The sequence below is a fragment of the Miscanthus floridulus genome, chromosome 3 (genome assembly GCF_019320115.1).
Source record: "Miscanthus floridulus cultivar M001 chromosome 3, ASM1932011v1, whole genome shotgun sequence".
NCBI classification, from domain to species: domain Eukaryota; kingdom Viridiplantae; phylum Streptophyta; class Magnoliopsida; order Poales; family Poaceae; genus Miscanthus; species Miscanthus floridulus.
Genome location: NC_089582.1, coordinates 132,488,357 through 132,557,261, shown reverse-complemented (window position 1 = coordinate 132,557,261; position 68,905 = coordinate 132,488,357). Strand labels below are relative to the sequence as shown.

At 45.2% G+C, this 68,905-nt stretch overlaps 7 protein-coding genes across 11 annotated transcripts; 4 read left to right on the top strand and 3 right to left on the bottom strand.

Annotated features, from left to right (window-relative positions):
• Window positions 1-3,926: 3,926 nt before the first annotated feature.
• LOC136542479 (calcium-dependent protein kinase 20-like) lies at window positions 3,927-7,594 on the top strand. Its single transcript, XM_066534944.1, has 8 exons — window positions 3,927-4,762; window positions 5,101-5,224; window positions 5,390-5,533; window positions 5,819-5,971; window positions 6,161-6,276; window positions 6,361-6,528; window positions 6,739-6,969; window positions 7,111-7,594. Exons 1-8 carry the CDS (start codon window positions 4,223-4,225, stop codon window positions 7,261-7,263), a joined length of 1,629 nt encoding a protein of 542 aa, XP_066391041.1. The 5' UTR covers window positions 3,927-4,222; the 3' UTR covers window positions 7,264-7,594.
• A 2,287-nt stretch (window positions 7,595-9,881) lies between these two features.
• LOC136546996 (protein TIC 20-I, chloroplastic-like) lies at window positions 9,882-13,204 on the top strand. Its single transcript, XM_066538964.1, has 3 exons — window positions 9,882-10,111; window positions 11,003-11,165; window positions 12,392-13,204. The coding sequence occupies exons 2-3, from the start codon at window positions 11,039-11,041 to the stop codon at window positions 13,027-13,029; spliced, it is 765 nt and encodes a 254-aa protein (XP_066395061.1). The 5' UTR covers window positions 9,882-10,111; window positions 11,003-11,038; the 3' UTR covers window positions 13,030-13,204.
• A 5,545-nt stretch (window positions 13,205-18,749) lies between these two features.
• LOC136542478 (zinc finger CCCH domain-containing protein 50-like) lies at window positions 18,750-21,719 on the bottom strand. Of its 3 annotated transcripts, none has more exons than XM_066534943.1 (2): window positions 21,361-21,719; window positions 18,750-21,212 (listed from the first exon to the last, which is right to left on the bottom strand). In XM_066534943.1, the coding sequence occupies exon 2, from the start codon at window positions 21,178-21,180 to the stop codon at window positions 19,138-19,140; it is 2,043 nt and encodes a 680-aa protein (XP_066391040.1). In that variant the 5' UTR covers window positions 21,181-21,212; window positions 21,361-21,719; the 3' UTR covers window positions 18,750-19,137. The 3 variants fall into 3 exon arrangements, with proteins under 3 accessions (XP_066391040.1, XP_066391039.1, XP_066391038.1); XM_066534942.1 differs by having other exon boundaries at window positions 18,750-21,273; window positions 21,472-21,718; XM_066534941.1 differs by having other exon boundaries at window positions 21,472-21,718.
• Window positions 21,720-23,833: 2,114 nt separating this feature from the next.
• On the top strand, window positions 23,834-31,466 carry LOC136542477 (uncharacterized). 3 transcript variants are annotated; one of them, XM_066534939.1, is made up of 4 exons: window positions 23,834-24,229; window positions 27,530-27,568; window positions 27,664-28,521; window positions 28,863-31,466. In XM_066534939.1, the coding sequence occupies exons 2-4, from the start codon at window positions 27,530-27,532 to the stop codon at window positions 30,843-30,845; spliced, it is 2,880 nt and encodes a 959-aa protein (XP_066391036.1). In that variant the 5' UTR covers window positions 23,834-24,229; the 3' UTR covers window positions 30,846-31,466. The 3 variants fall into 3 exon arrangements, with proteins under 3 accessions (XP_066391036.1, XP_066391037.1, XP_066391035.1); XM_066534940.1 differs by lacking the exon at window positions 23,834-24,229 and adding an exon at window positions 25,686-26,196; XM_066534938.1 differs by lacking the exon at window positions 23,834-24,229 and adding an exon at window positions 25,688-26,295 and having other exon boundaries at window positions 28,863-31,465.
• A 577-nt stretch (window positions 31,467-32,043) lies between these two features.
• On the bottom strand, window positions 32,044-36,865 carry LOC136546995 (nodulation receptor kinase-like). Its single transcript, XM_066538963.1, has 12 exons — window positions 36,676-36,865; window positions 36,141-36,291; window positions 35,815-35,886; window positions 35,658-35,729; window positions 35,381-35,449; window positions 35,084-35,289; window positions 34,464-34,684; window positions 34,033-34,159; window positions 33,891-33,959; window positions 33,506-33,695; window positions 33,035-33,167; window positions 32,044-32,842 (listed from the first exon to the last, which is right to left on the bottom strand). The coding sequence occupies exons 1-12, from the start codon at window positions 36,752-36,754 to the stop codon at window positions 32,501-32,503; spliced, it is 1,731 nt and encodes a 576-aa protein (XP_066395060.1). The 5' UTR covers window positions 36,755-36,865; the 3' UTR covers window positions 32,044-32,500.
• Window positions 36,866-42,320: 5,455 nt separating this feature from the next.
• Window positions 42,321-50,158, top strand: LOC136546994 (exocyst complex component EXO84C). Its single transcript, XM_066538962.1, has 7 exons — window positions 42,321-42,560; window positions 43,125-43,219; window positions 43,403-44,441; window positions 45,292-45,810; window positions 49,222-49,410; window positions 49,518-49,654; window positions 49,769-50,158. Exons 1-7 carry the CDS (start codon window positions 42,456-42,458, stop codon window positions 50,013-50,015), a joined length of 2,331 nt encoding a protein of 776 aa, XP_066395059.1. The 5' UTR covers window positions 42,321-42,455; the 3' UTR covers window positions 50,016-50,158.
• Window positions 50,159-50,352: 194 nt separating this feature from the next.
• LOC136546993 (protein CYSTEINE-RICH TRANSMEMBRANE MODULE 9-like) lies at window positions 50,353-51,104 on the bottom strand. Its single transcript, XM_066538961.1, has 3 exons — window positions 50,991-51,104; window positions 50,685-50,865; window positions 50,353-50,590 (listed from the first exon to the last, which is right to left on the bottom strand). Exons 1-3 carry the CDS (start codon window positions 51,025-51,027, stop codon window positions 50,545-50,547), a joined length of 264 nt encoding a protein of 87 aa, XP_066395058.1. The 5' UTR covers window positions 51,028-51,104; the 3' UTR covers window positions 50,353-50,544.
• Window positions 51,105-68,905: the final 17,801 nt, after the last annotated feature.

Sequence of the window (68,905 nt, the reverse complement as noted above, 5' to 3'; positions counted from 1 at the left end):
TGGCTGGTGCTGCTCATCATTCGTTGTCTGAAGCCTTAATGAGCTGGTGCTATTTTGTGACTGTTGTTAGTCTAAATGCACATTCAGCCATTCAGGTATTCTCCTTGGATTCGAATATTGCAGGTTACATTTGAGGCATCACTTGCTATCAGGTTTCAGGAGCAGCGGACAGTTTCGAGCCCATAAACAAGCCTCGCGATCGGATGGCCTTTACAGATCTGGATGTTTGGGCCTCTACGGAGTTGGAATTTTGGACCGGAAGCCTGTGTTTGGTTTCAACAGTGAATGGGCATACCGGGCGAACGCACGATACACTGCGATGAATGTGCCAATGCCGCTGCAAGCCTGCAAGTCTCTTGTTCCTTTTTCCTTTAAAAAAAAAAAGCCTGCAAGTCTCTGTTTCAACTTTTAACCAACGAAGCTGCAGATGTTTTTTTTAAGAAAAAACTGCAGAGTGCTGACTGCTGCAACATACAACTCGTGGATTTTTCATATGGTTTATATTTCCTTCGGCCGCTTCAGTGCGTGTTTCATAGCGCGCACGGTGCTCCCTTCCTCTCTTTTTTCCATTGACCATTGTGCGCGAGCCCGAACACTGTTTGAAACCGCGCCTCACGTGGCGTGGCAACAAAAACTTCCCTGCCTTGCTCAGAGCTCGAGTGCTTCTTCACAGCGTGTTGATTTGATTTGACCGCTGGCGCGTTCCTGGTAGCACGCATTCACGCACGCACAAGCAGAGCACGAGCACTGGTGCTCCGTTCCGCAGCGAGCCGTTTGACCCGCGTTCCTGGTAGCACGCATTCATCGTTCCTGGCAAGCACCGGCGACTACACCGAGCGTCAAACGATACTATTCTTTATTATTAGTGCGCCTCCGATGAACCGCGTACTTTGACTGTTCTGGATGCCAAGCAAGACTCACGACCTCTTCTTCGTCCGATTAGGGCAGGCACCACGCACGTCAGCAATCATCAGCCTGTTCGTTCAGGCTGCATATTTTTCACTGGCCGTCCAAATCATCGTCGCCCTCCCTGTCTCTGGCTGTGGCTGACCACATAGGCATAGCCCATCCGCTCCGGCTTCGCTTCTGAAGACAGAAGACTCCAGCCCTGGGCGTGGACTCGATTTTGGCAGGCAGGCCAAGCAGTGGCCAGTGGGTTCAGACCAGCAGCAACAGCAACTTGATGCATATCCATTAGCCGGCTACGTACTATCCTAATCCTACTACACACTGTTCCCCAATCGTTTTGGAGACCGTCACGGGTGGGGTTTCTCCTTGTCGTTATGCTGCACGGATGCTCGGGTAGGGTAGGCAGTAGGCTGGTCGCCAAAGCGCACGCACGTCTGTCCGTCGCCAACTCACGCCATGCCATGCCGTGACCGTGAGAGCAAGGCAGACAGACGACGCCGAATGCGTGCTGCCCCTGGTGCTGCAGTGTCACGGCAAAATCGCTCCGCCCCGCCAAAACAGAACTGCCACGTACGGCATAGTCGGCGTCCGTGTCGCACGACACGATCCGCCCGCCGGCTCACGGACGTAGCGAGACGGCGAGGTGTGAACGGGCGGGCCGTGGCGTCCCTTTCCCGGTGGTTCCCGCCCCATCGGCGCTTTTACGGGCAGGGGGCAGCAGTCCCGCTCGCACGGCCCGCGCCTCGCGACGGCCGACGAGACGCGGGGACATCAATGCCCGGTTCCCGTTGACGCCGACCCGTGATCGGCGATCGCTAGCATTGCTACCGCGAGTCCGCGAGCGTGTGCGTGCGACCTCCGGCGGGTGCTGACGAATCGCTTTACAGCGAAACGGGGAGGGGAGCAGTAGCACACTGCTGCTGAGTGCTGACACCGTGACACGGGCAGGAGTTGGAAAGAAATTGCAGTGATGGCCGATGAGCACGAGGAAAGTAGGGTCTAATCTCTGCCATGCTGAATTGGTGGCGGCGTTCAAATCGCGTTATGGGGCCGCTGAATGGGTGCCTAATACACAAGGTACTCCTACCATTAAGTTGGGGTTTACTCAAAGCGGAACGCGGTGTGTGAATTGTAATTAATGGATGAAAAGTGGTTAAGGCATCTTGAATGCCAAGGGGAAAAAAATGTGACCACGAAGATCATATGAAATTTAGAGGGTAGCAAGAAAAACATGAAAAAAAATATGCAAAACTGCATGTGGACTTTGCGAAGTATTGAGGATTCGAGGAAAAAATTCTATGCGACAACGCCGTGTGGTGCTCCTGTGCGACAGCCTATAGTTTCTTTAACAATTTATGCACCCATTTTTTTTTTGTTAAAAAAAGCTGCTAAATCAGAATCTTCGAAGTCCAACACGATCATCCAGAAATATCTATAAAAAAAACTCCATTATGAAAGCCTACTTAAAAGTTTTGGAGGAATTTCAGGAACTCTTGCGTTCTTAGCAAGTCCATGCATAACCAACCCACAACTAATAGGTTATTTTGTCATAGCATCAAAGTAGCTGGGCTCACTCTCACCCTTTTGCTTTGTGCTGGAACCAAGTGAAGAAACTTCCAATCGGGTAGACGCATTTTTATTTGATTTGACAATAAAATGCGCACGAGACACTCCTCTGGCAATCCCTCCACACGTTTCGTTGGAATTGGAACAGCACAGCAACGCCCCCCACTTGAGCCAGGAAATCCGTTCGCCGCTTAAACGCTGTAGCGCTACGCTTTTGCAACCATCAAAACGTCGACCTGTCCGCTATGATTAGGCAGCCAAGATTGCACGAATCCTGCGCAATGTCATTTTAAATCCCCTCACCTAACCTCCTCTTTCGTCCAATCCCCTCACCTAACCTCCTTTTTCGTCCAGTCCTCTTCACTCTTCCAACAAAGTTTCCTTCTCCCGTAAGGCCATTAAATATAGTATATAATCACCAGCAGAATCGAATTTTCCAAAAATTACGAACGAGAAGATAAAATAACAAGATTGCTATTGGACAACCGCATGTTTCACCGAGCCCCAGCAACCGGTTTTTGACCGTAGATTTCCTTCCCCTGCCATAGGCGGGCCGTGGATCCTCCTCTCCTCCTCTGATTCCTCGGCCCCGTTCGTTTGGTTTATAGGTCGTATTTTTTAATCAATGAATAGTATTTTTTTCTCGCAATAAATTAGTCAATAGTACTTTTAGCCATGGCTTATCAGTCAAGCGAACATGGCGATCACCTTGCCAGGAAATCACCTCAGCACAGCACCGCCCTCGGCGGGCGGACCCGGCTCATCACTGACTCCTCCAGGCACCGCGCACGAGATCCGCGGCGGAAGGGCCGGAGCACCCAAGGGCGGCTGCGCCCCGGGCAGCCGGGAACCGGCTCATGCGTTCCTTCGAGCGCGGCGCACGAGATCCGGGTGTACGTGTACCCTACCGCGGAAGAACTGAAGCATGCATGGACGGCGGCGGCGACGCTACTGGCGGAGGCGCCGGTCAAGATGCCCCGCGCAAGGGCGGCACAAGCGACCGCATAACTTGTTCGTGCTGCTGCTCGTCTTGTTCGTCGTCTCCCGTTCACAGATTGTTCATAATTTATATTTTTTTCTAAAATTTGTGAAAAACAATTTGACATATATTTCTCGGCTATAGAAAAAAATTGAAAAATTTGGCATATATTTGTTTGAAATCTATAGTTATCCCTAAATTACATCACTATGTTTAGTAAATTATAGTAAAGTAATCATTGTAAATATAGTAATAAGACTGTGTAAATATAGCTATAAAATAATATAAGTGTATAGAAAAAATCTGATTATTGGGAGAGGCTAAAACGATAGATTCTAAAATAAAATGAAAGCTAGAGGAGAAAAAGAAAAGAAAGACGAGAGGGGAGAAGAGGAAAGGCGTGAGCGAGGTCGTGTTTGACCACCTCCCCTTCTCCGCTCGTCACCCACCTTCCTCCGTTGCCTCCCACTCCGCGGCCCCGTAGCTGCTGGGCTTGGCTTTACCACTGGCGGGTTCCCACACGGGGGCCAGACGCCGCCACCGCTGACCCCGTCTACACCGAATCCCCCCGCGCGATTTAACCTCTCTCGCCTCGCCTCGCTCGCCGCCTCCGCTTCCCTACAACGCGCACGCGCTGTTCGTTCCTCGGCCGCTCTCTCCATCTCCGCCCTTCTCCTCCCCCCCCCCCACAGATCTCCGCGGGCCGTGCGGTTCCTTGATTCGCCTTCTCCGGGGCTGTCGGATCTCCGCGGCGGCTAGGGAGTAGGGATGGGCAACTGCTGCGTGACGCCGAACGGAGCCGCCGACGCCGGCGGCGGCAAGAAGCACAAGGAGACCAAGGAGCCCAAGCAGAAGAAGGGCAAGAAGCCCAACCCCTTCTCGATCGAGTACAACCGCTCGGCGCCGGCGAGCGCGCCGAAGCTGGTGGTGCTGCGGGAGCCCACGGGGCGGGACATCGCGGCGCGGTACGAGCTCGGCGCGGAGCTCGGGCGCGGCGAGTTCGGGGTCACCTACCTCTGCACGGACCGCGCCTCAGGGGAGGCGCTGGCCTGCAAGTCCATCTCCAAGAAGAAGCTCCGCACCCCCGTCGACATCGAGGACGTGCGCCGGGAGGTGGAGATCATGCGCCACCTCCCCAAGCACCCCAACGTCGTCACGCTCAGGGACACCTACGAGGACGGCAATGCCGTGCACCTCGTCATGGAGCTCTGCGAGGGCGGGGAGCTCTTCGACCGCATCGTGGCGCGGGGGCACTACACCGAACGCGCTGCCGCCTTGGTCACACGCACTATCGTCGAGGTCGTGCAGGTGAGATTTCGTTTCGATACGTAGTAGAATCATTACTATTGAACAGCAAAATTACAAATGAATGTAGTTACATGTGTTTCGGTTACTCTCATTATGCCGCGTGGGGTCAGTTTCCAGTCACTAATATGACAACTTTCTCAATAGTTGATTCGATAGGTTGTGTAGTAGTAAATGTTTAGCTGTGTTCACTCTAGCTACTAGCTTAGACTATCATTCCTTGGCTAATCATCCTGTAATTAGATAGGTTGTAGTTTCATTTCTGCAGTCTTTAACTCGTTTATAATCTGAACGATGAGATGAGTTAACTTGTTCATCTGTTATTTCTTGTACAATGTCAGATGTGCCATAAGCATGGAGTGATGCACAGGGATCTCAAACCAGAAAATTTCTTGTTTGCGAACAAGAAAGAATCAGCGGCCCTTAAGGCCATTGATTTTGGCCTATCTGTATTTTTCACGCCAGGTGCAGTTTATGTTCCTTTATCTATTTATCATTTTGCTTCATCAGTCATTGTCGATGATGTCATCTTGTTGACAATATGATCACTGGACTGTGGTGGTCTGTCTTATCTCCTTTGCTACTTGCTTTCATGGCATATGTTGAAGTACCGAATTTGAATTTGTGTAGGCGAACGGTTTACTGAGATTGTTGGAAGTCCTTATTACATGGCTCCAGAGGTGCTAAAGAGAAATTATGGCCCAGAGGTTGATGTTTGGAGTGCAGGAGTGATTCTGTACATTCTTCTTTGTGGTGTCCCTCCATTCTGGTCAGGTTAGTTTTGTATCTGGAATGATGGACGACTGTGATACATACATCTGTATACAACAGCAGTTTAGAATGTTGAGAATTACAAAAAAAAAAAAAAAAAGAATACGTTCCAATTTCTTGTAAATTCAAATGTTCATTATGGCATACTGTGTACTAATACTCTTATTTTTCTTGACATTGAATTTGGGTGTGGTGATTGGGAGATGGGGCTGTAGAAGATAAAAATGCATCTTAATCTTGTGTTATTAAATGTTTCTGACATTTTTGTGTTTCAATGTTGCAATGCAGAAACGGAACAGGGTGTTGCTCAGGCAATTATCCGATCTGCCATTGATTTCAAGAGAGATCCATGGCCAAGGGTGTCTGATAACGCCAAAGACCTTGTCAGAGGAATGCTCAATCCGGATCCGAAACGACGATTGACAGCTCAGCAAGTGCTTGGTAATAATCATTCTCGCACTAGATGACTATATTGTGTTTTACTCGTTTTTTTGTTTTAATTTGAAACCAGTGAGAATTATAATCCTAGATTGCTGAACCTTGTGTTAGCATTGATGGAAGATAATGCTATAATATTTCATAAGTGTTCTCCCCTATATATTTGTCTGATAACCTTGTATCTCCCTCCAGATCACCCATGGTTACAGAACATTAAGAAGGCTCCAAATGTCAATTTGGGTGAAACTGTTAAGGCCAGACTCCAACAATTCTCTGTGATGAACAAGTTCAAGAAGCATGCACTTAGGGTACATTTCAGTCTGACTTGACCCCAAACGATACCCCTTTAATTGTCATATTTGCTCTGGAATTCCTCACATCTTTGAATACAGGTCATAGCTGAGCATCTTTCGGCAGAAGAGGCTGCTGACATAAAGGATATGTTTGAGAAGATGGATCTTAACAAGGATCAAATGCTTAGTTTCGATGAGCTGAAGCTTGGTCTGCATAAGTTTGGTCACCAAATGCCTGATGCAGATGTTCAAATACTAATGGAAGCTGTGAGTTGACACTCTTTTCCTCCAGAACAGAAACTTAATTTGCACCTCTTTAATATTGGGCTGGAGTTTTTTTTTGTTTATGTCAAACACCTTTGAATAGTATTCTTTCAACCTAGTTTAATGTTTGTCTTTTTCATTTTAATTGAGCATTCTGTCACGAAGGTGATGTGTTGGGCCTTTTATATTTACTGTTTGTGCATGTCGTGCCAGGCGGATGCTGATGGAAATGGGTCCTTGGATTATGGAGAATTTGTTACATTATCTGTTCATCTAAGAAAAATTGGAAATGATGAGCATCTGCATAAGGCATTTGCATACTTTGACCGGAACCAGAGTGGTTATATTGAAATCGATGAACTCCGTGAGTCATTAGCTGATGACCTTGGACAAAATCATGAAGAGGTTATCAATGCCATTATCCGTGATGTAGACACCGATAAGGTTTGTACTTCTTGGTCAATTAGTTGTAAATGGATGTAGCTTTTTTCTCATTTCTTGTTTAGCTCATTTGGTGTAATGATTAAAAGGCTAAACTCTGTTATACTGAGTATCCCAAACTGTTTTTGTTATCTTGTTCCTCAGGATGGCAAGATAAGCTACGATGAGTTTGCGGCGATGATGAAGGCCGGAACAGACTGGAGGAAAGCATCGAGACAGTATTCGAGAGAGCGGTTCACCAGCCTGAGCCTTAAGCTGCAAAAGGATGGATCGTTGCAGATGACGAGTACGCGGTAGTCAGATAACACCCATAGGCAAGTTGTGAATTACAGATGGAAACCCTGTGTAGATTTTTGTGGTTGTTTGTTGACAGCTCTTCTGCTCGTCCTGATGTTCGATTGCTTTCTATTCTTCGTTCGACGCTTGTTTGAAGCATTAGCTAGGGGGATTGTTGATGCTATGATTGTATTTAGAGTGCATGATCCACGCCTCACTCATTTCCACGCCTTAGGGCAAAGTGTACTGTACAAGAGAAAGAGGGGAAAAGGATTAGAAGGTTGTACGCATTTCTTAACTTCTGTGGATTCATGTGCGTTGTTCTTTAATATCCTGATGACGAGTTCACGCATGTGGTGCTCGATACCGGTTGTTTGAACCTGGATGGAGGAATTCAATTTACGGGTCAACTGAACGGATGAAGCCATGAAGGTGCTTCACTCCAAAGTCTGCTGCTTGACCACGTCTCTCATTGCCAATTTTTTGAAGCGTAGATAACTGACTCCTGTATGCATATATGGACAGTCCAGCCAGAGATCCATTTGGTATACAAAAGAAATCTTTGAATCGTGTATGGTCATCATTGTGAGCGTAGCGCCAAACTTGTGTGTGGTGTTTTCCTGTCCCTGCCTAAAAAAAGAGGGCATTGGCAATTTGGCATTCAAAAGATGGAACAGGTGGGTTTGTTCAGACGTGACATACTACTACGTTTGAACACAATTTAGAGTTGGACTGGTGAGCCGGTCAACAGCCTGCCTATGACGACGCTAAACAAAGCGAAACGTAAACGCGCCTGAAAAATCGGCCGGTGCAATGTAGCTGTCCGGGACCGGGTTGCCGGTTGCCTCGCTGAGGCACCAGCGACCTGACCGAGCGGGAGTTGCCGGCTTTGCCGCTGCCGGCCGCCCTGCAGCTGACGTCCACGAACTCCTCCCTCTCTTCGTCTTCGGCGAGAAGCAGATGCGGATTAGGTGCAGCCGCGGCGGAGGCCGTTGGTGTCCGACTGTCCGTTCGTCCTCTTCGCTTTGACTTCTCGTGCGTGCCCGGTTGAGTGGTTGACGCCACACACGCACGTACGCCGTCTGCTGCTGCAGGCTGTCGTCCTGTGTGATCCGCTCGGATTCGTGCGGACGCGGGGTTGGCCCGGTGACCGCTTTTGTCAAAAGGATTTAAATGGTGGTTAAGTGACACATCGACAGGGGCGACGTCAGAACAGTACAGGCAGCAGCAGGAGCTCAATGAAAGGTAGTCTTGCGGCGGCTGGTGGTACTCTCGCTTGATGAGAAGAGAAAGAGACGTACGTGCTGATCCGACCGATCGATGGTTTGCCTAGCTTGCAAGCCAAGTTGCCAGTGCTTATGCGAATTTGTTGTTATAGAAAAATATTGTTCGTTCGCTAAAAAGTACTGCTGAAGTAATGCAACAGAACAGGATCAGAATTGTTCACTCCCTGTTTTTTTAGGGGATATTGTGCCAAAGCCTTGTCCAAGTCCGATGACAGCTTTTCATTAGCATCAGCAAGCCATTAATGCCTTGTTTAGTTCCAAAAAGTTTTCCCAAAAAGTGTTACAGTAGCCATCATATCGAATCTTGTGATACATGCATGTAGTATTAAATGTAGACGAAAAAAAAACTAATTGCACAGTTTGGTCGGAAATCGCGAGACGAACGTTTTGAGCCTAATTAGTCCATGATTGAATACTAATTGCCAAATAAAAACAAAAGTGCTACAGTAGCCAAATTATCAAATTTCACCCAACTAAACACAGCCTAAGGCCATCGTCGGCCCATGATCACATTACTTCATGTACAAGTTTCATTTCCTTTTAATGTCCTGATAATTGCCTTGCCATATTTGTCATTCCCTGCGCAAATTAAATGCCTGCAGCTATTCGAGTTAGGTAAACATAACCATCAGCCTATTCGGCAGCCTATATCTGGCTTATAAGCCTTGGCTTATCAGTCAACGAACAATATTTTTCTCTCACACAAAATCAGCCAGCAATACTTTCAGCCATGGCTTATAAGTCAATCCAGCCGAAACGAACATGCTGCATATCATCATCAGTCTAATCTTTACCTCGTCACGCATCGGCACGCAAAGCCTGCCGTACCAACAAACCAAAACTCTCTCGCACAAGAGTGGCATACTTGCTGGCACAGTTGCACGAAGCATGCAGCCCGATAAATACCCGGCAGTGGATCATGAATTCATGATGCAACCAAAGCTCAACAGGAATACAAGATGCAGGGAATGGCACAATAATGTTGACATCTTCTGATCATCAGAGCCTGCTGCGTCCTGCCTGATACATAAGACAAGACGGGACCAAATCAAACGTTGCTTGCAGAAGAATAAAGACTTGATAATGCAATTACTGGTCCCATCAGGCTCTGGCCGTGCCAGAACTTACAAGAATCTGCCACAAGATCACCTTAAAATTACCCTAATCTGTGCCAATTTACACACATCAAATGGCAATGGTAATAATTTGTTGGAAACAGAAATTTTTAACTTTCTATTTCGGTAGCAAAGGCAAAGCAGGCCGAGGCTAATGTCGAGCCAGAGTTACATGGGCCTAGATTTTCCTAGGGCCTGCTTGTTTTGTTCGAGCCCAGCGCGAGCAGAGGTCCATGTTGTATTCGAGACTCGAGAGTGAATTCCAGATACCTGTCAGGGGCTGATTACCGCTGCATAACCCTATCTCTTCCTACCCCCGGCGGCGCGGCCTCCCCATCCCCGGTGTTCTCCGATTTGGGGGGACGTCGCTTGCCCGCTCCGGTCTGCTCCTCTGGAGTGCGGTCCAGCGGAGCCCGCTACGTCGGCCGCCGTCCGTCTCTTCCCATCCTCTGGATCCTCCACCGTCCGGTGAGCACACCTCGACTGATTTTTAGGTACTCACGGACAGCATATGTACGGTTGCAAACGGCGCGGCGGCGGTCAGCCCGCCCCGCGTCCGCAGCAGCCGCGAGGGAATTTGCGGGCAGATGCGGCGGCCCGCATGACGCCGCTTGCTTTTGCGGGCTTCGCGGCAGCCCGCGTAGCGCCGGCGCCGCATACCTCGCGAGTCGCCCACCTGCTGAACGTCCGCCCGGGCTCCTGCCGCATCCTCGTCGCCCTCACCACCGCCAAGGTCCTGGGCGCGCTCGCCGCCTCCGCCGCCGCCGTCTCCCTCCCGATCCTGTTCCCGCGCCTGCTCCGCCTCAAGGTCCGCGAGTCCTTCCTCCGCACCAAGGGGCGCCAGCTCGGCCGCGACCTCGCCACCGTAAGCGCCGCGAGGAGACCGTCTGGCGCGTCGTCCGCGCCATCACGCACCACATCCGCGACCCCATCGACGCGCGCACTATCCTCCGCACCACCATGCTCCAGCTCGCCGCCGCCCTCAGCCTCAGTTGCCCGTGGCTTCCCCTCCGCGTTCTTCTGCCCAGGCTAGCTGCACAAACAGGAGGCTGCTTTCTCTGTTTGTCCTCCCTTCCTTGGCTGTCGCACCTCCTTGCGGGACGCCGCGGCGCCGTTGGACGGCTCCTATCTCGCGGGTTTGCAGCGCGGGTTTATGTGAATTGCGGCACGCGTAGCCCAGCGGGTTAGCGGCGCGGCCCGTGCCGTTTGCCTCCCAAATTGCTTCAGTTTGGTGTTCAACAAATTCATTATGCTTGTCGAATTGAACAAATAAATAAGTTAATCTGTGTTGGGTTTGCACCCCCTACATGATTTCAGTGTCAGACCAAACACTCAGTTCGTTTACCTGTATATGCGCAGGTAGCCGCATAAGGATTAAGGCCAAGCTCATGCAAAATGGTTCTATGCCAGGGCGTATCTGTTGGAAATGCTCAGCTGCTAGCTTTTCCTGGTAGATCATCAAGTCTTAAGAGCACCCAGTTTCATATTAAGACGAATCATTTTCCTGCAAGAGCTCTACGTGGTATGAAAACAGCAAATATATTTTCTTTTGGTTCACTTCAATTTCGACGATACTCTTTTATTTCCGTTGCCAACAGCGTTTTCTTGCTTTTCTGCTTTTATATCTTCTTGATTAAACCTTTTTGATTGATAATTCTAGTTCTAGACAAAATATCATGAAGCTGGTTCTTTTCTTATGAACTGAATGTTTCTTCTGATACCCAAAGACCTCCCTTTAAACATAGGTCAGTGTATGCCTCGAAGCAAAGTATTGTCTTAAACTATTCCACTTTATTCGTGCATGTTGCTTCTGCTCAAACAATATTATTATTATAGTGACTAGCACTATATTAGGTTATTCTTTTCTCCAGACAATTTGAGCTTGTAAAACCACCTTTGTTAATTCTGAATCCTCTCTTAGCAAAGTCTATAAAAATCAGCTATTCAGCTTCATAATTCTCTCTTGTCACTCCAGAATATTGTAAGCATGCAGGACATGGGACAACAACACAATGGGCCATTGAATGTCCATAATAGGATAACTGAAATATAACTAAAGAAATGCTGTTATGATTTAGAGCCTGTAGAGTTATCTCGGCTAAACCGATCCTGGGCTTCTCCAGAAGGTGGCTAGCGCTATCAATTCTTTTGTGTGTGCTGGCATATTCATTGCACCTTATCATTATATGTTATTTCTGGCAAATATTTTGTTTCCTATTAAGTGTCATCATATACTTATAGTCCTGCATTAGATGCTATAATATCTGGTGTTGCTGATTTCCTGGGCTCTACCTTGCAGTTCAATATTTTGTGTTTCATGAAAAAAAAGTTTTGCAGTTTTAGGATTGTTACTCCTTTGATTACTTGTTGAGGATCCATTTTCCGATATAGGTTTGCTGAAAAAAATAATATAATGTTTAGTTGACACATGTTTCAGACAATGCAAAGTAATAAACAAAATACAATCATTTAAACAGGATATGAATTTGAATTGTTCAGAGTTCCAGCCAGAGCATATTATCAACAAGATATATACATGATATGGAGTTCGAGCCTTGGTTTAGTTATCTCCATTGGTGCTTTTTTGTGTTTAGAACGACATTGGAAATGAAACCATTTTGCAAGTGTTGTGTATACTGATTTATTTAATGGACAGGATTTATCTATAGTTCCATTGTCACATTCTTTGATTATTGTCCCTAGTTACTAATAATGGATTTGATTTTCATTATTGTTTGTGTTTTTCAGTTGGTACTGATTCCATTCACCATGGCATGCCTACATCATTCCCGAGGGAGAATTCTGTCAGGGGCATCCCATCACTATCAAGACAGCACAATCAGCATCCAAGGTCTGTTAGTTGTCGGGCATCCTCACTGGCATCTTTCAGCTACCCTGAGCTGACATCCAAACCGAGATGGTGGTGGAGAACTCTAGCTTGTGTGCCGTACTTGCTGCCACTGCACAACATGTGGTCTTATGCCGACGTGATCTACCAACTGCACACTTACTTGCAGGGGTTTTCGCTGTTGTACACCTTCATCGATACCATGACTCTCTGTCCTGGGTGGCTCTTTCTGGTGATATTTATGACTGTGTACTTCTTCGTTGTGAGGCGGAAGTGGTCGCCGCACTTTCTGAGGTTCCATGTGATCCTAGCAATCCTTCTGGACACTGGTTCCCAAGCGGTGGCCACCATGTGTACCTGGATGCCAAGCATCGTTTATCAGGGGAAGCCAATGCAGTACTTCTGGATGTCTATCGCGTTCATACAGATCTTCACAGTGCTCGAGTGTTTGCGGTGTGCTCTTTGTGGAATGTATCCTGATGTCCCATTCATATCCCACACCGCTTTTATTCACTCTGATCTGAATCTGTTCAGATAGGTGCTTACTAGATAAGTTACAGGATTCAAGAAGGGTGGTTTTTTGAAATGGCTACTTACAGTTGTAGAGGTTGTGTTTTGTGTTTTGTTCATATTGAAGTCCTGTGTAATTCTTATCATAGGACCAGCTGGTACAATAGCATTCGAACAATACTGCAATTAATTTTCATTCCTCAGATGTGTTTGTTTGTATGTTTGGCTACCTGCAATTTTTTTTTCGAGCGGCAATACTTGCTTATCCGAACTCATGTTCGGTCTGTGTTCAGGGCTGAAATGCCTTAAAACTGTGTTCAGGGCTGCAATGCCTTAAAACTGTGCATTATATGGTGCCTCCGTTGCTGTGGCGATGAAGGTGCTAATCTGAGCACATAGAAAATGGAGGGGTTCCGAGGAAATTTTGTAGAGATTTGCAATGCCTGTGAAATTCATTCTTTCCATGAGGAGCTTGTGAAAATTTTGCCTAACAACAGTTTGATAGCACGCAAATCTCGACCGCACCGGAAAAATACAGTGAACATCGCATTTGATTTGTATTCAATTTTGGTTATGCTTACCAAATTAAGTGCTTGAATGTTCAACTCGAACTCAAAAATAAAAACTTTTCCCAAAAACGTTATGTCCCCGAAATTTATTCTGAACGGCTAGAATAAAACAAAACTGCATTGAACAAAATGATATACTCACGTGCCTGATCCATTTACATTTTTTTTTGCTAATGTCATTTTTTTTAGGAAAGCTAATGTCATTATTGTTAGTGTTAGACAGTTATATAGGCCTTATTACGGCCTAGGCCCATTGGCCCTGTTGTGTCATGGGCACGGCTGATTCCAGCCCATGTCTATCAGTTTAGGACTGGCATCGATCTTGCAATGCGTTTGGCAGCATAGAAATTAGTGGCGCGAGTTGGCGGAAGAAATTAAGGTGTGAATTTTTATTTGGTTGGTAGAGGGAAATAAGAAGGGGAGTTCAAGAGGGAATTCATATCTCCTGTTTGGTGTGTGTGTGTGTGTGTGTGTGTGTGTGTGTGTGTGTGTGTGAGTGGAAAATTATATGACAAGTCAATGATGGGAGGAGAAATTAAGCAAGTTAATAATTGAATTGACTAATTAGTGAGGGTAGGGCTAGTATTTTTGCCAAACTCTTTATGTGATCCTAAAATTGCTTGGATACATTGTATTTCAAGATGGAGAGAGCAGTTCATTGGCTATTAGAGAGAAATGGCAAACTCATAATGTATATTGATTAAAGAATGATAGGCATTTGGAGTGCTCTAACTCTGAATATTAGAGAATTTTTATGGTTGTCATACAGCAACACAATACAATATGCACATCGTTATTGCGATTTTTTTGCATGCGGAGAAGGGATGCAAGTTGTGTGGTTTAGACAGTGTTGCTGTAAACAATTGCGTATATGTCATGTAAACTTTACTTGGCAACATACTATGTTGTCTAGGGTGTAAATGGTTGATTACATTAAATAGTAAAAATGGTTCTGCACATGCTAATCAGTTGACAAAGAACGAGAAAAAAAACATGTTTTGACATGGCTTGCAAACCGTGTAATGGAAAAAATCAGTGATAAGGTGTAACGAAGTGAAGTAATTATGCATGAAAAAGAAGTAAAAAAAAAAGAACAAGTACATTTATCTGCTTGTGCCCTCAACATGAATCATGAAATGAATGAAGTCTACCGGCCATGTAAGGAAACTAATCAAGATAATAAACTAATTAGAGATATTTGAGGGCATTTATTTATAGAAAGAGATAGATTAAAAAGCTGACATGCACAGAAGGGATATATTCATGAAACAAAAGAAAATATTAATTTGTTATGTAAGTAAACTAATATGTTAGAAGTGTCGATTAGAAACCATGCATTAGGATTTGGGAACACGAGCGCAAAATAAAGATTATATTCTTTTCTACATATTTAGGGCATGTTTGGATTGATGTCTCCCAGGCAAGCTCGTGCTCAGGGCAAGCCATCCTAGCCCCGGACGCTCAAAATTGGACGCCTGGGAGCCGCACTTGCGCCACGCAAGATTCCAGGGATTAATCTAAACAGGCCCGTGTTTGTTTCGCGGCGTGGCCTGGGGATGCTCGCCGCAGATCGATCCGCAGCCTGTTCGTTTGGCTGTGGCTTGTCGTAAACGATCGTAAATTTCCAGCCGGAACAGTATTTTTCTCTTACACAAACCAACCAGCAGTACTTCTTTACGAACCAGCAACGATACGAACCAGCCAACTGAACAGGCTGCCGGCCGCCAGGCGCTATAAATCCACAGCTTGGGTAATTGCCTGGTCCAAGCATCTTTGTCAGGTTGAGAAGCAAACATGTCTCTATTCTCCTAGCTGTCCCCTTTGCCTCACAGTTGCAATTGTGCTGGAGGACTTCAGAATGCTACTTTTGTTCGAGGGCTCTCAGAGCAGAAACAGCTGTAGCATTTTCGTTATTATTTAGTAATTAGTGTCCAATCATAGTCTAATTAGACTTAAAAGATTCGTCTCATGAATTTCATTTAAACTATATAATTAATTTTATTTTTTATTTATATTTAATGCTTCATGCATGCGTCTAAAGATTCGATGTGACGAAAAATCTTGAAAAATTTTGCAAAATGAAGTGCAACTAAACATAGCGTTTCTATGTCACGAGACACTACCCATAGAAACCATTACTGCGTTCGGAGGGTGAGGTTGGCCACGGTAGCGTGGCTGATTTTGGATGATTAAATAGTATTTCGTGAGAGAAAATAAATTGAAACAAATCAGGACAAAACCAGCCGAACACGTTGCATATTTCCCAATGCAGACCGAATCATTCATTACTCCTCTCTCCCATTCTCTCGGCCTGTTCGCTTGTTGATTTCAGTCAGCCCAAACCAGTCAGTCAACAGTATTTTCCTCTCATAACAAACCAGCATCAGCCAACCCAAATCAGTTCAGAAACCAATCAGCGAACAGGCCGTCTAGTTGCTTCTATCTCTCCTCATCCGGTGTGGACGGGAACTTCGTGTGGCCACTGCAGCAGCGCTGGGATAGCCGCGCGAGTCTGCTGGGCGAGGCTGCACGAGGTTCCGTGCGGGCGGCGGTGCAGGGCGACGGCATGCGCAAGGTCAGGGCGGCGGCCTGGGTGAAGCCGCGCGCACCGTACCAGGGAGGGATTATTTTGGATTGGATTAATCGGGAAGCAAATGCAAAGCAGCAGCACCACAGGCTCATCAACACAGGTACGTACGTTCGATCCATCTCCATGCATGTTAGCTTTCGACGGATCAAGTCTTTCGATTCGATCTCAGGGGCGGACGGCTCCATCTCCACCTCCACTTTGACGATGGGAGACGGCGGCGGCCTGCGAGTGCGCGCGTGCAGGAGAGCTGCGGCGCTGGGCAAGCGGCCGCACACGAGCTGGACGACGGCCTGCGAACGCGCATGCAGGAGTTCGCGACAGGGGGCGACAGGGAAGAAGCGGGCGCACGGGATCGCGGCAGCGCGTGCCGGAGCGTTCGAGGGACATTGGTAGACGTGAAGACGTCGAGTCTACGTTTGTTTAGTTTTCAAAATTTTACAAAATTTTTCAAGATTCTCCATCACATCAAATCTTTAGACGCATGCATGAAGCATTAAATATAAATAAAAAATAAAACTAATTATACATTTTAGACGAAATTCACGATACGAATCTTTTAAGCCTAATTAGACTATGATTGGACACTAATTGTCAAATAACAACGAAAGTGCTACAATACCGTTTTTCAAAAAAAAAATTCGGCAAGTAAACAGGGCCTAGACTCGGTTTCTTTAGTTTCGCCCCCTCTTGTTCTTCGGGAAATACAGCACCACCTTAGTAAAATATAATAAATAGAAGGGTAATAAATGACCATAAAAATCACGATAGAGTCCGCGTCAGGAGTGGCATGAGACAGCAAACTAGTACTCAAGAAATGGTTTTTATGCTCGGGAGTACTCGGGATAAATAGATTTGACCAACCTGACGAATCACATGAGGCTGAAGGTGCAAATCCAACTGAGCCGGGGGGGAGCTGGTGTGTCGGGATCTGAACTTGCCATCTCTGCAGCAAATGCCATCTGGTTGGGTGTGCTTCGGAAACTGACCATTGAGGTCACCCAGTTTGTTTGGACTGTGAATACGACTGCTCCTGAATGAAGAGCTAAATTTGGAAACTATGTTTTAGCTTTAGCTAGATACTCCTCCATACGACCATACCTACTTGTAAAAAGGGTGTTGGACAAATTTGCAGCATCCATTGGCCGTTTACATTATAAAAATGACTTGAGCTGTGAGCTGTGTATGCAGTTCCATTTCCATTTCATTGGCCCCTAGATTTGTTTCCACTAGAAGCTTGTTTGGATCAACAGCACATCACTTGTGCTTGTAGTAGTATATCTGTATATGTGAATAGATTAATGTAGATGCACTGGATCACCATGTTATCAATTTGCTGCAAAAGGCATTGCTGATCGTAGCAAACTTTGCTGACACGGTGCCACGTGACAGTTGAACGAACTTGCTACGGACCAAAACGGTTGCGCTTCTTTTGACCACCTTTCTGTTGGGAAGGCGGCTGCCCTTTTGGGTCTTGACTAATCTTTTGTTAAGCGAAGAACAGGCCATGTCATGCACCTCAGTACCTCACACAAACAAGTTGAACCATATCCCAAATTTTCTACCAATTCGGGAGACATCTAGGGCTTGTTTGATCAGACCCTGGACTACTTTTGCCTGGATTTGCAGCTGCCTGGAGTCTGTCTGTGAGGTGTTTGGTTGGAGCCCTCAAATGATAGACCCGACCAAGCAAGGGCAACGTGAGCCAGGCGACCGAATTCGACTGCCTGGATACTGACGCGGTTGTCTGGCATGGAAACAGTGATAAGGTAAAAGGGAACCATATCATATCACCGTGTAGTTTTTGTTTTGTATATTTTATATTTTCTATATTCTTTATCCCTTTCATTGATCATGTTCACGCTAAATTAGCGGTGTGAGCAGTGTAATTATCTTCCTTTCTCATGTGTTTTTTCTTGTGATGTTTTTTAATAGCTAGCAAATCTATTAAATTTATTTATAATTTGAAATATATTATTAATTGAGAAAATATGTGGATCATTTTTATTTATTTATTGTTTATACATTATAACATTAATGTATGTTTTAAAGATGGTATTATATCTTTATTAGTCTATCCAGGCACATGCTTCCAACCAAACAGACCTTCTTCAGACTTGCGTGGTCAGGCAAAAATCAACTTTCCAAACAACTCTCTGGCAACACTTTTTCCAGACAAGTCCTCAAGATCTCCAACCAAACATGCCCCTAGTCAATGATAGTTTACTACTTTTCTTTTAAAAAAATGATAGTTTACTACTCCGTAGTCTGGAAGTACCAGATATCGGTTGCAACGACCCATGAATGTTTTTAACGCAAAATAAGAACTTATACAATCTGGACATTTCAATTTCCACAAAATGCTTATGAAATGCAAGTTTCTTTATTAAAATCATTACGACAGAACATAAGAGCATCACTGGGAACTGCTGTGGTACCAATAATTTCATATACACTTGGGCAAATTGTTTCCACAGTCCTGCATGGCAAGATTTGTGTCCAAATTTGGGACTTTATAATATATAATTGACACGGATACAAATTTTCCATGGTAGAAAATAGGAAAAACATAATGTATTCAGAAGAAAAATAAACTGGAATCATCAATGTATTCATGAAATTGTTCATTGATAAATGGGGTAAAAATCTATAACCTCTCTTGTTACAGAGATCAACACAATTACTATTGACTCTCACGGTGGACCATATGAATTTTTACCTCATCTGAACTAATCAAAAGAATACTAGTTAGGACCTCCAAGGTAACGAGGCTGTTTACCAATTCTCGACAGCTGCTTTCAGCTACCAATCTGTGAGCAAATGCTTTCCTGAAGACCACCATCTTAGACTTTGCGAACAAAAATTTCAAGAATAAAAAATAATATTATTATTTACTAGGACAAATAACTATTCTTCTCGGAAACTAACTCGGCAAAAAGATGGTTTCATCCACCTTGAGAGCAAAAGGACTCTTTGACAGTTACTTCGGCTCCAAGTGCATCTGCTGCTCAAGCCAAGAAGCAATAACACTCTGATCCATTGAGTCACCCTGACTGCTCAGGTCAGGCCTATTAATCGATCGAGAAGCCATACCTGCCATTTCACCCCTCTTGCCATTCAGCTCAGCATGGTTCACCAGTGACTGCACCCAAGACACATCTGGCTCCTCTGCTGTATTTCCAGGTTGCACAGGGCGCCTCAAGCGGACTAGTTCGTTGTCGTCAACACCCCAGTCGACCTTACTCTTTGGGGTACCAATGTTGCCCCATGAGGCATTAAGATTCCGTGGCGATCCCACAGTTGGCACTTGATGCTTATTCAGGGAAGAGAACTGATCCAACATATCACGCTGTGTAACCGTAGCTCCAACACGGACACTTAGGGGAGATGTTGGCTCCATAGTCCGAGGAGACCGAGGAGACATGCCACCAAATGGAGAATGGAGAATTGCTGGATCAAGACCCCTAGGTGAGTACATCCTGTTGGTATTGACAGGCGACAAAAGGCCCTTTTGCTGCTGATGAAACTTGTTTAGAAGGGCTGATTTGTGTGCTGGTGAGTAGACTGAGTAACCTCGGTCATTGGTGAACCTTGGCGACATAGCCATGTCTGGAGCATACATCTCTTCAAGGTTGGATGGAGCAATTGATGCTGGACGAATACTCAGACCAGTAGAAAGGCGGGCCTGGGATCGGCTGCTTTGTGGGAGGCTGAGCGCTCCAAGGTATTGTGATTCCCATTCCAGGAGAGCGCCAAGGTCATCAACCTGTGCATCCCTTGCATTGAAAGAAGATCGTAGCCTGCTACCTTGGAGCCAATGAGCAGCAGCATCTCCACCATTGTTGGAGGCAGATGGTGACAGAGGTGGTGGCACAAAGTGCCTGGTAGGAGATCCAGGTAGAAGCCCAAGAGCAGCAGCAGCAGCAGTCATGTCAATGGATGAAGAGGCACGGGGAGACAGCAGACCTGCACCACTATTGTGAGGCACATGGCGGAGCTCATCTTCATCATGGGCGAAGAAGCAGATGCGGCGGGCACAAGCTGCGCCCTCCTTGCAGAGCCTTGTGCGGTACTGCGACGGGTGGAGCCAGCTCTCAAAAACACCATGGGAGAACTCGCAGCTATCACCGCTGGGGCAGCCGCCAGGGCGGCGGAAGTTGGGGCAGGGAACTGCCGTGTATGGGTGCTTGCGGGGGTCCCGGCGGCGGGCGTTCTCGCCAGGGTGCACGAACGGACACTCTGTCCAGTCATGCGAGTAGGCCCTGGAGCATGGCCGCACCTTGAACGCGAACATGCGGAACTCGTCGGAAGCATACACGCTGCTCTTGATGTCGGGCAGCGTCGGATCCACCGGATACTCCTTCTTGGCACGGTCCACGGTAATCGGGGACAACGAAGACGACCGCGAGGATGGCGACCTGTTGCCCTCATCCGGCGAGGAAGAGAGCGGCGGGGACGACGAGCGCGATGGCACCGAGGTAGCGACAGCGAGCCCTCGGCGGCCGCCAAGGAGCATCTCCAGATCGCCCAAGGCGTCGAGCGAAGCAGGAGGAGACAAGATGACGTTGGCAGGCAGGCGACCGGCGGAGTCCGGGGTTACTGGGTCGGCGCCGGCAGCCAGGAGCAGCTTGACGACGGCCACGGCGTTCCGCGAGCCACCGGAGGCGGCGCAGTGCAGCGGGGTGGCGCCATCGACGCCAGGGCGCCGGTTGACGTCGACACATCCCAGGCCAAGCAGCAGGGACACCACCTCCACGCTGCCGTAAGTCGCCGCGACCATCAGCGGCGTGCGTGGCTCGTACGCCTTGCTTCGGCCGTACCACAGCCCCACTCCGTCCGCCAGCTCCGCCGAGTCGCCCTGGGCGCCTCCCCCCGCGAGCGCCTCGCGGAACCCCGCGGCGTCGTCGGCCGCCGCGAGCTCCAGCATCGCCGCCATCCTGTCCCGCTGGTCGCCGCCGCCGCCGGCGGTGAGATGCGAACGCGCCGCCTCGCCCGCACCCGCGAGATCAGCAAGGTCGCCCATCGCTCACTGCACACGGCAAGAGCTCAGCGCATCTGCAACGACGGCAAGGACTTAGATTCAGCAAGACGGGGCCCCGGAGATATATAGTAATAACTTCGAAACGAGATCAAGAAATCATCAAACAAGGAAAGCATGAAAATGGAAACGAGGAGGAGAAACCAGCTCCAAGAATCGAAGTACCTCCCCTTGGAAAGAAATCGGTTATCCAATCCGGCTAGAACCGGGAGCAATCTCGCGATTCAAAGGCCGGATCGACGCGAGGAAGGAAAGCAATTAATGAGCAGTATTTACCTGCCCGCGGTGATCCCGTCCTAATCCAATCCAATCGAATCCAGCGGGATCCAACTGCCTCCTCTCCTTCCTCGCGAAGGTCGACGCCGGCGGCCGCCCCCCCCACCCCCCTGTCCCTCCAGAGAAGAGAAGCCGAGGGGCTGCTTTGGGTTTGGGGAACGGCAGTGAGAGGAGGATGGCTGGGAGGAGAGAGAGAGAGGGCGACAAAGCAAGGATGGGAGGACTCGCAGTTTACTGGCGGTGGTGAGGTGGAGTTAACTTGTCTTATTCCTCGGGCACCACGTCCTGCTTCGTCGGGTCCGCTGTCCTAAAACGCTCACCGACAAGTGGGTCAAGGAGTTCTGTAGGCCCGCTTGTCATGGAGATAATTTAACAAGTGTATGGGGGCGGGGTGGTCCAGGATTTATGCAGGAGAATTTACTGCGAGTGGGGCCCGCGCGGGATTCAAACAGTCGGGTGCCGTGCCGGTGCGCGGTGCTGGCCGATCGGGTCGCGGTGGGATCCAGGGGGTGGCTGCTGCTGCTCGCCCGCCACGTGCCGCGCTGGAGCCCCATCCGGCCGTCGCCTGGCCACACGGACGGCCAGGGATCGTTCGGACAGGTGGTGGACGGGAGATTCGGCGCCGAAAGCCTCGATTGCATCTCCGTCGCGGTACGGAGAGGTCGGCGGCGGAGTGGTCGTCGGTGTCGTCGCCTGGACTTGGGTCTGTGGACCGCTCTCAGACGCGCACGAATGTGACAAACGTGGCCGTGGACCGGAGCACGGTGGGCGCGGTCCAGGGGAGCGGGCGGACGCGACGGGCTCTCGAGTGGGCCGCGGAGGTGGATTGGATGCGGGGTTGGTGAGGTCCGGGAGCGGGGAAAGGGTGACAACGGGCCCCTGAGCGGAGCCAAGGACAGCGGTCAAATCTCGTGGCTGCGAGGTTGGGCCCACCTGTCCGTGATGGGCCGGGGGTGGGAGTGGGACTAGACGAGTCGAGACGGGAGCAACGGAGTTATGGAAACGGTCTCGAGGCGGCGACGGAAACGCGAACGGGTTTAGCGTTACGGTCAAACATAGTATACGGTGGAGGCGTGGAGCAGCAATCAAATCCTTCTATTGACCGTTTTCAAAAAAAAAATGGTTTATGTTGAAAGACATGTCAAACTCGTACCACCCTACGTACACATCGTACGTTCATATCTGCTTCATAATACGCTACATTGGTTCTACCGTGACATAGTGATACACGAACACCATACAGTGTGTTAGAGAATATTTGATCCTTTCAAAGTCGTTCTGCACCAAACAGCCTCCGCCCGCTTAGCTTCATGCCGTGAGCCTCGAATTTTTAGCTCAGAAAAAGAGGAGAGAAGAAGCCAAATTTTCTACCAACATGTTCGCTGGATCGTTTCTGTGGCTTATAAGCTGACTGATGCGCATGGCTGATACTATAAGCGAACAGGGTATAGATTCGCCTAGCTTCTTCTATAGATGGCCAACGGGCCGACCCGGCCCAGCACGGCACGGGCCCATGCCAGGCACGGCCTGCTGGGCCGTTTTTCGGACCGGGCCGGCCCGAGAAGGCACGGCGTCCCAAGCGTGCCAGGATGGCCCGAGGCCCACAGAGAGAGGGAAGGGGAGAGCAGGAGGCAAGGGCAGCCACGGGAAGTGGCGGCGGCCGCGCGGCGCGCTCGCCCTGGAGGCTGGAGGTGGGGCCGCGCAGGGAGGCAAGGAGGCGGCGGTTGCTGGCGCGCTTGAATCCACCCGTCGCCGCTCGAATCTGTGCGCGGATGTCATGCCGCGCGCGAGGGAGACGACCATGCGTGCGAGGGAGACGCCGCTGCACGCGGAGAGGGCGGAAGAGGCGAGAGGGAAGCGCGAGCTGTGACGTGAGAAGGGGAAGAGCTGTGATGTGAGGAGGCGAGCGGGGCGACTGAGAATGAGGCGCTGGGAGGGGGCTGCGCCTGCGTGGGAGGGGTGAGAGAGCGAGAGGGTGTGGGGGCAGTTAGGGTTAGCGTTAGCCTGGTTGGTGAGATCTTAGCAGGCCCGACCACCACCGGACCGACCCTTGTAGATCTTACGCTGAACATGGTGACTTTTTCAAAGTTCTAAAAGATTAGAAGGATGTATTATGGATTGTTGGAGAGATGTTTTTTCTTATCTTGCTAAAAACCAAGAATTAGGAAGGGAATTAAGGAACTCTTGGAGATAAGCCTTGTAATGTCGAACAAAATCACATGCCTTGCAATATAGACGAAGTATTTTTTTTTTAAAAGAGAAAACTGAGACGGAGGAATTACGAGAGGTTGATCGAGACGGCAGCGAAAGAGTTCAAAATTTATAGCCCAGCCTTACAAACCAGGCCCAGTAATGTAACAGGACGGTCCAGCGAGGCCTTTATAAGGCCAACATATCACTAGGCTTTCTACTGGCCCGGCCTAGCCCGCTTCAACTCTCTGGGTCCACGCTTCCTCCCTGCTAGTGCTGCCCCGTTTCGCCTCAAAGCATCTCTCACACCGTCACACGGTCTCACACAGACACACACCATCATCGTCCTCCTCTGCACTTCGGCAGCGCCCGCGCCACGCCAGGCAGGCGCCATCGCCGCCGCACGTCCACTTCGCCAGCGGTCGCATCTCTGGCATCCCGCCGCCGGAGCACGTCATCCATCTCGAAGTAATTCGCGTCTTTTCAAGGTTCGTCTTCGTCGTTGCCCTCTCAGCCGAACCGCGTGGACTGGAGATCCGTCCGGGCCTGCGGCCGTTTCCATTTTCTGGTAAGGCTCCTCATCTTGCTTCGATGGATGGTTACTTGAACTGTGTTGCGTGGGATCTCATCTCTGTGTGCGCAATCGAATCCGCATCTCTCGTCCGTCCAGCCCATCGGTGATTTGAAACTTGGATTTCTTTGCTTGGCGACACGCTAGTGGTCTAATCCATCCATCCATTGGTGTTAATTTGATGGCTTGATTTCGTTCTTGTTTTCCCGACGCGCAAGATCGATCTCTGTTGACTCCCTTATGACTTGGCGCAATTCGCTTTGCTGCTCGCGAAAAATTTGGGGGGCATCGACTGAATCGGTGCCTTACTTGCGAGGATTGATAAAGTGATTAGTGGATCGAGCGCAACATGCAATAGCTGTCAGCGGGGATGCTAATGCTTTGGTGGGGGGATGACTGGAAAATGCAGTCGTTGTTATTTTCCTCCCCTTTGCTACCCTGATGAAAATGCAGCCATGATTAGTATAAAGATTTTCTCCTTGAACCTAGTAAAAACCGTGCATTAGGAAACGATGGAGTGCGGAAAGGCAAAAGCAATTGTTAGAAGGACCTCAGACGTATCACGGAGTTAGAAGCATTGTAGATGCTACTGGATGACATTGTTGAAGTCGCTCACAGTTTTCCTTTTGTCCTCCTGTGCCTCTAATCCCAGACGGGGATGTTCGGCGCTGACGTCGACACTTGTTTTGTTGCGTCGCATGTGATATATTTTGCTAGTTTTGTACAGTTTTTCATGGTGTTTAGGCTGTTGGGCAGATATGGTGACTTTTGTATCCGTCGCACACTCGCACTATTTTGCCCTGTTGGATAAATCTTTGCAAGTTTCCGGCTGTTTAGTTTAAATTTCAGAGAAGACATTTTTTCTTCCTAAAGTTTGACCACACCAGGCAGGCAGGCAGGCACCCACGGCCACCATCATCTTCTTTATTTGACCACTTAACCAACATATTTTTTATATATATAATTCATTTTTTTGCTGTGGAACTATTTTTGTTTACTTCTGCCCAGCGATACATAGTGCTTTTCGAAAAAAAAAACGATACATAGTGGAGTTTTGCCCACTAAACATTATCATCCTGTGTGCATTTGTTAAAAGTGTAGCTATTGCAACAGGACACACAACAAATGCACCAGGAATGACATCGTCCGCTAGCCAATTTTCACTGTAGCGTTGTCTTGTAGCAAAGTTCTTAAAATAGCAGCTCCCCATAGCAAAATGAAATTTTGTCCCCTGAACCTTGATTACTTCTGCTGGGTTTCAACTCTAGCTTACCCCAACTTATTTGGAACTTTAAGGCTTTGTTGTTGTTGTTACAATTATTTATGCACATAAAAATGTTTGTCAAAAAAGAGCACACAGGGCGGGGGGGGGAGTCTCAGCGCCAGCGATGGTTGCTTCACTCACGTGCTACAGTTATTATTTTGGCACTAAAAATTAAAAACCAGTGCTACAGTAAAAACTTGCAACTTTTATAACAATGTTTTAACCAGAATATATGTTCCATGTAGTAGTAATAGTTAACAGAAATTAAAAATATATATAATTCACTCACATATGATGCATTAAACATTGTACGTATCATTATCTTGAATTGATTGATAATCTTTCAGGATCTTATTAATCGGTTGCTAAGGTTTAGAATCTTTCCACGTACAACCTTGGCTAAAAGACAGTACTCAAACAAAGGTGCACAGGCGCATTCAACAGGCCCAAAACTTCCCCCTTTTTTTGGATTATTTTTTTGCCAGCCCAACCCGGCCCGTAATGCGCTTGGGGTCCACCTCCACCCGGCTGCCCCCGTCTGGTTTGGTTTGTCTCAAAGCATCTCTCAAACTCTCACAGACTCACCGTCGCATCGACCTCCTCACCACTTCGGCAGCGCCCGCGGCAGCGCCGCCGCCGTCCACTTCACCAGCGGCCGCGTCTCCGGCATCCTGACGCCGAGCACGCTGGCCGCTTCCAAGTATAATTCTTCATCTGCATCTTCGTCGTCGTTGTGCCTCTGTATTCTAGTGGCGTGGACTGGAGATCCGTCCGGACCCGCGACTGATTCCATTTGCTGGTAAAAGTACCATAGCTTGCTTAGATGTATTGTTCTAAGAATTGTCTTGTCCGGGATCTCATCTTTGCTTCGACCAATCAAATCCGCATCTTCGTTAGTTCTCTCCGTCGGTTAGCATCGGATTTGCTTGTTTCGTGAGACGCTACTAATCCAATCCATCCCTTGATGGTTCGGTTAGGCTCTTATTCGTCAGCTCGCGAGATCGATCTCACTTGACCCCGTACAACTTGGTCCCGAAGCGCGGATGCAGTTAAGTTTCCAACTCGAAAAAAATTGGGGGATCAATTGAATACCATGTGCGACGTTTAAGTTTTCTTCTGGCTGGTGTGAGATTGATAAAGAGAAATTGTTCGTTAGCTTTTTTTATACTGATCGGTGGATCAAGCCTAGTCAGCAATTGCTTTCACTGCTAATGCAAATTGCTGGTGGGGGTGACTGCAAAATGCTGCCATTTTAGTTTTTATTTAGAGCGGTAGAAGGTTTTTCTCCATCGGCATAGTATACTGTTTATGTTTAGAAGTTGGAAATGTTGGAATGCAGGAACCATGTATGCTTTCCATGACGTCTAACTTGTGTGTTTAAATCTCATTTTGGTATATGGTTTATTTATGGCATAAAACAGCATTGCAAATTTGGAAGTTTTTGTTCATTTAAAATAAAGGTCAGGCCCACATGTCATTGAGTGAAGTGCCACGTGTTATTCTGCACTTCTTGTCATTTTACCTATATTGCTGAGTACACTGATGCACAAGTTGTCCATTGGAATTTTGGTCCTGCTAAAGCTAATTTTGTGCTCCCACTGGTCCTTATTAGAGATATGTGTAGTCTCTAATAGTCCTCTAGGGCACCCACAATGATCAGAGCTAGCTACTAGCTCTAAGCCAACTTCTCTAATAGTGCTAACTTTTAGCACATAGCTTTTAACATGGATAGCCCCACATGACACTCTCACACAACCTTGAAATGTGTGCAAGAGCTTAGCTCTTGATCAAGAGCTAGCTTTTCTCTCTCTTCTATTAAAATATGAGAAAAATGCTTAGAGCTAGCTTAAAAGGCAATTGTTGGAGCTGCCCTTATAGTATGACTAAGTTGATTCCCCCCCTCCACATTTTTCACACTTCATGTATTGCAGACTTGTCTTAGGGTTATATTTTTCCTGTTTTTATGATATGCACGCAAGTCTGGTCGCTAACTGATGGTTAATATGATTTTGAACCTGTACTTTTTTTCACAGATGGATTCTCTTGAAATCAAGAAAGAAGAAGATTATGAGGTAGATATCTTCGTTCTGCATATTTATGTTCTATCAATCATCTTTGCATTAGCCATCATGGATCCTAATCCTGTACTCCAATTGCTTCCGTGCAGATGGAACCCATTGAAATCAAGGATGATGAAGAGCATCCGATAGAGATGCTTGTTGATCCGCCTCGTTTTCTAGAACCTTTATGTCCAGAGGAGGTCAACGAAGACACACGGGTATACCCTCGTGTAGGGGATGAGTACCAGGTGAAAGTTCCAGATCTACTAACTGTAGAGGAAAAGATGAAACTAAGGTCATCAACAGTTTATGACAGCATGGCGTTTGGCTTTGAGTACCCTGTGGGAGTAGGATTAGCTATTCCAGTCACATGGGCCCAAAATAGAAGCAGCCATGTAAAAGAAGAGCGGAGGGGATTTTCAGGACACAGTTCATCTCCTTCACAAGATGAAGGTTCCAACCACAATAGTGGAAATGTTCCGGAAAATTTGTATCAGCATGGTGTTTGTTCGGAATGTCTAAACTGTAAAGTTGAATCTGCTGAACAAGTTGAGAATTTATCAGGATCTGCTAGACAAGACATGCACTGCTTACAGAAAAGGAAGCTTTTAGGTTGTTCTTGTGTAAATAGGAAACTCAATGATTCTTTTCCATTGCCTGGGATGCCAAGATACTCCTGGACTGATGAAGAGGCACAGACTTTTCTTCTTGGTCTTTACATTTTTGGGAAAAATCTTGTCCAGGTGACAAAATTTACTGAAACTAAGACGATGGGAGAAGTTTTGTCATACTACTATGGAGAATTTTTCAGGTCTGATGCATACAGACGATGGGCTGCATGTAGAAAAGCAAGAAGTAGGAGGTGTATTCTTGGTCTGCGTATATTTTCTGGTCCAAGGCAGCAGGAATTGTTGTCCCGTTTGCTTGCTGGTGTAGCTAGGGAAGTTGAAGCTCCTTTGATGGAGGTGTGTTGACTTTTCTTTTCCTCTACTTTTTCCTACTGAATCAAACCATTGAAAACTGATGTGTCGGATCAGTTCGATAGCTACAGGCCTATACATATTCTAATATCTTTATTTTTTGAATGATGCTTAGGGCAGCACAGTTCATCAGCATTGCTGCTGTACTCTGCTTTTCAAAAAGACCTAGCATGAGTATGATTGTTCTTATTTATTTTGTAGAATGTAGTTTTTTTTTACACCTTTTCCTCTAAGAAACCCCTGAATTTTCATCTAGCAGCTCATTGCATCGATGTAATTCCATCAGCTCTCTCAAGTGACTGACCACAATATATGGTCTCCTGCAGGTCTTTAAGATCTTCAATGAAGGAACATCTACTTTTGAGCAGTTTATTTTGACCTTAAGATCCACAGTTGGTGCTCAAGTTCTTGTAGACGCAATTGGAGTTGGCAAGGGAAAATATGACCTGACAGGATTTGCATTAGATCCTAGTAGAAATCATGGTATCTCAACACGCCCAGAAATCCCTGTTGGCAAGGCTTGCTCAGCACTTTCATCTGGAGATATCATAAAGTTTTTGACTGGTGATTTCAGACTGAGCAAGGCAAGATCGAATGATCTATTCTGGGAGGCTGTCTGGCCTCGCTTGCTTTCAAGGGGCTGGCACTCAGAGCAGCCTAAGGATTCTTCACCAATTGGAAAGCATGCTTTAGTCTTTCTGATTCCAGGTGTAAAGAAATTTTCTAGAAAGAAGCTTGTCAAAGGAAATCATTATTTTGATTCTGTTAGTGATGTCTTGAGCAAAGTTGCATCTGAACCAAGGCTGCTTGAATTTGGAGTTGAGCGTGGTAATGATGACAGTGGGATTAAGCATGAAAATGGATGGAGCCATGATTCTGAATCTGACAGAAACATACTTCCTAACAAGAAACCTTCATGCTATAGCCGTCCCACTGAGCCTGGGTGTTCTCCGGAGCTAATGAAATTTACTGTGGTGGATACCAGTCTTGTTCAAGGGGAAGAACCTTCTAAGGTGAGGTCACTAAGAAACCTACCAACAGATTCCAGTCAAGGTTACATGTCTTCACCACATTCTGGAGGTTCTGGGAGTGACAGCTCAGAGGAACACTCAGATTCTGAGGACAGCTCTCAGCCGTATGAACATATAATTACTGATGATCGAAGGACAACTGATGCAAAGTATGCTAGTGAGGAGAGAAAAAGTAAGCCCCCAACAGCTGATAAGGTGTATTCTAGTGTAATTCAGAAGTCTGCTTCCTCAGGCACATTAGTGTCGATCAATGGTCATATTTCAACTGATCAAGGTTTCAGCACAATGAATAATGTATCCTCTTCAAACGCAACTATTCTTCCTGTTGATTTTCAAATGGTCCATGCTCCTACTACTTCCACTGAAATAAGCTTTCAGTTTGATCAAAGGCTTAATGCTGAGTCCCAAATTTTCTTAGCACCTTTTTCAAAGAGGAGGAGGTTAGTTTCATCCAAGACTGAAAGAACTGGTCGCATGAATACCGCCACCAATGAAAACCATCACTGGAAGCAAGTTGACGAGCCAGTGCATCATGATGCATCTGGAGAAAATGAAGCAAGTGGGCCCAAATCTTTTGTATGGGGTGCAACTCCAAGCTCATCAACTAACATTTCCTTTGAAGTGAATAACAAGAAACCGTACTGCAGACAGCTTGACAACGTGCCTCCTAATGCTGAAACAATGGTTTACAAGGAAACATGCCAAAATAGGCATGTCATTGATCTTAATATCCCACAAATGCCTTCTGATTTTGAGTCAACTGTGAGCTACATCGTCCCTCCATCTGACAAAAATGCAGAAACCATGGTCAGACCTCAGTGTACTTCAGGAGCTGAGGAGGTGACTGGCCACCTTCCAGACATAGATGCCTCTAGTGATGTGCTCTATGATGAGCTTTCTTTCAACTCAAGAAGACATAGTAGCAGAAGCCGCCCACCAACAGCTCGAGCTCTGGAAGCTCTTGCCTGTGGCTTTCTTGGGACCAAACAGAAGGGCAGGGAGGCAACTTTCCCATCTTCAAGCAGGAGCAGCAGACCTGTTCGGCGACCACGAAGATCACCTGATGTTGCACTGCCATTTCCTTCTGAAGGCAAAGAATGTACTTCTCGTTTTCCCGATCCACCCATGGATGTCAATGGATGGCGGATGAATAATCCTCCGTACCAAATGATTCACAGCAGCTCCTCTGATAAATCCACAGAAAAAAGTAGTCCTGACTTGTTTGGAGCAGACAAGTCTACTGATAAAGGAGTTCATGAATTGTTTGGCATACCTTAGATCACATGATAGTAAGGTCGATCATATCCTGCTATAGCTTTGGATTAGTCAACCTTTATTGAATGGATTGCTGCTGGTTAATAGAGTGCATTGATGGTATGGTCAGAATGCAGCCTGCAGTAAGTCATGGGTACTGCTTGTTCAAACTTTAGTTTGTTGTTGAGAAACAAATGGAAGAAGCTTATACAGCTGAGGTTTCTTTTTCATCTATAGTTTTGTGCATGCCTATTGCCAAAATATTTCAGTCTTGATACTTAACAAGAACAGATGACACCAACGAACTACAAAGATGTGATCGACGATTCGTTTCCCATCTGCGCTTCATCCTCCAGTGGCTTATCAAATTTTATGTGATAGAATCATGTGCTTCTTGTTCGGAAGCCTATGATGAATCTTTTACCTTTTTCTTTGAGATTTTATGATTAAACTTTACTGAGAGTTATACTCTTGCTTTTTATTACATGTACTATGTGGGGGTAGCTGAACAAGTGTAATAGCGCACCATATAAGAACTATACCTGAACTAAACTTGAGAGTTGAGACTGTATCTCTGTCGACAAGCCCAGAAGACCTAATGTTCTAAGCTTGTGAAAATGCATATGTTCTCTGCGTACTTGTGAAAAGTCTGTATACTCATGATCGGTTTTGAGGTTAAGAGTTTCTACTTACTAGGCTAGATAATTATTTTTCCGTGGTCTAAGTTTGGTGTATGAAGGGCAGGTTTGGTGCAGTGGTGAGACTCACTGAGTCATCAGGTCGCGGGTTCGAAGCAGCCTCTCCGTAGATTTTGCGGTGGAAGGCTTGTCTCAGTTTTTCCCTTCTCCAGACCCCACTCATGTGCGAGCCTCCAGCACTGGATCTGCCCACCCTCTAAGTTTGGTGTATGCTACAAGATGCATCCATCTTCTGGTGGCTATCTTTTGGGTTACCAGCTATTTCTTCCTTTGGCACCTAGAAACTATAGCTCCTTTGAAACACTCGACACATTTTGGCATAATGCTTTCTTGTGATGATCATAGGTCTGCTTCATATTTTTGGCGTAATGCTTTCTTGTGATGATCATATAGGTTTGCTTGCTTGTGACCTACACTTGCTTTTTCCTAAATTTCACGAGATTCATTTTTCCCAGACACCATATTTCAATGTCTTAGGTTTCAGTTGCACCTGCTCAAACAATACTTGTTTGGAGAAAATCATCCCACTGTTGATCGGAAAACTATTTTTTATCACGCAAGAAGAGGAATTACAACAAGAGTACTACAATTTCTCAATGCAGAAATAGTTCAAATAATGAAGTGATGGCTCATACACCTGAACATATTTTTTGAGGGGTTACCTCAACACATATCTTATGTGTTTAATGGTCCAAAGAATAGTTGTGCCCACACATTGGCCTGCTTTTGGGCGATCGAAATCGAATAAATGGAAACTCAACAGGCAAAACTAGCAAAGCCTCTTGGCTTCAGAAAGCATTTCCCAGTGTAGGTGTCGCTGATCTGTGCTCTCACCACTGGATTGGCTCTGTACATGGTACAGACTACCACATGATCCCTTTATGTTTATGCTCAGGCTCAGCGTGGTTAGATCTTAGATGTGCCTCGAACATGGATCACATCCCTGATGACGCCCATTATGAAATCACAATGTGCATCTAGTTACCGCGGAAGCGAGGGCATTGTTTGTACATGTCCCTTAGTTGAGTCGATTCGCGCCGACCCTGATGCAAACATCTTCCTGTCAATGGACAGATAGCGGTTGGAACCCAGAGTCCCAGTGCTTTCGATGGACCTCATGTACTCAGAAGCATTGTTCTCAATGATCAGAGCGTCCTCCAGCTCCCTGAGGACATCCTCCATGGTTGGCCTGAAGGTTGAGAAGGGCTCGGTACATACAGATGCGACCTCGAGCACTCTCCACATGGCCTCTGAGCAATATTGCCCTTTTATGCCAGGGTCCACCATCTCTTCGATCTTGTACTCCCTGATGTAAGGTTTTGCCTGCATGGCGCGGATGGACGTAAGATTATTTTTGGACTCTGGAGCTGAAATATATCATTTGTTTTTCAAAACTACTATGATCAATATAGAGTAGTGCCAGCTTCCAAACAGATGATGTTACAAAGTACAATGGATGATTGTAGAGTGCTTGCTCAAAAAAAAAAATTATTGTAGAGTGCAGTGTGAACTTACCCACTCAACTAAGCTCCATTCAGCACGAGGCCTTTTGACATCAAGAGGATATCTTCCCGTCACAATTTCTAACAGGACTACTCCAAAACTGAAGACATCGCTTCTGGTTGATAACACCTGAGTGGAATAGTATCTAGAAGAAAAGAAAACAACACCCAAACATGATGAACATAATGTGAAAGATTTGATACAGGTGATGATCTAGCATATCAACTAGTAACATATAATATTGTGGTATAAAGGAAGTGGTCTACTTATATCTAATGGATGGGAACCATGTCATTTTGGACAACTTACTCCCAGGATAATGCTATGTTCACGTTAATAGAAAACATTTAAATTTCACTCAACTTTCTTACCAAACAATATATTGTTCTATCTATTTAAATCACCGCTATTCCGTTATTTTCAACTTATAGTCTTTCAGCCCTTTTCCATTGTTTCCAAAGTGAAAGAGATGAGAGAACTTACTCAGGGTCCAAATATCCAGCAGTTCCCCTCACTTCCATTGATGGATTGCTGTCACCTTCCTGTGGTGCATACTTGGAAAACCCAAAGTCAGCAACCTTGCCACACATGCTGTGATCCAGAAGTATGTTGCTTGATTTAATATCTCTGTGTATGATACAACGCCCAGCAAAATTGTGCAGATATACTAGCCCTGAACAAGCAAAACAAGCTGTGAATTATGTAATATGGACAAATAAAAAGGAAGTATTTACGCTGTTCAATTATTTATAGAGCATAAGATCATAAAGTAACATGGCATGTCCTTCAATTGCATGAATATTATTTAGTTCAATCCCATTGTAGAAGTGGACTGAGTTTTTTTTTTTTTTAAAAAAAAAACTTGTACCTCTAGCAGCACCAATGCAAACAGACAGTCTCGTGGGCCAATCAAGAACTTTTCTTTTTGATGCCTCACCTACAGAATGAAAAAAATTATAAATAAGGGTCTTCCAACTGATTTTTTTTTAAAACTATGTGAAGCTTGATACCGTAGAGGCGATCTTGTAGTGAGCCATTGGACATGAACGGATAGACCAATATCTGTTGATCTTTTTCACAGCAATAGCCGATAAGTGGGACTAAATTCTCATGCCACACAGCAGAAAGAAGTCTTAACTGCGCTTGTGATTAGGGGAAAATTATTCAACCGATATGTATGGTAAAAATAAAAGAATAGAACTAAAGGAAGAAGCAGGGTTGATGCAAAATTTGACCACATCATAGAATATAGTTATTATGGAATATTTTTGCAAGATATGGCAGCAGCAACTGAAGATAACTTTTCAGAGAAGATTGTGACACGGCCAAATGCCACATCCATGATTAAGAACAAACTCTTCCCCACGAGATTCATTTATGCCAGTATAGTTTTCTTTAGAAGAAAAAAAATGATGCTAATGTGGGTAGAATTGGTCTGTACCTCATTGTTAAACTCACGTGTTCCCTGTGTCGATGAAGTTGAGCGGACTTTTACTGCAACTTCTTGCCCATTTGCTAATGCACCTCGATAAACTGATCCAAACCCACCCTCTCCTATCAAAGTTTTGAAGTTGCCTGTTGCAGTCTGGATTGATTTGAGGGACAACTGTTGTACTGCAGGGTTTGTAGTGTTATCGATGCTGCATTCTTGAAAAACAGGATCTGCATAGACCAGTGTAAAACAAGCATTGACTTATCTATTAGGTATTTAAGCCATGGATGCACAGAAGAATGAAACATTTGCACTACTTTCTTCTTGCTAGTCTCCCACTGAAATCAAAATTGAATGATGATTCTGTTCAAATGGTTTTCATGGCATATTATCATTGGTGTGCTTCCTTTCTTTTACTCAATCATATAGCTTCTGGTAATCGTACATGGCATCTTAGAGGTTATACATTGCACAAAAGGTCCGTTTCATCCACCAAATAGGAAAATATAAAGGCTTCTGATTTCAAATGTACAGAGAAATTTTATTAATGTATGCAAGACTGCACAGCATGATCGAACAATGCACGGTGCAAGACATCTACTGTCTGACTTTAGCAGCAGGAGACATACTTGTTGTAGAAGAGCAGTCCTTTTTTGAAGAACGCCGTTCACGTTTGTTAAAACAAACAAAGAACGATCCGAGTGCAACAGTACATGCCAAAGATCCACCAGCGACACCACCAATAACAAATATTTTCTGACTGGCAACTGCAGGTGGGCTTTGGTACTCTTCAGCAGGTGAGCTATAGTACTCTTGGGTAGCACATCCTCCATGGCTTTTCAATTTTCAGAAATAATAAAGGATAGTAAAATTATGTTTCCGCCACACATGGCAAGAAAAGTTGAACATCATAACAGAAATTTCACCTGACATTTACGCCACTAGAAAATCCATCAGGCTGCTTATTGTTCAACAAGGGGTTGCAAATCACCGACCTGGATTAATTAAATGACAATGTTCAATTAGATCTTTTTGGTAGAATTTATACAGAATATCAACGTGATGTAAGAAGGATATGTTATCAAATGGAAACAAGATGATCTGAATTGGATGGCAAAATCTAGAATTGCTTACTGATTCTATTGAAGCAATCATCTTTGTAACATAAGGAGAAAAGAGAGGAACAAGGTAGCATGTACTTACAGCTTCCACAGGTGTCTGAGAGCAGAAAAGGATGCCGGGATAAATCCAGTGAAGTTATTATACTGAAGATAACTGCACCCACAGCAGTAAGAAAATAAAGTCAACACCTAGCAAATGCAAAGCATGAATTCACATGAAAGCAGACAGCGAAACATACATTTCATTTAGCTCCGTCAAGTTTCCAATCGCTGCAGGAATCGGCCCTTGCAAGTCCTTCGAAGAAAAGTTCCTACGCAAATCGCAAATACCAGCCTATCACAGTTCTGTTCAATTCAACACCAACTCACAAATGCAATGCTCTATCAAAAAGGTAAAGAAGAACTAAGAAAGGCAAGGGCTATAGGAGCGACATAGAAGGATCCGAATTCACAGTGCAGGAACAACAAATCCCAGATTAGCAGCAAGGAAATAGGTGTTGACGGCTTGTTCTCAAAACTACATGTGCGTGCTGAGCAAACGTCCACAATTTTAGTGACCACTCACAGCTTGACGACGACCTGGGCACCATCCTTGGGTTCGCAAGAGAACCCTTCCCATGTAGACGGAGAGCACGGGTCCCCGTTCCATGATTCGAGCATCTCATGCCCACGGTTCCTCTGTGACAGCTCCTCCTTCAATCGTTTCGCAACATCCGCTGTGTCAAAGTCAACAGAAAACCCCACCATCACATCAGAAAAGAAGCACAACGACACAACCAGCCTGTTCGGTTGGCTGGTTCGTATCGTTGCTGGTTCGTGAAGAAATACTGTTGGCTGGTTTACGTGAGAGAAAAATACTGTTCCAGCTGGAAATTTACGATTATTTACGATAGGCTACTGCCAAACGAACAGACTGAGAAGCATTGAATTTGGAAGGAAGCAGTAAGTCACGTCAGTCAGATTCAAAAATATTAGCCTGCCGTTTGCACGCAAAATCCGGTCGTTGATGCAATCCACCAAACATTCCAGCGGCACTCAGGGCGCGCGAGCTGATAATCAGAACGTGAAAAAAGGATTCAATCATGACGGCAAGACTCTACCTTGAGTGAGGCCGTGGGACGGCGCGGCGGTGGAGAGGGCCAGGAGCAGCGCGTAGAGGAGGAGGGAGCGGGCGGCCATATCATGGGGGCGTGGCCGCTACCACCGCTGCCGGCCGGCAGGCGGAAGGCAGGAGCTTGGAGGTTGGAAAGGGTCAGCAGTGGGGCGGTTGATTGGCGCGTTGTTTTGTAGCGTCGCTGCTTGTCTGCTGGCGCTCGGCACGGCCGTCGACAGCGACGGCGCGCTTTTCTTTCGCTGCACCTGCACTGCTCCGGTGCGTCATCGATCGTTGCCGCAGCCCCGGATACTCTTAGGCCGTGTATGCTCACGGGGGGTGAGCGCTACGGTACAGGCTTGACCAGCGTCAGCGAGATGCTCCTTGCGATGCTTGAATTTCAGAGAGAGGGGGAGGGAGAAATGTGTCGATGCGTGTGTTTTTTAGTATTGTTATTAGACATTGCCCTGTTCGTTTATGTTATAATTCATTTTTTCAGCTTGTTTTTTCAGTTGAAACAGTATTTTTCTCTCCCAACAAATTAGCTGAAACAGTATTTTGATTTATTTTTTCAGCGAAGCGAACGCGGCTGTTGGCAGCTTACCCATCTTAAGAGGAACACCAACCCGTCTGAGTATCTAATGGGATTTAGAACTTGTTTCGTTCATAGTCGTTTCTCTAATCCGCCTTTGACCTGGAGCTCAAAAACAATTGAACCAGATACCGCGGCGTTTGCAGTAGCATGTTCGCTTGCTCGTAAACGATCGTAAATTTTCAGTTGGGAACAGTGTTTTTCTCTCATACCAAACCAGCCAGCAGTAAATAATCCATAATCGTTTACGGCCTCCCGAACAGGCTGAAGATCACTTTCGCACCTTCACATACTACCGGACTTCAGGACGGATGGATTGAATATTGATTTTTTTTTTTGAGTGGAGGATGGATTGAATATTGATGCCTAATGGAGCAATCCTCGTTTCAGAGAGGACAAAGTCCATTTTATTTTCCTCCTGAAAGTCTAATTTTCCTCTCTAAACTCTAAAATCAGCTAAACCACATTCCTCAATTTTTAAAATCGTTCATTTTACCTCTCTGACCCGGTTATAGATGGTTTTCAAAGACGGTTTTGTCTTTTTCTTTTTTATTTATTTTGGCTCATTTAAAAAAATCATAGTAAATCATAAAAAATCATAAAATAGAAAGTCTAATTTTCTTGGACTCCACATGAGTAGATCTACACATTAAATATATAATATAGTATGCTTTATTATAAAGTTTTTGCTGTAGTTTTAGATCTATGTTTTTCTATAATTAATTCAAAGTTGTAGTTTCTATGGTCCAATTATGGTAAAATTTTTATGCTGGGCTAATTATTATATGATTGAACTGTAATAAAAACTTCATGCTTATTGGATCATGTATAACTGAGTTATAGATTTATTTGGTTTTATGCTTGTTAAATAGTTTTAAAATAGTTAAAAGTGTGTAAAAATAGAAACGAGTATAAAATTTTTACTAAAGTTAAAGCATCCAATAATTAAACACCATAAAAAATTCATCATAATTGGACCATAGAAACTGCAGCTATGAATTAATTACCGAAAAACATAGTTCTAAAGCTACAACAAAACTTTGTACTAAAGCATACCATATTGGCCCCGTTTCACTGGCTGAATTTTGGCTGAAACTGGCTGAAAAATATTATTCTTGCTGAATTGTTGTGAGAGAAAAATATTGTTTCGGCTGAAAAAAGAAGCCGAACAAGCTAGATATGAGGTAAGCCGAACGTGACCATTATATGTTTACTGTGTAAATTTACTCATGTGTTGTCCAACAAATTTAGATTTTCCATTTCATGATTTTTCCGTGATTTACTATGATTTTTCAAATATTCAGCCAAAATAAAAATAAGACAAAACTGCTCTTGAAAACCACCTATAACTAGGCCAGGGAGATAAAATGAACAGTTTTAAAAGTTAAGGATGGTGATTTACCTAGTTTTCAAGTTCAGGGAGAAAAACTAAACTTCGAGAATAGTTCAAAAATGTAAAATGGACTTTTTCCTTTCAGTGAAGCACGTTGGAAGGCGACCCATGGCCCAACACTAAATGAGCTTTGGTGCTTGTACTTTTATATTGGTCTTTAGGGCATGTTTGGATACGTTAGTACTAAAAATTAGCAGCTAAAATTAGTACCAGTATATTCAAACAGACCTGCTAATAAAACATTCTAATTATTAGTTAGAAGATTGCTAACTATTGGTTCTATTAGCAGGTTTAGAGTTGCTAATATGTGTTAATAGTTCATGTGCACCTTCAACTCACTATGCAACCACCTATTAGCAGGTGGATCTAAATAGACCCTGCTAAAAATTAGCTAGCTAAAAATTAACAGCTATTAGCTATTAACTAGCTATTTTTTTAGTGCTAGGAGCAACTCCAACACTAGCCCTAAAATAGAGCCCCTACTTTTCATTTGAATGCTCCCCTACTTTTTGGAGGCCCTGTTTTTTAGACTGCACTCCAACAGTGTCCCTCAGGGTTGAGTCCCCAAATTCATTTAAACTGCCAATGACACGTGGAACCCGGTTGTCATACACTAACTCGCCCAAAACATCCGGATTCAAAGGGGGAGTCGTACCATCGCGGGGAGCACCATGGCGTGGGAGTCGCGAGGAGCGGGGAAGTGGCCTGGGAGTCTATGCCATCCCTGGGGGTGCCGAAAGTAGCGGATACGATGGGAGTCTGAGGGAGCGCTGTCGCGGGGAACGAAGGGAGCGTCGTCGCAAGGAGAGGAGGGAGCGCCTTCGTGGGAAGTCAAGAGGAGGAGGAGTCGCAGTCGCTCCGCTCATCGTCTCGCAACCCAAAGAGGAGGTCGCTCACCGCGCCGCAACCCGGAGTGAAGGCCCAGCGTCCTCACGACCAGCTCCAGCGCGCGCTGCCGAGAAGCAGCCAAAGACGGGTCGGGAGCCCCTCTTTGCCGGGGAAGCCTCGCCGCCGAGGAAGCCCCCGCACATCGACGACGACATCTGCCCGAGGAAGGGAAGGGGAGGGGCCACGAGAGGGAGATCCTGTCGGAAGAAAGGGAGTGGAGGTGCAGCCGGAGGGAGGGAAGGCGCTGCCGCGCTGGGGCAGGCCTGGCACCGGCCGCCGGTGAGCTAGAGGCTAGCAAGCTACGGCGCATAGGGGATGTTCGACTGCAGGCAGGGAAGAAATCGGCCAAAACGACCTTTTGGGGGCCTAGAGCTGAGCCAACAAGAATAGGGTCAAGAGGGAGGATTTGGTTGTCCAACCAAATATGGGGTCTGTAGTAGGAGACCTGCTGGAGTGATATTTTTATCTTGGACACCCATATTTAGCTATGGGGGGCCTCAAGCAGGGTCCGGCTGGAGTTGCTCTAATGGATCCAAACATGCCCTTAGCTTGGTCCAGCCCACGATAGTTGGTGGACAGGGCTTAAATAGTGAAATGCAAACCTGAAAACTTTTTCTCAGTTGAGCATGGTATAATATATTTAATTGAATTATTTTCACCTTAAAAAACAGCATGAGAAAATCAGCCTCACATATCCCGTGGGATGGCTGTGGGCATGATTCCCCCTAAAAAAGGCTACGGCCGGCTAATCTAAGTAAGACAAGTCTTGCGCTCTTATTTGCAAGGAGAGAATTAATTATAAGAAAACTCTTGAGCTTTGTGGTATCGGTAATTTAAATTTATTTATGGTGTCTTTATGTTAAAATACTTTCCCTATTTAAGCACTCAAACCCCCCTTCTTTCTGCCCCCTCCTTGCTTAGATCTGATCGGTCGAAGAAATTCTTTTCCGCCTAGACTTTTCTCGCGCAAATCGATTGTGAGGAATCAGGTTGGTACAAGAGCGAACAAGGATTTCACTGGATGTTAACACCCCATCTCCTCTAAACTCCTTCAATTCCTTATTTGGACTTTCTTTGTGTTGTCTTTGCTAGTTGTAGGGAATCGAGCGACAAGGTACAACCTTCTCTTCTTCAACCCCCTCCTCGCTCAGATTTGATCGGTTGAAGAAATTCCTTTTTGCATAGACTTTCCTCGCGCAGATCGATTGTGAGGAATCAGGTTGGTACAAAAGCGACCAAGGATTCCGCTCGATGTTAACGCTCCCATCTCCTCTAAACTCCTTCAATTCCTTATTTGGACTTTCTCTGTGTTGTCTCTGCTAGTTGTGGGGAATCGAGCGACAAGGTACAATCCAGTCTTCTTCCATCCCCTCCTCGCTCAGATCTGATCGGTCGAAGAAATTCCTTTTTGCCTAGACTTTTCTCGCGCGGATCGATTGTGAGGAATCAGGTTGGTACAAGAGCGAACAAGGATTTCGCTAGATGTTAACGCCCCATCTTCTCTAAACTCCTTCAATTCCTTATTTGACTTTCTTTGTGTTGTCTTTGCTAGTAGTGGGGAATCGAACGACAAGGTACAACCCCCTCTTCTTCCACCCCCTCCTCGCTCAGATCTGATCGATCGAGAAAATTCTTTTTCGCCTAGACTTTTCTCGCGCAGATCGATTGTGAGGAATCAGGTTTGTATAAGAGCGCACAAGGATTTCGCTATCATTAACGCCCCATCTCCTCTAAACTCCTTCAATTCCTTAGTTGGACTTTCTCTGTGTTGTCTTTGCTAGTTGCGTGGAATCGAGCGACAAGGTACACGGAAAAGCGAACAAGGTGACAGAGCATCATCTCTATATCACAAGATTTGCCATCATGCCTAAGTGGGGATCAAAGATCCCTAAGTTCATAGGCGAGTTTTCTGATTTAACATCTTGAATTTGGGGATTCCTATTTGATAGTCTTCACTTTGTGGTCTCCCCTATTTTGTCTTGTCTAATAGTGTTTTAGTGGATTTCGCGAAAGTTCTTAAGTCGATCTCCCAATATGGTTCTATAGTTATAGTAAATTTTACCGGTTCCAAGCGAGTTTTTTATGACTAACTACGTAAAACTGTAGAGGCTTTCATGCCAACTGTGCTTGAAAGAAGCAAATATGGTAAGCTATATACGGGCAAACAATGTGGATATATCATACCAGCATATTAGCATTGTTGACATTATTTTGAAATGAAACTATACTGATGAGGTTTTATATTCTTAAACACACCGAAAAGAAGACTATTCGAAGCCTGTATTGATACTGACTATAAGAACTACATATTAGAGTCATATTTTTAAGCCTCCTTTAAAATGCAGAAATTTTATAGGAATGTACAGAAATTTTATAGAAATCAATTTATTTTCATAGAAAAAATGTAGAAAACAAGATTTTTTTTCTATGTTCCAAAGGGGCCTTATAATGCTTCTAGAATTAAGAAGTCCTAGAGAAACTAGAGATGTACAAATCATAAGAATTTCTTGTATTTATAATTACAGGCTGTTATGGCTAATTTGAATGAAAATTTGGCCGGATTTTAATGGGGAGATCGAACTGTATTGCAGGAATGGGCGGTGGAAGTCGAGAAGAACAGAAGGTTACTGATCCTCCTGACGCCGAATCGTCGACGGCCCACAGTTTCTCACCTATCACAGGACCAGGAGGTCCAGGACACGCCAAGCCAGAAAAAACCCTACAAAGTAGCCCCGCGGTCGCTGCCGGTGGGTGGCTACCCGTAACGGCACTCCAGTCCACTTCCACTTCCACTCCTCCACCGCCGCCTCCTTCGTCGTCTCGTCATTCACTACCGGCTCGCCGCGCGCCGAGAAATCTCCCCTTCCCAGATTCTTTCCTGTGGGAGGCTTCCGAGATCGCGCGGAGGTGCCGAATGGAGAGCAGCAGCGGAGAGGAGCTGGAGGAGGAGTTCCCGGGGCACGAGTGGATCACCCCGCAGTCCTCCGTCAATGCCGCCTACCAGTCTCAGACCGAGAAGGTTCGATTTCTCTTTCCTTGCTCCGCGATTCAGATGTTTCTTCTACATTCCGGCCAGCATACAGTGGGCCAGTGGGGAATTTCACCTGCTGCTGTGCCCGGCTAGTTCCTCCTTCTTTCGTCGCTGTGCGGCTGGGGCTGCTTGGGCTTGAAATCACGCAATTTTGGATCTAGACCCGTTGCAATGGTGTTATGGTGGGTAATATCGCGTAGGAAGAGGAATTTATCCAGCATTTGGCCCTAGACAATTTCCCCTCTTTTGCTTTGGAAAGATCTGCTATTCTTGAATCCCGTGTTTTTGTTCTCTGTAACACAGCATGTTCTCACCGAGCCTTGATGCATCAAAACTACAAGCATAACCAAACAAAAGCATATCACCTTCTACTAAAAAATGCAAGTAAAATCTGGTTACCTTGTCATTTTTTTATCGAGATGGACCAAAGGGTTTAGTGTTGCCTGCATCCTTTTCTGCCAGGACTGGTACAGAGAGGGGCTCTAGTGGTTGCCATTGCTAAAATGTTCTCATTGGTGTGGTGATGGTATTCATCGATTGTTGTGCTTGCAGGGTATCAGGAAAATTTGCTCCGATTTGTTGGAATTGAAGGATGCTATTGAAAATCTGTCTGGAAATAGGCAATCAAAGGTCCTGGCTTTTCTCAGGTAATTACAAAATTCATGCCTGATTTTTTCTGCTCTAAAAATGAATGAAACAAATGAAAATTCAGAATTCAATATGTTTCCTTTGCTCATACTTGAAAACTCCAGTCTATGGACTCATTTTTCCTCTTTTTTTAACCATTTTCCTATGGGTCAATGTTTTTCTCCTTTTCACTATTTGCACAGAATTTCTGAGGAGGTTGTTGAAGCAGAACAAGAGTTAATTGAGCTACAAAAGCATGTTTCTTCCCAAGGAATTCTTGTGCAGGATCTAATGAGTGGTGTGTCCCGTGAGCTTGATAATTGGCACAAATCTAGCAAGGAAGAAGATGCGACAAAAAAGGATCCTGAAACTGAACTTGATGAAATTTTGTCTCATAGTACCCAGGATCCCAAAGCTATTTTTCTAGATAAGTTAGACATTTTGCTTGCAGAGCACAAAATGGAGGAGGCGGTTCTTGCTTTGGAAGCTGAGGAGAAGAAATATTTGGTTGCAGATGAATCTGGTAAAGAATCAAATGCAGAGAATACTGCCTTTAAGACAGCACTGATTAAAAGGAAAGCAATTCTTGAGGATCAGCTTGTTAGGTATTGTGGACAGCCAGCTTTATCTATGACCGAACTAAGGAAGTGTTTGTCTGGTTTAATTAAGATAGGCAAAAGTTCTTTAGCCCATCAAGTACTTCTGAAAGCTTATGGTTCACAACTGCAGAAAAATGTTGAGGCATTTCTTCCTAACTGTTCAATCTACACACAGACTTACTCTGCAACTTTGTCGCAGCTTGTTTTCTCAGCTATTGCAAAAGCAGCAAAAGAAACTAATACGCTACTTGGAGATAGCCCCATGAATACAAACCGGATTATCCAATGGGCTGAATATGAAATTGAAACCTTTGCACGTTTGGTTAAAGAAAATTCTCCTTTGCCTGAGAGTGTTTCTGCCCTTCGCTCTGCCTGTATATGCATCGAAACTAGTCTCCATCATTGCTCTTGTCTAGAATCCCAAGGTCTGAAATTCTCAAAATTACTTATGGTACTATTGCGCCCTTATATCGAAGAAGTTCTTGATTTGAATTTTAGAAGGGTGAGGAGAAAGATTGTGGATGGGGCAAGGAATGATGATATTCTGCTTCTCACCCCTCAAGAAGGATCACCGCTCTCTGGTCCAGTTTCACCAAATGTTATGCTTACAAGCAGTGGAAAGAAGTTCATGTCCATTGTCAATGTGAGTTCTTCGTTGATTCTTATCTTCTGATATCTCTTTTAAGTGAACTTGCCTTAATGCAACCTTTTATTTTAACTTGTCTGGAAATTCAGCTTGCTGTCATGTTGGACTGTGCATTTTGATTTCTGTGATTTGTCCTACCATATATCTATATCTATATCTCTACATCTAGACATTATATATCTATATCTCTACATCACTATATCTATATATCTATATCTATATCTATATATCTAGAGCATGCAATTACGGCACCTGTCTATTTATGCAACCTATCCATGTCAGCAAGCCATGTCATCTACTAACATGCATTTATTCTTCCACGTCAGCATACCAAACTATCCACTAAAATTCATTCGCGATCCTTGCAGCAATGCGCGCGCGGGGTACCCTTCTAGTTTTTTAGATGCACTACACCCAGTGAATTCTTACTGAATTGAACAACTTGCAATCAATGAGCATTTGAGTATTTCTAGGGTCCATTCAGTCTCTAAATTCTAACAGACACAAGCAGTCTGCACACTCTCTAGTCTCTACATATGCTAGGTACTTGGCACAGGCAACCATACACAATAGCAATAACTCTCTGCATGAAAATATCTAGGATAAATAGATGTAATGCATTTTCTTGACTCAATGAGTGATGAGTTTGTGTAGAAACCATGCTACTGCAGTCAGTTTACTGGTTATGCACTTATGTGCCAGCGTTCAAAATATGAATAGAATAATCTTTCACTGGAACATGGATTACTATACTTCGTGGTTTATTTGATAGTTTCGCAAATTTCTCTACTTCACCTGCTATTTGATACACTGAAGCAGCTGATATATATGCATATCCTCCTTACAGGATGTTTTGGATCAAATCCTTCCAATGACCATAGTTCACTTTGGTGGAGCAATTCTGAATAAATTTCTCCAGCTTTTTGATAGATATGTAGAAACACTGATCAAAGTCTTGCCGGGGCCTTCTGAAGATGATAATCTACTGGAGTCAAAAGAGCCTGTTGAATTTAAAGCTGAAAGTGATGCGCAACAACTTACACTAATTGGAACCACATACACTGTAGCAGATGAGCTATTGCCAGCTGCTGTAACCAAGTTCTTTGACATGCAAGCTGAGAAGAAAGGGGCTGGTGGATCAAGCGAAGGCCTTGGCCCTGGGTCCATATATGCCATGGAATACAAAGAGTGGAAACGTAATTTGCAGCATTCATTGGACAAACTGAGGGATCACTTCTGCCGACAGTATGTCTTATCTTTTATTTACTTGGAAGGGAAGTCACGATTGGATGCTAAAATGTACTTGGGACGGAAAGACGATGATCTTTTATCTGATCCTGATCCCTTGCCTTCACTGCCCTTCCAGGTGATTGTATATTTAATTTTTTTTTCGCGACCATGCCTAAGCACATTTTCATTAAGAGGGTAATTGCATATTTGAATTTCAATGATTTGATATCAAATGTTTACATATGGTACTGATGGAAGGTGTAATTTTTTTCCTTGTCTACCTGGAAAAGTGTTTTGTATGTTTATGACATAGGTGCTCCATCATATGTTTCATTACACCCCGTCACCCCTCGATTGAAAATACAAGTCAGTTTGGGGCATTGACATGGTGGCTAAGATGATGTTTAGCCTTAACAACCAATTTCTGTGAAAATATATGTTATTAAAAATAAAAATAGATATTATGAAGGTAGTTTTCGTGATGTATCTGGTAGCATCCATCTTAGATTCCCAATCTACATTATTATCTATATATTGATTATCAAAACTAAAAATGTCTGACCAACATGGATCCTAGAACGTTTATATTTCAGATTGGATGTACTATACTATGCATCGTAAGGGAAAAAATGTATTATGAAGGTATTTTCATGATGGACCCGGCAGCATCCATATCCATCTCACCTTATAAATCTACATAACTATGTATATCTTGATAATCAAAACAAAAAAAAAATTACCATAGCATTCATCTTACAATGTCAATCAGAGAAGCCTTGAAAAGGATGAAAGGGGGCAAAGCGATGGGCCTTGATGGTATCTCAATCAAGGTGTGGAGATGTCTCGGGGATATAGCTATAGTATGGTTAACCAAGATGTTCAACAATATCTTTCGATCGAACAAGATGCCTGAGAAGTGGAGAAGAAGCATATTGGTACCAATCTACAAGAACAAGGGAGATATCCAAAGTTGTACTAATTATCAGGGAATTAAGTTGATGAGCCATGCTATGAAGTTATGGGAGAGTCATCGAGCAGCGTCTGCGAGGAACGACGCAGATATCAACAAACCAATTTGGTTTCATGCCCGGAAGGTCAACCACAGAAGCAATCTTCTTAATAAGACAAGTTATGAAGCGGTTTAGAGAGCAGAAGAGGGACCTCCACTTGGTTTTCATTGACTTGGAGAAGGCTTATGACAAGATACCAAGAAATGTTATATGGTAGTCTTTGGACAAACATAAAGTCCCATCAAAGTACGTGACCCTCATTAAGGACATGTACAACAATGTTGTGACTAGTGTTCGAACAAACGATGGTAACATAAATTACTTCCCGATTAAAATTGGACTTTATCAAGGGTCAGTCTTAAGCCCGTATCTCTTTGCCTTGGTAATGGATGAGGTTACCAGGAACATACAAGGGGATGTCCCTTGGTGTATGTTGTTCGCTGATGATGTAGTGTTAGTGGACGAAAGCCACACGGGAGTAAATAAGAAACTAGAGTTATGGCGGCAGACCCTTGAGTCTAAAGGTTTTAGATTGAACAGAACTAAAACTGAATACATGAGATGCGACTTTGGCGGAGTTGTACATGAAGAGGGAGATGTGAGTTTGGAAGGTCAAGTAGTGACTAAGAAGGATACCGTTCAATATCTGGGATCGATGCTACAGAGGGATGGAGATATTGATACGGACGTTAGTCATAGAATCAAAGCAGGGTGGATCAAGTGGCGACAAGTTTCTGGCATCCTCTCTCACAAGAGGGTACCACAAAAGCTAAAAGGCAAGTTCTATAAAACGACGATTAGGCCGGTTATGTTGTATGGAGCAAAATGTTGGCCTACAAAGATTCGACATGTTCAACAACTGAGTGTTGTAGAAATACGTATGTTGCGATGGATTTACGGTCACACAAGAATGGACCGAGTTCGGAACGATGATATACGTGATCGTCTAGAGGTAGCACCAATTGAAGAAAACCTTGTCCAACATCGGTTGAGGTGGTTTGGCCATGTCCAAAGGAGACCTTCAGAGGCACCAGTGCATTGTGGAGTCATAAGTCAAGCTAATAATATGAGGAGAGGTAGAGGAAGACCGAAATTGACATGATGGGAGGCAATAAAAAGAGATTTGAAAGCTTAGGATATACCTAGAGATCTATGTTTGAATATGAGTACTTGGAAAGCAGCTATTGAAGTGCCTGAACCGTGACTTGGGGCTCTTAGTGGGTTTCAACTCTAGCCTATGCTAATTTGCTTGGGACTGAAAGGCTATGTTGTTGTTGTTGTTGATTCATCTTACAATGTAATCTACATAATTATCTGTATTTTTTTTTTGAGAATTACACAGTACAACGTAGATGCCCACAACATATACGCACACTCACTCCTATGAACACACGTACGCAAACCCACCCCTATGAGCACCTCCGAAGGACTGAGCCGGCAGATCATGAAATTCATGAAGTCACCACAGGCGCCTCGCTGTCGACGAGGATGTCGCCTACCACTGAAAGCATAGCGCCGTTAAATCTTGGAATAAATCCAGGAAAATGTGAGCACCTGTACCAAGTCGGGAACTTGAACTCGGATGGACAGGTTCCACCACAAGAAACCCAACCAACTGATCTATGATTGGTTTACAATTATCTATATATTGATTACCAAAACAAAAAAGTTTGACCAACATGGATCCTGGAATGACTTCTATAATTATCTATGCATTATCTATCTCATTTTAGACTAGAACAAAAAATTAAATTTTAGAACAAAAAACTACGCACCATAAACACATCGTGTTTATTTGTGTTAATTTGTTGGCGAGCAAATGTTTTTAAATGAATGGGTGCGAATCCAGTCCTCCTTGCAAGGACCATCCCTGTGACGTTGAACGGTTGAAGTGTGGGGAAGGGCAAATTGTATTGCATATTAATATAACGAAACTATAAAAAAAAGGGCGTACCCAGTGCTGAGAGCTCCCGCTCTGTGCGGGGTCTAGGGACTATGCCAATTAATATAACGAAACTATGCCAATTAAATATACACATCTTTATTCAGGGTACTGCATTTGAGTTGGATAGTTGTAAAGTAACTTAAGAGGGAAAAGGAAGGGCGAGATGTATTGCATATTAGTATAAAGAAACAATGCCAGTTCAATGCACTAGTACACATCTTTTATTCAGAGTATACATTTGAGTTCGATCAGTGTAAAATCTGTAGCTTAAGAGGGGAAAAGGCAATGATGTTTCATTGTCATTTAGCTTATAAGTGCCATTTTGTGGTTCCTTTGCTATCCAGTGCTTATTCTGCTGAGGAAAAGCATGTGTGAAAAATCTAAAGTTCTGTTTGGCAAATCAGATTGAAGTTAAAGGAATTCTGTTTTCCAGTGTTTTACATTCGACTCACTTATTCTGTTACTTGAAATACAACAATATGTCCACTACAACTTGGTTTAGACAAAAGTTATTATCCAAACACCCAAAGATTTGAAAGTTGATGTTCCAAACAAAGTCATCTCACCCATCTGTTTTTGTTCTTCTTATTAGGCGCTGTTTGGAAGATTGCAACAGCTAGCTAGTGTCGCTGGTGATGTTCTACTGGGAAAAGATAAGCTACAGAAGGTCTTACTCTCAAGGCTAACTGAAACAGTTATCATGTGGCTCTCCAATGAGCAAGAGTTCTGGGATGTCTTCGAGGACCGGTCTGTCCAACTCCAGCCTTCAGGGCTGCAGCAGGTATGTTTTCTCGTGTTCTCGTGCTACTTTGATGCAAATGCTGAAGTTATCAATCATAACCAGAGCTGTCTGTGGATGGTTTCTCTTTTCTTGAATGCTCCTTGCAGCTTATTCTTGATATGCACTTCATTGTTGAGATTGCTGTCTGTGGAAGGTTTCCACATAGACCAGTTCAGCAGCTTGTGTCCACAATCATAACCAGAGCAGTTGCAGCTTTCTCAGCAAGGGGTGTTGATCCACAAAGGTCTGTAACCAGAATCCTTTTTCTATTCTTTTTTGTAGTATTCTCATAATGTTTTAGGTTGCATGTTTGCCTAGTGTTTAACATCACCTTGTCCTTCCACTAAAAAAAATTCAGTGTTCTTCCTGAGGATGAGTGGTTTGTTGACACCGCCAAGGCTGCAATTCACAAGCTCATGCTGGGGAATTCTGGGTCTGAGTCTGAGCCCGAGCTTGAGGTGGAGGAACATATTGCTCTGCATGGTGAGATCTCTGATTCTGAAGAGAGCTCAACTCCGTCGACAGCAGGATCAGAAGACTCGTTCGCTTCTGCGAAGAATGATGATCTGGAAAGCCCTGTTTACTTCACTGATCCTGAGAGTTAAGAACTGCTCAGGCCTTCGTTGTAGATGTTGTTACAGTTTATTTAGAGTTTTATTATCCCGCATAATTGGCAGAATTCAGAACCGTTAAACATCGTTGCCCTCATGATAAGAAAAAAAAAAGAACCCAGAAATACCGTTGGTAATTATGGTCGTTATTATTGTACCTTGTCGCTTATCTGTTTCTTTTCCAGATTGTCTGTATGATAAATCTTTATTCCTCTGTTCTAAATTATAAGACGTTTTAGCTTTTCTAGGTACGTAGTTAAAAATAATGTATTTAGAAAAACCAAAACGTCTTATAATTCGGAACGGACGGAGTACCTTCATGCATGTATCACAATTCACAAATACAAACCTCATGCCAGCATAATAAAAATTGATGGTACGTGAGTAACGTTACAGGTAGTAGTATCACACACTGATTATTCTCTAGGCACGAACGGACTCTGTGACAATTACAAATGGAGACTTGGTGGAGAGAGCATGCGTTCGGTACTTGGAGGTACTCTACTGCTTTCGCCGGGCTTACTTAGCAGCACATGTCCAGGATGCAGCAGCAGCAGAGGGCTGCACAGCTGCAAGGCAACCAAGCGGCCGGCGAGTGGGGGGGTCAGTGGATCATCACAATATTTATGTATGGCACGTGCGATCGAAAGGCACGAAGCTTACCATCCTTCCCAGAAGGCCTTGTCGCCGCGGCTCTGCGTCTGGGGCGCCACCACCTGAAGTGGCGGAGGGTTCGTCATGCCACTGTTGTAGCTGCCAGGGTACCCCGGCGGCGGCGCCGGCTGCACGTAGGTCGCCTGCATCGGCGGCGGCTGCACGTACGGCTGCCCCGCCGGCGGGTACGCTGCTTGGCAGAGCGACGGAAACACGAAAGCACGCGGTCAGTTCAGCACTTCAGCTGTGATCAAAGCCGAAGTCGCAGGAGAAAACAAGTTTCCGGAGACCGGAGCTCGTGGAGGATCACCGTACCTGTCACGGGCGCCTGCTGCTGGTTGTAGTAGCTCATCCTCTTCTCGCTCGCGCGATCGATCGTGCCTCGTTCGACGCCCAGGCGCAACCAAAACTGGTAAAAGTTCGTGGGTGGGTGGGGGGGGGGGGGGGGGGGGGGGACGGACTCGGCGAAGCTCTTGCGGCTTGCGCGCGCGCTCGTTTTTATATATAGGAAAACGCGGAGAACGAGCAGGGATCGATACGGACAAGGACTTGGTGTGCTTCGATGTGATAGGAAGCAGGAAGCACGCGGATAGACGGCACCGGGCGGCGGCCGGCCGGCCTCGGTCACGTCGGTTGTTAGCTCAGGTTTGGCTGTGAACAAAAACAGGCGGAGTGTCAGAGGCGGGCAGCACGGGGGAACAAGCATGGTAACTTAAAGACCAAGAATTTGAGGGATGCACGGGGCTAGAAAGGCTCACAGGTGCATTTTTTGTGTCACCTTCCAAGTTCCGAGTACCAAAACGCTTTTATGCACTGCCATTTTTAGCGTAGATGAGAACATCTCCAAGAGCTGCTATATCCCACTCAGCGGCGGATTCAGGGGGGCTCGAGCCCCACCTACCGATACCGGAGCCCAGGGAACCTCCTGAATTTTTAGACAAAATTCTATCGTGTAGGTGAGACTGAGACTTAAAATCCACCAGCAGTCAGAGGTAGGTTGCTATCACACTTTTGTTGAGCCCCATAAAAATTTTCATCGATCCGCCGCTGATCCCATTGGCCATCGATAAAATTCTTTAAAAAACGGCTAAGTAACCCCCATTCTCCAAAACCCCGAGCTCGCCATCTCGCGTATGGCGCTCGGCATAGAAGGCGAGGCTTTTTTTTTTTGAGAATTCAAGGCGAGGCGAGGCTGGTTCGCTCGCCACATCAAGAGCTCCTTGTAATCGCAGCCGCCACATCAAGACCATGTCTCAGTCGCTGCGTGTTTCAAATCTGGTGTCCAAGCTGTAGGGAAACCCAATCACCCCGCCGGGGACGAGTTGCATGTCCCCCAGCGGCCGGCGACAGGATCCCTTGTTTAATCCAGCAAGCCGAAGGGTGGGAGCAGAGCCGGCGTCCTTGGATTGGTCCTGCAGTGATTTTAGTTCGGCTTAGATAAATCAATCTCAGCTTGTCCTGACTGAATGCATCCTTCGCTGGATGCCTGGATCAATAAGCTATTTGAGCTAATTTCATTGATAATTTCAGACAACCTGATGAAGTCCTGTGCCATCATTACAGAACTTACAATAGCTGAAATTGGTGCTATTTTTCAGACAAAGAGGTTCTAAATTAACTCATGCATACAATAGCTGATTCATGAGGCTGATCTGCGAGTTACTTATTGTCTCATGAGTGATGAGTACAGTAGCCTATGCTTGTCTGAACTTTAGCTTATTGTTCCATACAGTACCTCATTCATCAGAACTTAGCCTATGCGGAGGGCCCGCCAAATACTGCTCCTATCAAACTACCCACTGCAGCCAATGTTCCAGGGGCGCACGTCTGGTTACTTTTGTAGACAATCTCACGACCTGGACGTACGTGGTTCTAGACGCCCTCGCGACCTGGCGGCCGGTTGCCGCAGCTAATTTCCCATGGCGATGGCGGGCAGGATCGACCTAGATATAGGCAGAGAGCCGTTGTGACCCTCCAGCGCGCGAACCTGACGTAGACGCCCTCGCCATCGGATCAACGGGTCTAGTTCCGTTAATTTGCTGATGTGGCAACTTTTAATTTTTTTTTGAGATTCCGTTGCTGGCACTGTCCATTCTAAATAGTTTTGGAAAGCAGGTTTAGAGATCCAATCCAATTTTCCATTTACTCTTGGAGTTGCTATGATAATGATAAACCATTCTCCTTTTTCTAAACTGGTAAACCACTCTCCTTTTGATCATACTTAACTTGAGCAATTCTAGCAGTAGCCCCAAAACAGGACCTCTGTTTTTCATTTGGGCGTTCCCCCATTTTTGTTGGTCCAGTTTGTTTGGTTCCACTCCAACAGCAGCACCCAAATTTGCCCCCCCCCCACCATACACCCACCCCCAAAATATATTATGATAGACACTGACAAAAGGGACCCGCAAGTCATTCTCTCCGCCCTTCTCCCTCCTACTGGCCGCACAAGCTCCTTCTTCCTCCTACTAGCCGCACGACCAGTGGCCACTCCGGCCTCGCGCGCCCCTCCTCCACCATGGTACGGCAGTGGCCTCTCCAGCCTCGTGTGCCCCTCCTCCACCATGGCGTGCTCCCCTGCCTCCGTCTCCACCTCCGCGTCCCTTCCCGACGAGCCCAAGTCCGGCCTCCGTGTCCCTCCACCATGGCGCGCTCCCCCGCGTCTCCACCCTGCGGACGACAGTGGTCTCTCCGGCCTCGGGCGGATCCGGAGCTGGGCGGATCGAGTCGGCGTCGGGCGGATCGAGTCGGCATCGGGCGGATCGAGTCGGCATCGGGCGGATCGAGTCGGCATCGGGCGGATCCAGTCAACGTCGGGCGAACCTATGGGCACGGGGTTCGCCGGCACGCGTGCCACCACTGGCACAGCTCCGACCGGGCGCATCTCATCGAAATCCGCTCCTCCGTGTGGCCGCGAGGGCCCTGCGCCGCCGCAGGCGCTGCCAGTGGGATTTGGAGGGAGGGGAGGGGTCACCGGAGGGGAGCCGGATTCAGTGGAAAGTCACAGCGTAACTTTTGCACCTCCATCCACCGTTCAACACAGATCCAACAGCTGACAAGCAATCCAGCCCAAAGTATCAGTATTTTATAGGCAAGGATAGAGCAGAGGCCCCCGCGCCGGCTTCTTCACGCGCCGCCGCGCCGCGTTGACGTCGTACACCGCCGCGGCGTCCTCGGCGGGGCTTGCCTGCATCAGCCCTCGCGCGTCGCTACGCCGCTGCGCCGCCACGCCACGCTCCCATGGTGCTTGCCCGCATTGGTACGGCATGGGACGAGCGTGCGAGGCTGTCGCGGAGGGCTGCACGGCGAGCGACTACCGTCGCGGACACGACGTGCACGGCCGGCGTGGCGAGCCTGCGGCCAGCGCTGTGTGCGTGCACGGCCGGGCCAGCGCGGAGGGCGGCGTGGGCATGTCACGCCTGGAGTTGCTCACGAATGAAGGAGACAGCAGAAGGAGTATTGCATTCAGGCTTAGCGTATTATGTCATTTTACGTTTCTTAGCTGTTTGTTCTGTCAAGTGGACCAGTATGGTCAGCGTCTGTAACAAGGCTTAAGAGCCAGCACTGTATCGGATCCGACATCTAGACATTTTACTATCGTAGTAAACTCGCCAAGGCGTAGAGGTTAACCTCACCGACGTCCTCGTATCCGCGTTCCCTTGCTTGTGCTCACGTCGCCGGTGACCACCGACGGCCAAGGGTGTGACAAGTGGTATCGGATTTGTTCTATCCTCGGTGTGGGTGATGAGCAACCTCCGCTCTTCATCACCGCCAGCTATCTCGTCACTCCATAAGTTTCCGATGACCTACCGACAGTAGATCCAGTGGTCCAAACCCTCCTTCCCCTTTGCCTCCATCCCAATCCATCGATCCCTCACCAAATCCACAAATCCGGGCTTACCGTGTGAATCTCGCTTGCTTAGATCGCGATCGTAATTCCGGTGGGTAGGATGATCTCGGCCTGCGCCTTTGTGGTGTTCGACCAGAGGTCCCTCCTTTGGGTTGATCGGGCCAGCAAATGGATTTAGCGGCGCCTTCCACCAAATCCACCAAACCCTACCATCTCTAGCACCGTCTACGGTGCAAGTGTTCGACTAGGGGACTACACCGACAATCGTGGTTTGGCGGCGAGAACCAAAGTGAGCAATCTTCAATTCTGCTCCTTAATTCATCTCTTAGCACACTTGGGTGAACAACGAGGGTTGCGAGGCAGCTGCCTTCCCGTAAAATTCTGTAGTTGCTTCACTCAACTTGGTGCGGTGGTGTTGGTGGGAGAGTGTCCGTGAACTCGGGTTGCGAGACATTTGTTCTCATGCAAAATTCCAAGGTTCCGCCTCACTCTCAGGCGGCGGTGTTGGTGAACAAGCAGCAATCGGGGAGGAGTCGTCCAAACTGACTGTTTGATCCACCCTTTTAGTGGTCTTACCATACAGTGGTCATCACGGCTCCAGTCAAACCATCCAAGCAGACTCAAATCCTGCTGGACATGTCCAGGAGCACGGATGAGGAGAAGCAATTCGTGGATCAAGTCATGGAACATTTTGATCTCTTGTTTACCAGAGTTAATGACATTGGGGAAGTACAGCAGCAGATGAAACAAAAAATGAACATTAGAGGAGCCGCAATGGATGCCTATTCCGCTGAGCAACATCTGATAGCACAACAAGTCAAGGCTAATGGTGCTGTTGTAGCTCAACTCACAATGAGACAATTTGATCATGAGGACCAGTTTGAGGATCATGCTTCTGAGTCTATCATATTTGATGATGAGCAACCCCACTTTGAGAATGTGTTTGCTACCAAGAAAGATACTTTCAAGCCTTGGTCTTCCAAGACTAAGAAGCCACCACCAAAGTATGAAAGAAACAAGGAAGAGAGGAAAACCACCTTGCCCAACCAGTCTATGCCCAAGATGCGGTTTCCCAAATTTGATGGCACCAGTCCAAAGGTTTGGAGGGACAATTGCTAGAGCTATTTTGAGCTATACTAGATGCCAGAAGGTATGTGGGTGACAGCAGCACACTTACACTTTGAAGGCAATGCTGCTAAATGGTACCAAGCTTATAAGCAAAATCATACATTCAAGAGCTAGGAACATTTTTGCTCAGTAGTGGAAGAGGAGTTTGGCTCAGATGACTTTAGGACTGCCATGAATGAACTTCTGGAGCTGAAACAGACTGGCTTAGTGGAAGACTACACAACCAAGTTTCAGTCCTTGTAGTATGAAGTCACCATGCATAATGCCCATTATGATGAAATGTTCTATACACCACAGTACATCAAGGGTTGAAAGAGGACATCAGGGGCACAGTTGAAGCTCAGATGCCTCCATCTGTACAAAAGGCCTCTATCATTGCCAAGGTTCAGCAAGGGGTAGTGGAGAGAAGCAAAGCCAGAGCAAATAGAAATACCAATCAAGCCAGACCATACTTCTAACCGAAACCTGAAACCAAACAACTCCAACACCCTGGCTCCTTGTGGAGAGATAGGCAACTCAAAGATTATAGAAAGGCCAATGGTCTTTGTTATAGTTGTGGAGAAAAATTTGTTCCTAGCCATATGGAGGTTTGCTCTAAGAGAAACAAAGCTTAGACTAATGCTATCATCATGAATGATTTGGATAGGGAATTGTCTAATAAGGTGCTGAATGACTTAGCTACAGAAGATGCATTACATGAAGAATTCTATCAGCTATCACTTAATGCTATCACCAGCTCTGAATCAACCAATTGTATCAAGTTGAAAACCAGAGTTAAGGATAAAGTGATATTGATTCTAATTGACAGTGGTAGCACACATAGTTTTATTAGCTCACTGTTTGTGACTCTGGCTAAGATTCCTACAGTACCAATGAAACCAAAGAAGGTTAAATTAGCTAATGGGGAGTGGATTGAGACTAATCAGCAAGTATCAAACCCACAATGGTATTGCCAAGGCCATACCCTCTCTTCTAATATGGTGGTTTTGTATATGCATCCCTATGATGCTATTTTGGGTTTTGATTGGCTACAAGCCCATAGCCCCATGCAGTGTGACTGGGAACACAAGACCTTGGAATTCAGTAGGCAAAACATTGACGCTTCAGGGGCTACAGAACCAACCACTATAGCTGTCACAAATGTCAGCAACCAAGGTATACAACTCCACCAAAGGCAATGATGTATGGGCTTTTGTTTTGCTAGATTATGTATCTGATCCACTGCCTACCACATCACCAATTTCCCCTGATCTACCACCCCAAATACAACACTTGCTTACCACATATGCATATGTATTTGCTGAACCCAAGACACTACCACCACAAAGAACTTATGACCATACTATTCCACTCATACGTGGAGCCATACCAATTAATTCAAGACCCTATCATTATTCTCCCCACCACAAAATAGAAATTGAGAGACAGGTACAGGAGTTACTACAGTCAGGACTTATAGCACACAATAATAGTCCTTTTGCCTCCCCAATCCTGTTGGTTAAAAAAAGATGGATCATGGCAATTTTGTGTGGATTATACGAAGCTCAATGATATTACTATTAAGAATATATTCCCAATGCCAATAATTGAAGAGATTCTGAATGAATTAGCTGGAGCAAAATTTTTCACAAAGTTGGATATGAGATCTGGTTACCATCAAGTGAGAATGCATCCTCCTGATGAGCACAAGACTGCATTCAAAACACACCATGGGCACTACTAGTTTAAAGTGATGTCCTTTGGGCTTACCAATGCACCTACCACTTTCCAGTGTATCATGAATCGTATTATGAAGCCTTTTCTCAAAAAGTTTGTGTTGGTGTTTCTCAATGATATACTCATATACAGTGCAATAAGGGAAGATCATATGGAGCATCTGCAACTAGTACTAGAACAACTAAGGCACCACCAATTCTTTCTCAAGGCATCTAAATGCTCATTTGCTCAACCTAGCCTAGAATACCTTGGACACATTATTTCTACCAAAGGGGTCTCCATAGATCCTAGCAAGATCCATGCCATGTTACACTACCCAATACCCACAAGCTTCACTGAACTTAGAGCATTCTTGGGCCTCACAGGATATTATAGAAGGTTTGTCAAAGGTTATGGGGTATTGACTAAACCTCTCACAAACTTGCTGACTCTCAAGCAATTCAAATGAACCAGTTGTAAGGTCGAGATGGCGGACTAGAGGGGGGGTGAATAGTCCTTTCTAAAATTAATCGCGTCTGCTAACCGAAATAAGTGTGGAATTAAAACTATCAGTCTAGCCAAGACTACACCCCTCTATCCATATTCTCTAGCACCTTCCAAAGATACTAGTTAAGCAACGAAGGTGACGGGCTAGCTAGAGCTCACCTAACCAATTCTAGAAGCAAGGTCACACAAAGCTATGCCACTAATACTTTAAGCAACAAGGGAGCTCCTACACATGCTAGTAAGCAAAAACACAAAGCCACCTAATGCTCACTAACAATGCTCAATAACAAGGCAACCAATGACAAATTAGAGAGCGTAATTACTTAGCTACACAAACTAAGCAATGTGACTAACAAGGTCACACAAACCAAATTAGCCATGCAAGGGAGCTACTTCTATGCTACACAAGCAAGAAGATAACTAGTAAGCTACACAAGCTAACTAATTACAAGAGCAACTACACAAGCACAATGTATGCAAAAGTAATTACAAGCTTGTATAACGAGGATGCAAACCAACAGGAAGAACAAGGTTGACATGGTGATTTTTCTCCCGAGGTTCATGTGTTTGCCAACATGCTAGTCCCTGTTGTGTCGATCGCTCACTTGGTGGTTCGGCGGCTAATTGGCATCACCCGCCAAGCCCGCTCGTTAGGCACCACAAGAACCTACCCTAAAAGTGAGGGTAGCTCAATGACACGCTTTACTAGAGTTGCTCTTCGCAGCTCCCACGGGGCGAGCATAATGCCCCTCACAAAGCTCTTCTCCGGAGCACCGCACAAGCTTCTTGTGGGCTTTGACGGAGACCACCACCAAGCCATCTAGGAGGTGGCAACCTTCAAGAGTAACAAGCACCACCGGCTTGCAACTCGATCACCTAGTGTCGCTCGATGCAACCTCACGATGTAATCGCACTAGAATCACTCTCTCACACAATCGAATGATCACTATCAAGTATATGTGAGATGGAGGGCTCCCAAGCACTACTACACAAGCCACCAAGGCTCTAGTGTGCTTAGCTCCTAGCCCAAGGCCGACCATGGCTTCTATTTATAACCCCACGAACAAATAGAGCCGTTACTTCTTCACTGGGCAAAAGTCAAGACGACCGGATGCTCTGGTCCGATCGACCGGACGCTGGACCTTAGCGTCCAGTCATGTGATGCACGCTACATGTCCCCTACTTCAAACGTTGTTCGCCCGATCTCAATGGTCATCTGTTGACTGGACGTAGCAGCTTGAACTGACCGGACGCAACAACCCCAGCGTTCGGTCATTTCTAGTAAGGTACCGGACATGACCAGACATGTCCGGTCGATCGCAATCGGACGCAGCACCAGTGTCCGGTCACTTCCAGCTTCTCTGCTCTACCTGCGTCATCACACGTTACCCTGACCGGACACACCCTGTTAGTGTCCGATCACTTCTAGCGCCAGCGTCCGGTCGAAGACCGATGCCTGCATGCTCTCTACAGCCACTAACCGGACGCAGGACCCTAGTGTCGGGTCACTGTATGACCAGCGTCCGGTGCACTATGTGAGACCCTGTCTTTTCTATATAGGGCGCCGGTGGCACCGTCGGACTGTCCGCACTCTACGGGTGGACACTCCACCGGTGGAGTTTTGAACCCTTCTCACCTCCGTTCCTTTGCCGAGTTGATCCACATCAACTCCAACTTCATCTCCTTTATAAATGTGCCAACACCACCATATGTATGTGTGTTAGTATTTTCACAATTATTTTTCAAAGGATTAGCCACTCAACTTGCCACGCCACTCAATCCTAGCGACGATGCAAAGTTAGATCACTCGAGTGGCACTAGATGACCGATATGCAAACAAGTTTGCCCCTCTTGATAGTACGGCCATCTATCCTAAACCTAGTCATAAACTTCTCTACACACCTATGACCGGTGAAATGAAATGCCCTAGGTTATACCTTTGCCTTGCGCATTCCATTCCATCTCCTCCAATGTTGATGCAACACATGCACCAACATGATCAACAATGATATGATCCACTTCATATCATCACGTGATCATATTGGTTCATCGATCTTGACTTCACTTGCTTTTCACTGTTGCCTTCGTCCATCGGCGCCAAGTCTTGCTTAAGCTTCACCACCACGTGGTCCATCGCTCCAAAGCCTCCAACTTGCCCTTCACGCTTGCAACCAGTCCATCAAGCCAAGTCTTGTCTTGATCTTCTCCACCTTGATCACATGACTCAATGCCATGTCTCATGTGCAATGAGCTCCTTCATCATCACATGTGTGAGCTTTGCAACATCTCCAAGCCATTTTCACATTCATGGCATATGTTGCTCACACATATATATCTGTGGACTAATCACCTGTGTATCTCACATAAACATAATTAGTCCACCTAGGTTGTCACTCAATTACCAAAACCACATAAGGACCTTTCATCTGGTCCGATCGATCGGACGCTGGACCTCAGCGTCTGGTCGTGTGATGCACGCCACGTGTCCCCTACTTCAAACGCTGTTCGCCCGATCTCAATGGTCATTTGTTGACCAGATGCAGCAGCTTGAACTGACCGGACACAGCAACCCCAGCGTCCGGTCATTTCTAGTAAGGTACCAGACATGACTGGATGCGTGCATCACCACATGTCACCTTGATCAGACGCATACGGCCAGCGTCCGGTCACTTCTAGCTCCAGCATCCGGTCGATGACCGACGCCTGCTCGCTGACAGCCACTACTGACCAGACACTGGAACCCAGCGTCCGGTCACTACATGACCAGTGTCCGGTCCACTCTGTGAGACCCTATCTTTTTAGAACAGGGCATTGGTGGCACCATCGGACTATCCACACTCTACGGGTAGACACTCCGCCGGTGGAGTTTCAAACCCTTCTCACCTCCGTTCCATCGCCGAGTTGATCCACATCAACTCCAACTTCATCTCCTTTATAAATGTGCCAACACCACCAAGTGTACACCACTATGTGTATGTGTGTTAGTATTTTCACAATCATTTTTCAAAGGATTAGCCACTCAACTTGCCACGCCACTCAATCCTAGCGACGATGCAAAGTTAGATCACTCGAGTGGCACTAGATGACCGATATGCAAACAAGTTTGCCCCTCTTGATAGTACGGCCATCTATCCTAAACCCGGTCATCAACTTCTCTACACACCTATGACCGGTGAAATGAAATGCCCTAGGTTATACCTTTGCCTTGCACATTCCATTCCATCTCCTCTAATGTTGATGCAACACATGCACCAACATGATCAACAATGATATGATCCACTTCATATCATTACATGATTATATTGGTTCATCGATCTTGACTTCACTTGCTTTTCACCGTTGCCTTCGTCCATCGGTGCCAAGTCTTGCTTAAGCTTCACCGCCACGCGGTCCATCGCTCCAAAGCCTCCGACTTGCCCTTCACGCTTGCAACCGGTCCATCAAGCCAAGTCTTGTCTTGATCTTCTCCACCTTGATCACATGACTCAATGCCATGTCTCATGTGCAATGAGCTCCTTCATCATCACATGTGTGAGCTTTGTAACATCTCCAAGCCATTTTCACCTTCATGGCATATGTTGCTCACACATATATACATGTGGACTAATCACCTGTGTATCTCACATAAACACAATTAGTTCACCTAGGTTGTCACTCAATTATCAAAACCACACAAGGACCTTTCAATCTCCCCCTTTTTGGTAATTGATGACAACTCTACAAAGATATGGAAATTAAGCTCTTTTAGATTCATATTGCTTGCCCAAGCAATTTTACCACGTGAAAATGATTTTGGACAAGTACCACAAAGCCGAGATGGTAGTATTAGCTCCCCCTACATATGTGCTAGAGTGTTTGATTTGAAGGTCGCACATATGCATAGATTAAAATTGTGGGAGTAATTACTACCAAATGATGCTAAGGTGTATAGAATAAACCTTTGAAGCGTGTACCAATCGGAGTTGCACCTTTAAGTTCATCCTTAGCACCATGGTTAGCTAGATATCACTTAGAAATTAAAGCACTAGATACCTTGTGAGATCAACATTAAAAGCAAGGTACTAGCATTACTTGAAAAGCATACCAAGTGTCTAGCTATCATCCTATGCATGCTAGTTATCAAATCATCATTCAAGTTCTACAACTATCACACACCACACAAGCATGCATATTGAATTTGAAAGCTTATGCAATGCAAGCAAGCACATGAATATGCACATATCAAATGCAATCAATCAAAGTTCATGAGCTTGGTCCCCCTACTTGTGTGTTTCTCTTGTCCAAGAATTTTGATCCATCTCTTTTCTTCAATGTTGCTCCCTCTTTGTCCATGTCCATGTCCAACCTCTACTTCTTTGAGCTTTTATATCTTATCTCTCCCCCTTGTACAATCTCAATCTCTAAGCTTTCATATCTTTGTACAATCTCTCCCCCTTTTTCATCAATTTCCATAAAAGGTGAGCTTCTCATTGATGCAAAGGTATACGTTTGGGGTAGATGGTTGAGGCTTGAATCTTGCATTTTTTATGGACATCACTTGATTGTTGGAATGACACCACTTGTAGATACCACTTATAACTCATACCACTTGTATCTTGTGTAAGGCTTCTTGAGATACCACACATAGGATCTTTGATCTTGATACCAATTTGTGTGACACCTCCCCCTATGTGATAGCATGGGTCATCCATTTGATACACTTGAGCTCTTGTAGGTGAGGGATGCATTCTTCATTTGATGATCACTTAAAGTTGAGGATCACTTGTGGAACCATTTTCTTGCATGATTGATATTATGTGTAGATGTGATATCACTTGAAAGAATCTTCTAGTATGGAACCACTTGTTGGATTTTTTAATAAAAACCATTTCTTGAACATTTGCTATCTTCATGAGTACCACTTATAGGATATCACTTGTGAGTTGATCTAGACATCATTTGTAGATTCTTGATAAAATACTTGAGTCTAGATACCATTTGAAACAAACATACTAGATATCTATTTGCATTATTGTCTTGTGCTTGTACTCTTATCACTATCATGAGCTTCTATGATTGACTTGAACTAAATTGATTTGCCTAAGCTTCCAAGTCTGGTTTGAACCAATAACAAGCTTCTTCACACCTCTTGCAAGGGTTATCTTACTAATGTTGTACTTGTCACTTGTTAGCAATCCAAATTGAGTCAAGTACTTGGGTTCACTAGCTCATGAACAAATTCATGTACTAACCACTAGATCAAATAATCATTCAAACAATAGTGGTAGGCTATGAATTTAAACATTTCATTTGTTATGTATGATCCTATGAAGCATGTACTATATGCACTAACCGCATACTAGTAAGGGATGAAATGCTCATGCACATTACAATGATACCTTTGCTATGTTAGAGTAGAGGATAGTCACATAGATTCCAATTCATTACTCCAATAGTAATGTGAAGTCCAATTATAAGCTTGGTGAAGACCAATAGATACCATGTTGAATTCCATTCTTCACCCATATGAAATGAATACCACTTATGATCAAGTGCACTTTCTTGTTGTGGTTGGCTTGCTTCATCTTTTGATCAATGCTTGCATGAGAGCATCAACATGAGAATACCACTTGAAATATCATGACTAGCGCTCTTTTGGGTGTTGCTTGCTTTTCTTGATCAACCCTTTTGATTGCTTCAACTAAGCATCTCAAATATTCCTCGGATCACCACTTCCATGTTAGCCTTCCAAGTACCACACTTGGTTCACCTACACATAGGCGGAAAGCCCCTACACTAGGGAGAAGTGACCTCTCTCCAAGAATCATTCTTGATACTCACTTGAAATGACTTGATTGATCGATCCAAGTGATGGACTTAACTTGATGAGTAACCTTGATTCCTTCTTTAAGTCCTTTTCTTTCTTCTTGTTTAAGTCCTTTTCTTTCTACCAAATGATTTTCAATAGTCACTAGAACTTAAACTTCAACTTCATCTTGAGTTTGATCTTGATCTTTCAATTTTGAGTACCGAATGTGTGTAAAGTATACTCCATAATCAAATAGCCTTGTACTCATATCTTGTCATGCTTTTAGATTATCTCAAAACCAAACTTAGGTACCTCAATTACTTATAAACATGTTTCCAACTTGAGGGCCTTTCAATCAAAGTGACTCTAGATCAATCCAACATTTGTCATTTTTCTGGCAGATTCTGTACCCTTCAAAGAAATAAGCATATCTCCCAAAGTACAAATCCAAATATAACTAAATTTGGTGGAGGTGTGCATTACTAAGTTATATAGCAGCTGTAAAAATTTGAGCTTCATTTGACTTCTAGATTGCTACCAGATTTCAATTCTTCCACCACTGCTATATGCTGAAAACTGCTGCATTCTAGCTGACAAGAACCACTCCAAAACCAAAGCATTTTTTATCCAATTTTTATGAAATTTCTATAGAATCTCATACCATAAGTATAGAGCATGTACACCAATTTTCATGCCAATCCAATAGGTTTTGATTACTCAAATATGGCTAAGACCACACTCACTCAGATTTTCAATATAGGACAGATTTCAACAATTGAGCTATACTTTATCAAATATGAATCAATCTTGAAACTAACTTATTTGAATACTTTCATAAGGCATATATCCATTCAAACCACTTACTAAAAGTCATCTCATGAATTTATCCAACACAAATCAATCCAAACTTGATTACCAATCAATTATCCATTCAATCGTCTCATAGCAAGCAACATTGCATATTTATCCAATTCAATCAACTCATATGCACCCAAATGAAATGGTCAACAAGAGATATATCTTAGTTAGCTCATGATCATCCAACTAGCAAGCTTCAACTCAATTATTTGTAAGTCATTAAATATATCCAATGAATCACCAACAACTTGAATTTGACACTTGTCTGTTGTAGCACATTTGGACTTCACTCAATTTGTCATGGCATTGGGATAATGATCATCTCTTAGCAATACTTGGCTCAACTACATGGTCAACAAGATGAATATCATTTGAACCAAGCCTCCAATGCCGATGGTACCTATAAATAATCATTCACTTTTTGATGGTACCCAAACAATTTTGGGTCCTCTCAAGTTAGGAGCAACATACTTAGGCAATGCCTTAGTATGAGTAGCGGGATGTTTTGCAATAGCAATCATAGAGGTACCATTACCATCCTTTCTAATCACATTATTATCAATAATTGAAATAGGCTTAGAGATGTCGCCTAGGGGACATGAATGTGCCATGTGTCCCCTTTCTCGGCATGAGTAGCACTTTCTCTTTACTTGAGCCTTCTCTTCTTTGCTCATGTGGTGCTTCTCATTGTCTTGCCTCTCATGGATTGCTTGAGCCTTCTTCTCAAACTTGGTAGGACACTTAGAGGCAAAGTGTCCCATACTTTCACACTTGAAGCACTTGATGTAAGCATAATCTTTCTTCTCATCTTCATTCTTGCTCATCATCTTGGCATTTTGAGTTTGCATTAGATGCCTTGCCTTTCCACCCCTTCTTGTTTTCTTCTTCTTTATTATTAAGTCACCACCATCTTTATGGTGGATCTTGATTTGCTCTTGGGATATCTTCTCTTGCTCAACTTGTGGCTTTGGTTGAGGCGCTTCTAGTTGCTTCACCAATTGCTTGGTTGGGCACATTGAGGTAAGGTGACCCCAAGTGCGGCACTTGAAGCACTTCACATGCTTGAGCCTCTCTTCTTCTTTTATCTTCTTGAGCTTCTCAATATTAGGGCAACCATTTGCAAGGTGTCCCGCTTCATGACACCGGTAGCACATGGTATGAGAAAGCTTTCTTCGTTGTATCTTCTTCATCTTTCTTTCTCTCTTTATTTCACCCTTTGTCATCTTCTTCTTGAAGCCGAGGCCACACTTGTCACCATAGTCTCTTTGAGTCTTCAACATGTGCTCAAAGGTGACTTTTGAGTTGTAGCACCTCTCTAGCTTGTTGCTCAATTTCTTCACTTCATTTTTGAGCTCATTGTTCTCCTTTAAAAGGTTAGTCTCACAAGACATAGAAGTAGAACAAGCATCTATATGTGAAGAGCATGGCATATCTAATAAGTCATCACAAGAGGTGGATACATGCTTCTTGCCTACATCACAAGGGTTAGCAACATTTTGCGATTTATCATTTGATCCATGTGATGAGCTCTCATTATTTTTAAGTTTCTTTGTAAACACTTTAAGGAGAGAAGCATATTGTTCTAATAATTCATCATGAGATGCAAGTAGTGTCTCATGATTCAATTTTAACTCATCATGTGAAGATTTAAAAGCATCAAGTAATTTCTTATGTTCTTCACAAGAGTTCTTTAGAAATGAGTTTTTGTTTTCCAATTTCAATGTTTTAGCTTTCTCATTTTCTAAAGACATGGTTATGCTAGCAAGTCTACTAACAAGCTCATCATATGAATCAACATGATCAACCACATTATCATTTGATACCTTGGTGTCACCTTGTGACATGAAGCAATGTAGTGATGTTGGAGAGCTTGTAGTAGCATCATCATCATGGCTTAAGCATGAACCAACATCACCATCAAGTGTGCATGGGGTAGCATCATCATTTGCAACACTTGTGGCATCATCATCAACCTTGTCAAGTGAACTTGTAGTGAATCGATCATCATCATCATCACTTGACCATGATATGGAGCAATCTTTCACAATCACCAAATTGTGATCATGCTCGACACACTCATGCACCTCCTTCTTAGGCTCATCCTCCTTCTTGAATTTGCCATCATCCCATGTGGAGGAATCACCGAAGGTGTCCTTGATGGACTCCCATATCTCACGAGCGGTTCCCGTATAGTTTACTTGTTTCATCAAATCAAAACTCAATGCATCCATTAGAAAACAACAAGCATGTGCATCAAGTTTATAGAGAACTCTTTGAGCTTTGGTGAGATTTCTATGGTCCAAGACATGAGTAAGACCACTAGTGACAATCCACTAAAACTTGGGTCCCTTTGCACGAAAATGATCAAGCATGTAATTTTCCAAAGTGCAAAGTTTGTGCCATAAAAATGTGTGTCTCACAAACATCTAGCCCACTAGATGCCATCCTCTTGGGTCGGTGAAGACCACAAATGAGAGACCTAGCTCTGATACCACTTGTAAGGTCAAGATGGCGGACTAGAGGGGGGTGAACAGTTCTTTCTAAAATTAATCACGTCTGCTAACCGAAACAAGTGCGGAATTAAAACTATCGGTCTAGCCAAGACTACACACCTCTATCTATATTCTCTAGCACCTTCCAAAGATACTAGTTAAGCAACGAAGGTGCCGGGCTAGCTAGAGCTCAACTAACCAATTCTAGAAGCAATGTCACACAAACCTATGCCACTAATACTTTAAGCAACAAGGGAGCTCCTACACATGCTAGTAAGCAAAAGCACAAAGCCACCTAATGCTCACTAACAATGCTCAATAACAAGGCAACCAATGCCAAATTAGAGAGCATAATTACTTAGCTACACAAATTAAGCAATGTGACTAACAAGGTCACACAAACCAAATTAGCCACGCAAGGGAGCTACTTCTATGCTACACAAGCAAGAAGGTAACTAGTAAGCTACACAAGCTAACTAATTACAAGAGCAACTACACAAGCACAATGTATGCAAAAGTAATTATAAGCTTATGTAACGAGGATGCAAACCAATAGGAAGAACAATGTTGACACGGTGATTTTTCTCCCAAGGTTCACGTGTTTGCCAACACGCTAGTCTCCGTTGTGTCGACCGCTCACTTGGTGGTTCGGTGGCTAATTGGCATCACCCGCCAAACTCGCTCGTCGGGCACCGTAAGAACCTACCCCGAAAGTGAGGGTAGCTCAATGACACGCTTTACTAGAGTTGCTCTTCGTGGCTCCCACGGGGCAAGCACAGTGCCCCTCACAAAGCTCTTCTTCGGAGCACCGCACAAGCTTCTTGTGGGCTTCGACGGAGACCACCACCAAGCCATCTAGGAGGTGGCAACCTCCAAGAGTAACAAGCACCACCGGCTTGCAACTCGATCACCTAGTGCCACTCGATGCAACCTCACGATGCAATCGCACTAGAATCGCTCTCTCACACAATCAGATGATCACTATCAAGCATATGTGAGATGGAGGGCTCCCAAGCACTACTACACAAGCCACCGAGGCTCTAGTGTGCTCAGCTCCCGGCCCAAGGCCAACCATGGCTTCTATTTATAACTCCATGAATAAATAGAGCCGTTACCCCTTCACTAGGCAAAAGTCAGGATGATCAGACGCTCCGGTCCGATCGACCGAACACTGGACCTCAGCGTCCAGTCGTGTGATGCACGCCACGTGTCCCCTACTTCAAACATTGTTTGCCCGATCTCAATGGTCATCTATTGACCAGACGCAATAGCTTGAACTGACCAGACACAGCAACCCCAACGTCCTATGTTTCTAGTAAGGTACCGGACATGATCAGACATGTCCGGTCGGTCGCAATTGGACGCAGCACCAGCATCTGGTCACTTCTAGCTTCTCTGCTCTGCTTGTGTCATCACACGTCACCCTGATCAGACGCACCCTATTAGCGTCTGGTCGAAGACCGATGCCTACACGCTCTCTGCAGCCACTGACCGGATGTAGGACCCCAGCGTCCGGTCACTGCATGACCAGCGTCCGGTGCACTCTATGAGACCCTGTCTTTTCTATATAGGGCGCCGGTGGCACTATCGGACTATCCACACTCTACGGGTGGACACTCTGCTGGTGGAGTTTTGAACCCTTCTCACCTCCGTTCCTTTGTCGAGTTGATCCACATCAACTCTGACTTCATCTCCTTTATAAATGTGCCAACACCACCAAGTGAACACCACCATTTTTGGAGCGCCACCTTGGTGTTCGCCAGGGATTTCAACAACCCCGCCTTGGTCTCCGCCTGGTGGGCCTTCACCGCCTCAAGCCCCCACTCTGCTACACGCTGCTCCTCCACCCGCACCGCGGTCACCTTGGCTGCCCGGTGCTAGGACTCATGGCGGGCGGACTCTAGCTGATGCTCAA

Excerpts from the sequence above, each read along its gene's own strand:
- LOC136546995 (XM_066538963.1), bottom strand. The coding sequence starts at position 36,754 with ATGGCCGCCCGCTCCCTCCTCCTCTACGCGCTGCTCCTGGCCCTCTCC. Across the intron at positions 35,290-35,380 it reads TCTAGTGGCGTAAATGTCAG|CCATGGAGGATGTGCTACCC; the intron begins GTGAAATTTCTG and ends AAAATTGAAAAG. Across the intron at positions 33,960-34,032 it reads ACTACAAGATCGCCTCTACG|GTGAGGCATCAAAAAGAAAA; the intron begins GTATCAAGCTTC and ends TTCATTCTGTAG.
- LOC136542477 (XM_066534939.1), top strand. The coding sequence starts at position 27,530 with ATGGATTCTCTTGAAATCAAGAAAGAAGAAGATTATGAG. Across the intron at positions 27,569-27,663 it reads AGAAAGAAGAAGATTATGAG|ATGGAACCCATTGAAATCAA; the intron begins GTAGATATCTTC and ends GCTTCCGTGCAG. Across the intron at positions 28,522-28,862 it reads TTGAAGCTCCTTTGATGGAG|GTCTTTAAGATCTTCAATGA; the intron begins GTGTGTTGACTT and ends GGTCTCCTGCAG.
- LOC136542478 (XM_066534943.1), bottom strand. The coding sequence starts at position 21,180 with ATGGGCGACCTTGCTGATCTCGCGGGTGCGGGCGAGGCGGCGCGTTCG.
- LOC136542479 (XM_066534944.1), top strand. The coding sequence starts at position 4,223 with ATGGGCAACTGCTGCGTGACGCCGAACGGAGCCGCCGACGCCGGCGGC. Across the intron at positions 5,972-6,160 it reads GACAGCTCAGCAAGTGCTTG|ATCACCCATGGTTACAGAAC; the intron begins GTAATAATCATT and ends ATCTCCCTCCAG. Across the intron at positions 6,970-7,110 it reads GTGATGTAGACACCGATAAG|GATGGCAAGATAAGCTACGA; the intron begins GTTTGTACTTCT and ends CTTGTTCCTCAG.
- LOC136546994 (XM_066538962.1), top strand. The coding sequence starts at position 42,456 with ATGGAGAGCAGCAGCGGAGAGGAGCTGGAGGAGGAGTTCCCGGGGCAC. Across the intron at positions 49,411-49,517 it reads AGCCTTCAGGGCTGCAGCAG|CTTATTCTTGATATGCACTT; the intron begins GTATGTTTTCTC and ends TGCTCCTTGCAG. Across the intron at positions 49,655-49,768 it reads AGGGGTGTTGATCCACAAAG|TGTTCTTCCTGAGGATGAGT; the intron begins GTCTGTAACCAG and ends AAAAAAATTCAG.
- LOC136546996 (XM_066538964.1), top strand. The coding sequence starts at position 11,039 with ATGGTTCTATGCCAGGGCGTATCTGTTGGAAATGCTCAGCTGCTAGCT. Across the intron at positions 11,166-12,391 it reads TCCTGCAAGAGCTCTACGTG|TTGGTACTGATTCCATTCAC; the intron begins GTATGAAAACAG and ends TGTGTTTTTCAG.
- LOC136546993 (XM_066538961.1), bottom strand. The coding sequence starts at position 51,027 with ATGAGCTACTACAACCAGCAGCAGGCGCCCGTGACAG. Across the intron at positions 50,866-50,990 it reads GCAGCAGGCGCCCGTGACAG|CGTACCCGCCGGCGGGGCAG; the intron begins GTACGGTGATCC and ends TCTGCCAAGCAG. Across the intron at positions 50,591-50,684 it reads AAGGCCTTCTGGGAAGGATG|CTGTGCAGCCCTCTGCTGCT; the intron begins GTAAGCTTCGTG and ends GTTGCCTTGCAG.